The 72,089-nt window shown below is 45.7% G+C and overlaps 1 protein-coding gene and 1 pseudogene across 1 annotated transcript; one reads left to right on the top strand and one right to left on the bottom strand.

Annotated features, from left to right (window-relative positions):
• The first annotated feature begins 22,248 nt into the window (after positions 1-22,248).
• Positions 22,249-69,994, top strand: LOC142577966 (cytochrome P450 4V2-like). Its single transcript, XM_075687394.1, has 11 exons — positions 22,249-22,619; positions 23,558-23,670; positions 27,439-27,527; positions 29,383-29,573; positions 33,359-33,434; positions 52,619-52,745; positions 54,052-54,306; positions 59,568-59,741; positions 61,485-61,551; positions 63,338-63,517; positions 69,270-69,994. Exons 1-11 carry the CDS (start codon positions 22,313-22,315, stop codon positions 69,443-69,445), a joined length of 1,755 nt encoding a protein of 584 aa, XP_075543509.1. The 5' UTR covers positions 22,249-22,312; the 3' UTR covers positions 69,446-69,994.
• On the bottom strand, positions 31,564-31,743 carry LOC142567554 (U2 spliceosomal RNA; annotated as a pseudogene).
• Positions 69,995-72,089: the final 2,095 nt, after the last annotated feature.

Raw genomic sequence — 72,089 nt, 5'->3', positions numbered from 1 at the left:
CAGCGCCTAAGGAGTGGCGAGGCTCTCTCAATCGCGCCAAAAAAGACAACACTCGCGTCATGGCGCCCCCAAGGGCCTGTGAACTCATTTCAATCTCTTAAACACACAGCACCCAACACATTTACCATAATGGAAACACAAATACTACAGTGGAATGTACGAGGACTTCTACATAACCGCGACGACATTAGAGAACTACTATACAAACATAATCCAAGGTTGCTGTGTGTTCAAGAGACATATCTGAAACCCACACAGACAAACTTTCTACGTCAGTACATAATCTATCGTAAAGACCGCAACGAGGCTAATGCCTCCAGCGGTGTTGCAATAGTTGCGCACAAGTCTGTAGCTTGTCAACAGGTCGCCCTCCAGACGCCCTTGAGACAGTGTTAGTTCGGGCAATCCTTTTTAACAAACTGGTGAATGTGTGTTCTATATACATACCGCGTAACTATCGTCTGAGAAAAACCGATTTCTATAACCTAATTAATCCGCTTCCTGACCCCTACATACTCGTGGGAGAATTTAATGCCCACAACACGATGTGGGGAGGTTTGCGATGCGACGCGAGAAGTCGACTGATTGAAAATTTTCTTCTGGCCTCTAGTGCCTGCCTGTCTAATAAGAAGGAGCCGACGTATTACAGTGTCCAACACAACACATATTCAGCGATATATCTAGCAATCGGTTCTTCTCTTCTGCTTCACCTAGAATGGTCCGTGATCAATAAATTGTATAGAAGTGACCACTTTGCTGAAACTTTAAACCTGATAACTCTGCATGAGAACTCTCCGCATATTCTTCGATGGAAATTAGCATCGGCGGATTGGGAGCATTTTAAAGAATCATCTTATTTACCACTAGATTTTATAAATGATATTACTATAGATGATGCTGTTGCATATTTTACCGCTTTTATTATTATGCAGCCGAAAAGTTTATCCCGCAGACGAATGGTGGTTCACTTACAAGACGTGTTGCCTGGTCGAACGAAGACTGTAGAGAGGCGCGAAAGAGACAGAACAAGGCATAGGGCGTATTGCGCAGATCGCCTAATGCAGAAAATCTAATTTAGTTTAAACAAATTAAATCACAGCGGAGGCGGACACGACGTCAGGCAATGAGAGAAAGTTGGGTGACGTTCCTCTCCGGCATTAATTCATACACGCAGGAGGTAAAAGTGTGGAATGGCTTAAGAAAGCTAAAAGGGCAACGAATCCATCCGTTGCCTCTGGTGAACGACCAAGGGAGAGGAGGAGACAAAGGAGAGGAAAGACAGGGAGGTTAGCCAGTGTAAGTACCGGCTGGCTACCCTGTGCTGGGGAAAGGGGTAAAGGGAATAAAAGGAGAAAGAAGAAGAGGAAAAAAAAGGACAAAAGAAAATTCACACAGTAACGCGAAACTACGCGCTACAACGTTCAAAGGCGGTCGCACAATTCGCATGTCCTTAAAAACTTCAACAAAGCCCTTAAGGCCTTGAGTGCCGAAACCCGTCTGGACCAATGTCCTAGAGCTTTTTTCCTCCGTATAGGGGCGATTGTCCAGTTTTGCGAGAGCGGTCACGAGCACAGAGTGGTCACGACCAAGGGAATACCTTGCAAGACCAGGCAGACTCTCTTGGGGAACAATTTGAGCGTGTGTCGAGCTCAATCAACTATTCTGAATCTTTCCTTAAATACAAAGAAGTAGAAGGACTTAAGCCATTCGTACGTGAATGCAGACACGACGAAGCGTATAACCGGCCATTCAGTTTTGCTGAGTTGGGAGCTGCCTTGATCTCATGCAAGAGCACTGCACCGGGACTTGACCGAGTCATGCATGACATGATCAAAAACTTACACACTGACACACAAATTACACTACTTGCATTCTTCAAAACTATTTGGGCTGCCGGATACCTTCCACACACATTGAAAGAAGCGATTGTGGTCCCTGTTTTGAAGCAGGGCAAAGACCCATCCATGGCGGCAAGTTATCGCCCTTAGCTCTTACAGGCTTTTTTAAAAATGATTAATCGCAGACTCACACATTTCCTTGAACTCAACAATATACTTGATCCCTATCAGTGTGGCTTCAGAGAAGGGCGGTGGACAACAGATCATCTTGTGCGCATTGAAGGATATATCCGCGATGCATTTGTACATAAACAGTTTTTCTTATCGATATTCCTCAATATGGAGAAGGCGTATGAGACAACATGGCGTTACGGGATCTTGAGAGACTTGTCGGGAATGGGCATCTGTGGGAATATGCTGAAAATAATTGAAAGCTATTTGTTAAATCGTATCTTCCTCGTGAAAATCGGCAACGTATTACCGCGACCTTTTACACAAGAAACTGGTGTACCACAGGGAGGCGTGCCTAGTTGCACGCTCTTTATCATGAAGATGAACACACTTCGTTGTTCCCTACCACCTGCCATTTTTTATTCCGTCTACGTGGATGACATTCAAATCGGCTTAAAATCCTGTAACCTCGCTGTATGTGAGGGACAGGTACAGCAGGGCTTGAACAAGGTGTCCAAGTGGGCAGACGAAAACGGATTTAAAATCACCCCCCACAAAAGTTCTTGTGTTCATTTTACAAGAAAGAGAGGCCTGGTTCCAGGTCCTTGTGTTCAGTTGTGTGGACATGAAATACCTATCAACAAAGAACATATATTTTTAGGTATTATACTTGACTATAGGCTCACTTTCATTCTACAGATCAAATATCTTAAAGAAGAATGTCTAAGAACAATAAACTTACTTAAAATTTTATCCCACACAACATGGGGTAGTGCCAGGAAGTGTCTGATGAATGTTTATAAGAGCCTAATTCGGTCACGATTGGATTATGGTGCCATTGTATATAACTCTGCCGCTCCGAGCGCAATAAAGGTTCTAGATCCTGTCCACCATCTAGGTATTCGCGTAGCTACTGGCGCATTCAGGACAAGCACTATTGAAAGCTTATATGCAGAGTCAAATGAGTGGTCACTGCATGTTCAGGGAACTTACATCAGCCTCACATATTTCCTGAAAATACACTCCAATCATCAACATCCATGTTTTAACAGCGTTAGCGATATGACGTGTGCTACACTTTTCCATAATCGTGCCTCTATAAGACAGCCTTTCTCGCTGCGTGAAGGAGCTTAGTGATGAAAGGCATGTCCTACTCCTCGAGCTCGCTTAATGCATCCAACCAAGCTGATGCCACCTTGGGAGTAGCAGGCACCAGAGATTGAAATCCGAATGCATCTCCTAGAACTCCAGCACAAGCACTCCTGCATAGAGTTCTATACAGCCACTTCGAAGTCAAATGCCGGGGTGTCCTATCCAGCCGTCTGCCCATCCTTCACGGAATCATCTGGAAACAAGTATCTTTACGGCCTAGGCCTACGCACAATTGCCCGCTGTGAAGCATATAAGAAAATCAAAACTTCTCAAAGCAGCTATATATACAGACTCCCTAAGCATCGTGAAGGCCGTGATGTCCCTCTATAAACACAAAAATCCAGTATTTAATGAACTCTATTCCATCTTGTGTAAAGCGTAAATATCTAACCAGCATATCATTATATGCTGAGTGCCTGGCCATAGGGGCATCGAGGGTAACGTTCTGGCGGACGAGATGGCCACGTCCATCGCACCTCAAGCTGTTAATCCTACCGCTGCAGTCCCTGTCACAGATCTAAAACCCTTCTTACGAAGGAAACTGCGAAACCACTGGCAACGCATGTGGGACGCAGGAATAAATAATAAACGGCGCTATATAAAGCCACAGTTAGGTTCTTGGCCCTCCGCAATAAAATCACAGCGAACAGATGTTCTATTCTGTCGTCTCAATATAGGACACACCTTCGGCACTAATAATTTTCTACTTACTGGAAAGAAACCTCCAATCTGTGGTAGATACGGGGAGAGGCTGACCGTCCTTCACGTCCTCCTGGAGTGTCGGGAGGCCGAAGCTGAGAGAAAGAAATATTTTCCTCTGGCATACCGTTATTACATCCCTCTTCACCCGGCTATGTTTCTTGGCCAATAACCGCTATTTAGCACCAAGGCAGTCCTCGGTTTCTTAAATGATTTTATCTTACATGTTATAAGTCCATTAAATTCGTACAGCATCCGCGTTCCAGAGGATGCCGCTGCGATAATTGTTTTGCACAGCACATGCCTCCAGGCCTTTGCGTCTCAAGGACTCTATGGAGGCAGTAGTGCTCTAGTCAATTTTAGATTATATATTTCATACATATCGTATCATTCTTTTGAAATGCATCTTAATGTTCATAGTACACGTCATATGTCATCGCCATAATCTTATTATGCAGATTTCACGCATTTTAGAGCGACTATTTTGAAGGCCACTTTACAGCCACTTCACACCGACTTCATAGAACTGGTAACTGCGAACTCATTACCACGGGCATGGCGCTCTTTGGCCATACTTGGCCCTTGCGCCATTACACATCATCCATCCATTCATTCATTCATTCATTCATTCGTTCATTCATTCAGGACGCAGAGGAAAAACGCAATTCGATCAAGCAACAACGCATCATTCTGTATTCAACTGTTCCAGCTATTCCCATTCGACTGCCCAAAGAACTATCACATGGAGCGCAAGTATTCATTCGTAAGACAAAAGCTGGCGCACCCTTAATACAGAAGATGTACTCGCCATGTGGCGAACACGTGCGTGTCGGCGCGGTAAGCAACACGACTCGGGTGCCGTCAGCATCACATGCAGATTGTGCAACACGGGCGCCGGCCTTACAATGAAGCAACTCGTGTGGAATCGCCCCAGTGTAGAGGCTATTCGGGCACACTACCGTGCTAATGCGTCGCGGTACGAGCGCTGACTTTCTTTCCCGCCGCAAGCCAACGGTACACCGATCCTGCAGTCCTAGGGGGATTCCGCGCGAGAAACAAAAATTCTGGCAGGAGCATAACTTCACCACTTTTTCATATCCCCCTTTGTCCTAAAACAGATCAGCAAGCCATTAACATGCACAATAACGTTTTTTTCAATTACCATTTCTTCGCCGTCCGCGACTATAAGTACGCAGATATTGTTCTTTGAACAATATCGTCTACTCTGCATAATAAGTAACTTAATGTCTCATTTACGCGAAGGAATCTGCTGTCTCTGAACGCGAAACAGTTAATGAGTGCGGAGACCTATTATTTAAAATGGTACGCTTACGCAATGGTAACCGCATTGAAGTTCGATCGGGATACAGACAATTGTTGCCATGAGATTCGATCTTGAACGGCACTGAACATGTTTGTTCATGCCGCTGCTTTAGCACCTTTGCGATGACGTAACTTTTACGAGGAATTTCGCAATAATTATCTGGTGGCATGCAGCGACATGTGTGCATGGGGCGATTGTGCGCCATTCTTAGATGACACACAAAACCAAGTTCTGTACCTGAGAGTGTCAATTCAGCCTTCGTGATATTTGCGACATAGTGGTATTTCCAAATCGCATTTCGAGGAAGACCACCTCCAAATATCGAATAGAATGTCGAATTTCATCTCATTTCTCAGCAAGGTGAAGTATGACGTTTACGCGGAGTCCTTATGATGAAAGAATCAGGCTTAGTTGTGCATTATTCGACACATGTGCGCAATTGCATTGGCCCTAGGCGTCCAGACAACTGAAATGTTTCCAACTGAAACAACGGCTTTTAGTTATTTGGGCTGCCGTGACAACGACAGCAATGAAACATCAGAGCACGTCACACGATGCACGTACATTGTGTTCATTGAAGGAAAGATGTGTGACACTATACAGCGCGGCAATGTCTTCAAGGTACGCAAACGTAGTGAGACTTCCAAAATAATAAATGGATACATCAAATTCAAACATAGGATGCTCAACAGTGAGCCATTCTTATGGAATAACTGGGAATTATTGAGGGAAAACACGAGCAAGGCGGGAGATGGAAATTCAAGACGATGAGCAAAAAGAGAACAAGGTAAAAGCGGAAAGCGGAAACCAACGTTTCGACAAGTGGACTTGTCTTTTTCATGGACTTGTCTTGAAAAGTCTTGTCTTGGACAAGCGGAATTGTCTTAAAAAAGACAAGTGCGCTTGTCGAAACGTTGGCTACCCCTTTTACCTTGTTCTCGTTTTGCTCATCGTGGGAATTATTGAGAAATTTGAAATTATTGCATCGGCTCCATGCGTACTCTTCGGCTACTACATGGCTTGCAGCAGCTCTCTTGCAGCGGAATCATTCGGAACACTTCTCTTTTTCATCGTTGTCTCTCCCTAGAGTCGAAATTCAGTAAGCGTTGGTATTCATGATATTCGAGAGCAACTAACATTCGGCAATTCTCGAATCGAACAGCACGGACTTTTGTATTTGTATTAGAAAATTTGGAGTATTCGCTCCCTCCCCCACACGCCTCACACCGAAAGACCAACGTCGTCCGCACCACGGTTTTCATCATGTGACAAAATTGGTCCGCCACCCGTTGTCCGCACACATGCCACTCGACAGCGCACGTATGCTGGCGTCATCTAGCCACGCTTTGTTAAAGCCAGGCGTTCGTCGTGGTGCCACCAGGCAGCGCAAACGTATTAGCGCGCCTCTTTTGAAATCACTTGAAGGCTGGTCGGTAGAGTTTCGTTCTAAAAAGAATAAAACGTGCTTGTCCGTGTGTTCTGTGCGTCTAGGTGTGTCTTAAGTGTGATTTGAAATGTATTTAACGCACACAATATATAAAAAGTGTGTCATAAAGTCCAAAAAAGAGAACTAAGGTTGGGAAACATCGGCTGATGCTCAATTTTCTGTTATGTAGGCCCATATGAATTATTAATCATTTGCCAAGAATGTTGCTGGAATCAAGACATATTTCAAAGATCATGAACTAAGGGCGCTTGCATGTGCTCGTTGTGGATGGACTTAAATTTATTTAAGCGTAGGAACATGCGTTCAAATACCATGTGTCACTGTTTATGCAGTTGATTTTATCATCTTATTGCGGACAATTCATCAAATTAAATAGTACTCTCATTCAGGAAACCTCGAGTGCATTTGAGAATATCAGTATGACGAATGTACAATAAAGTACTTCGTGCAGATAATATCCAGCCGGAAACGCTAAACTATGGTTTAGAAACACCTATACATAAACCAAAGTCGGATAAATTTCGAAAGAAAAATATGAGATTTAGGGGGAGCTTCCAACTGTCATTATAAAAAAAAGATATACAATTTTCATCAAGCTATGTCTGCACGCAACAATGGCCTTAACTACTCATCAAAATAATAGTGCAATTCTCCCCGCTATACATAGCAATTATAACTATGTTATCGTTTTGTTATATGTACTTATTAAAGTCAAACGATCTGTTTGCTGGCCCACGAGACATAAAAGAATTCAAAATGCGAATCACAGAAAACGGCCAATTTGCCTTGCCCTTAGGCAGAAGCTGTTTAACTTAAGATTTGGTAAAATGCCCAGACACTCGGTTGCACAACGTTCTATTTCATTGAGGGATTATAAATACAGACGTAAAATAATTTGTCTTCCATGAACGGTTTGTCAATATTATTTAACGCAGCCATTGACATTACCATATCAAGTATGTGTGGCGTACTGTCCATTATCGCGTTACAGAAACATAACTGTTTTAGATAGTTGTTATTTCAACTGAGAGCTAAATGTCCGTTACAAAAGCCTACTTACTCGTTCCTAATTGGAATGTCCGACACACCGATTTGTGACTCTTGGAACTGTGAAGAGATGGTCGAGCACGTGTTGTATTTTTCTAATCTCAATGACATCGAACGCGATGTTCTTCAGAGCGTGTTTAACCGACTAGACAGCAGACTTTATTCCAAGACTAAGATTTTCGGTTTATGGCCCTACGCGTCCCAGGCTTAGAAAGCGACGCGGGCATTGCTACGATTCATGAAATCGACTGGCCCGAGTGACCGATTATAGGCGGGATGTGATGGAAAACCTTCTTCCATCCCTGTTCTTTCTTTTCATCCGTTAAATCCCTTCCTCCGTGTAGGGCAGCAAACCGGACGCGCGTCTGGTTCACCTCCCTACCTTTCTTTCCTGATTTTTTCCTCCACCTATATGTCCGCTGCGCTGCAAGTCGACATGGAGGATAAGTAATGTCTTTACTCCGAGATCTGTGTTTTAGTAATAAAACTTAGTGCGTCCGAATTCTCATGCATGCGTGTGCGCGCGCACGAGCGCGTTTATGTGGGTCTGCCCGATCGTTTGTGGGTGTGTGTGCGTGCGAGTGTGCGCATGTGTGTGCGTGTATATGTAGGTGTGGGTGTGTTTGTGCGTGTGTGTGTGAGTGCGTGCGTGCGAGTGTGTGCGTCAATGTATGTAGTACGCGCGCGTGCTCGTGCTTGCGTGTTGAGAGACACCACTCGGCAAATTGTCTTGACTAGGATATACGTTAAGACGTATCTCAATATGCTGCATTAATGGCATTGGTTATCATCAGCTGTTAAGGACTCTCACGTTCTCAGCACTCTGCTCGCACATGCAACTAAATAGACGACTTGTTTTTTTTTTATTTCTAAGCATACTTCAGACTCGGGGGTCGCTGGATGACAGTGTGCCGATGTGTGCGTATTCAGCCGTAGGACGTACATGTTGGTTTAATCTCTTGATAACGAACGCCGGTGCTCCACGGGTTGCTTTTGCCTAACTGTACGAAACTTCAGCGCGCGTGTGTATGGTTTACCGCCTGAGACAGTATGAAGCATGAAAGCCGCACGACGCCAAGCAACGTGACTACGGTAATTCGAGAAACGCGTTCGCGAAATCCGTTTTCTTCTTCTGTATCTGGCTCTTCAAGAAACACATGTTCCTAGTGGCGGTGTCAGTATTGCGCAGCAGAATGGCCCCTATAGTTATAGACACAACGATACTTAGTGATCGACAATGACGCCTGATAAAGGATGGGAGAAGTTTAATTGTTCTGATTATTTCAAATGTAGAACTATTAAAGTAAACGGTAATGAAAGTGGACGAAAAGACAACCTGCCGCTGCTGCGGGCTGAAGCCACATCTCACGCATATTACACATCCGGTGCTCTACCGATATTGGCTACCGCGGCGGTCACCCTGCCGCGCACTTTCTTGGTCCAATCTGTGCATGTGTACAAGATTAGCCCTGGGAGTGTTAGCCAGCGCTGCTCAGAGTCAATGAGGCGGACGTGGAATGATCCTTTCAACGGAAGGAGTCACGTAGCACGTGAACTTGAGAGCAGGCAACTGGCCAATAAACCCTCGTATACTAATGCATCATGGCATCAAAGCTACTAAGCTTGAGGCCATCACCACACAACTAGCGATAAGGATAAGGGGGTTTGAGGGACTCGATATTTGTGAACCCCTTAGATCTTTTTCTTCTAGCTCAATGTGTAGTCCCAGTTATACACGACGGAAATCTCATGGAGCAGGAAGTGCACTTCCCGCTGACGTTTCCTTTATTACTGAGTACCAGCGAAATATAGGCAGCAAAGCAAAGAAGTTGAAGAATGAAGTTTGCAGTAACTTCAGCCTCTGCTCAGCACAACACTTTACTCGAAGCATGTTATGTGAATGACCCGCCCCGACGACTCAGTGTCTGTGGCCTTCTGCAGCTATGCACGAGGTCGCGGGTACGATTCCCAAGAAGGGCAACTGCATTTCAGTAGAGGCGCAATGCGAAAGAAAGGAAAGAAAAATACTCGTTTATAGTGTTGTTCGTGCGCGTTAAAAAGCCCCTGTAGCCGAAATTAATCAGGAGCTTGCCACTACGGCGTATTTTATAGGGCGTGAGCTACTTTAGTAAGGGAAACCACATTATCTAACTTTAATAAATCTAAAACGCGAGTGAGAAGGTGGTCATACGTTGATACCACCTTCAAGCACAGTTAGCAAGTGTTAAGCAAGCCAAATAAAATCGTCAGTTCAAGGATTGCTCTTCTCGACCGAATACTCGAGGCGACGGTAGTCACGTATCAGTGGTTGAGACTGGGTGCTGCTGATACTCCTATCCTCTATCTTATTTAAGATAGCCAGCTCATGCTGCAAATATAGGATAATTGTTATCATAAGCGTGTAGTTGTACTGCACGCCACAACGCGGTTCAGACTGCAAGGCGCGAGTCTGTAACACGAAAAGAGATTAGAACGTCATTTGTGGTTCCTTTGCTGCATCTTAACAGTCAGACCAGCCATTTCAAAAATTGTTAAGTGTGCCCCAGTAGAAGCAGGAATCAAGATGACATACTTCTGGTAGTTCGCTCCTCAAGTTAGACACAAATTCTCGAATGCGTCCTTTTTTCATCTTCAGCTTATCGTGCGGGTCCGGGACGGTTGGAGGCAATGACACCCTGCGTTGATAGTGATGTAGCAGCATTACTTATCTTCAAGCAAAATGTGCATCCAGCGTTCTAGTTATGACGTTCGGCTCATCTTGTATCGTGGTTTGTAACTAATCAAACTGAACCCACCCCGCTGGAAAGACAACTTCGCCAACGCCCATTAACACCCTGTATAAGCGGCGGGTTGCGGAAAGCATGTTGCTGGCTACTGCGTCTTCGTCGAATTCCGGTATGGCGTGCGTAAGTGGTTCGCTATAGTTTTACTGAAGGCTCCCGAAGACGCCTCCTGGCCACCAATCCCACGGTAACGCTGCCGTCTGGCTTTGTACTATGGAAACGAAGGTCGCGACTGCGGGATTCTTTGGAAGGCTATGGCAAAAACTGTTTCGCCGGGCGGAGGACGCGTACAGTTTCCGTCAGCCGCCAGCGACTCGCAGCGCGACGGCTTCGCCGACTCGGAACAACGGACTCGTCGAAGCGGTTGACATTACCGACCCTGCGAGCCTAGCGGCCTTGCACGAACCTCGAGGATCCAAGAGCAAGCGGCAGGAAGCCTCGGCGCCTGACGCTGCTCCAACGACCTGCCCGACACCGTCTACTGTCGCCGCCGTCGCTGCTGCTGCTGCCCGGGCTACTCCTCTGCGACTGCTGTCGGAAAACAAGGGCGGCACGCTGAGCGACAACGGCTGCTCGGTGTTGCCGTACTACTCGGTCAACACCGATCCGTTGGACGTGCAGCTCATAATAGCGAACGGCGCTGCAAGCAACACCAGCGGCTTTACGGCATTCCTCGGTGGTATCAACACTGTCGGGGATAATACTGCGGAGGAGGAGCCTCACCTTGTAGGCGTATTCTGGCAGCGGCCATGTTCTGCGGATTACTGCGCGCAAGAACGACCGCGGTGCGTCATGGGCGTGCCCGTGCGATTGGACCCGGCGGTTGTGTGCGACTTGGACAGCGGGCCCTTTGACCGCTCGTGTAACCAAAGTGTGTTCTTCACGGCGCCTTCTAAGTAGCCCGAAGACGTCACAGATAGTTCAGTGTGTATATAGTTTTCCTTTGTTGCCTCCGCATGCTCTTGGCAAGCAGGGGCTGATATGCATATTATATACGGCTGTCGTGGGCCACGTTGCATAAACACAGCCGACAAGGCAAAGCGTGAGCCGCTGTCGCGTGTGGTGGAAGGATTCCTTATTTATGACCTGCCTTACCTTCATTGTTCATCGCTCTTATTCCCTGTGCTTGCCGGAAGACCCATAATCACACATGCGGCCTGACACTGTCGCACGATTTTATTTGCTTCAGTAATCTCCACCTTAATTGAGTGATTGTATATGGATGCTATAGGAGTAAAAATGGAAATTGCGCCAACTGCGATTGCTTTATTTCATGCCTTGCAGGCTTAAAAAGCGTCTGGCGTTACATCCAGACGTAACCATAACGCGCTCTAAAGTTACGTCCAGACGTGACTATAGCCATCGCTAGAGTTAAGTGCTGGCGGAGCGTACAGGTTACGCCTGTAAGCTGGCACCGTTTGCCGCTGACGGCTACGCAGGCTTAAGCCACGTCCTCTCGGCGGCATATATATGGTGCCAGCTTACTGGTGTGATGTGCGCGCCCTGTCTGGATAATATCATGTAGGAGAGACATGCTGAATCACCGCTAAGCGCTCGCGTGTTTTTTTTTTCTCGGGAATCTGCTGCTGACGTTCGCAGTGTGTGCGCGGTACAAGAAACATCGCTGGAGTGCACGTCTTTATCGGACGCGTGCGCTTGCTTGCCCTACTTTTGAATGTTTTTAGACGCCGTAAATTTCTGTAATGCTTTGTATTTCGGAAAATATTCCTCCCATTTAATAAAGCAATATAAAAACCACTGAGTGTGCCGTAGTGGTTACGCCGTTACGCTCCCAGTACCGAATTGCGGGAATCGGAAGTTCTATTCTGCGTCAATTTTTTTTTGTTTGTAGAACTTTCGCTACCATCCGCGAGTTGGTTCGCAATTCGCAAGGTCATTTGCGAATGCAAGTTGAATGCATGTCGCTTCGCAAAAAATGTGGGGTTAGGCTCACTCGACAAATGGTTACGAGTTAACTGGTTACGTAACTCAACCGAGGGTCATATATATAGTTCATAGACCGATGGACGTAACTCTAGCGAAGGTAATCGTCACGTGTGGGTGTAACGCCTCTTCACTTCATTAAAAGTACATAGGCCGGGGCTACTGCATCATTTACCTGTGTCATTTGCTAGAAACAACAACGTGTGGACCATTGCACTATTTTGCATGTTACCTTACGAATTATCAGGGCAGGCATCAAACCAACCTTGCCAGTGCCACCATACCATTCATATGAGTCGGGGGAATGGAAATAATAAATTTGTAATATGAATCGAATTGTCCATATTTTCTTCATTAGTCATCGAATTCGTAAAAAATACTTGAATGCAAAATATTTACGATAGCTGTGGCATTTGCAAGCTGTATACAGGAAGGTAACTATATGCAAGTGACGACCGCATACTGACTGTTTACGACGTCTGCTGGTAAGCCTACTTGCCCATTTTTGTCACTTTCGTTCCGAATAATTATGCTGCAGGTGTCATTATTGCTTCGCAAAACCACCGGTTAGTGAGCGAGCATTTTACACAGCTATATTTTTGCGTGATAGCATGCAGCAACGAAATTAGCGAAGCCTCTTTACTTTTATAGGCTGTCTCCAGATTTCCGATAGTGCTTTTTGTCAACGGTCGTTGCTTCTGCGCATTTTACCACGTTGTTATCACTACATTGATATTAGACGTCCGAGTATTGTTTTAGTCATACTGTGCGAACGACAGTTCTATGCTAATCTAGGATGAACCGAACTGTGATTGTGTCTAGTGATATATAGTTGGTTTATTTACTGTCGCTGCCATGCGATCGCACAAAATTTAATAATCTTTCAACATCATTGTTAATATTATTATTAGATATGAAAACATACACACAAAGGAAACGGGGAGGGAGCGAGCCATCGAGAGGGGCACAACGCCTGCCTACTCTGTCCGGAGGAGGGAATGAAAAGAGAAGAAAATAGGAAACAAAGAAATAGGAAAGAATATATGAAATAAGAAAATAACAGAGACACGGACAAAAGAAAGTAGGAACACAGAAAAAATGTCTGTAAACAGGAGGCCAAACCAGTTTTCTGCATGAAAGTCAACAAGGCTCTGTGGGCCTGGTCGCGTTGAGCATCACTCCCTCTCCAAAACACGCAATCGTCAAGGGTCGTACACTTGAGTCCAGTCAGTCCATATTATATAATTAGCAGTGCACGTTGTGAAGTGTGTCGCAAAGCAGCCGGCCACATTTCTGGTTTTGAACGATGTTACAAGTATTTGACGGATATGTCTGGTGTGTTTCTGCACCAAGGTGCGTTTGCACTCTAGGCTCCCTCTAATATTTCCTATATCGACTTTTTTTATGGGAAATGAAGTATTCGGTGTTGGGGAGTCAAGCCAACTTTTTATGTTCCTTTCGAATATAAAATATTCAATATTCCAATATTCGTATATCACTGCTACACTGCGCGCTGCTCAGAGTTGCACACAATATATACGGACGCAGAGCCAATATTCTCGCACCGCGAAAGCTTCATCAGTTTCAAAAGATGTTGAGAGTAACACAAACAGCTAGGTGTACTCTTCGTACAATGCGAGGAAGTGATTACTAATGAAAACAAACAAAGTTCCCGACGCACTTCAAAAAAATTGTTGTTCTCCATATGCTTTAGGTATGACTTGCGTTTTGCACGCTGCAGTCTCGCAAAATGGCAACATTCGCAGAGTGTAGAACGATGCGTCACACACTCTTATGGCCTGTCGGAAAGTTCCCGGTGGCATTACAAAAAGAACGCATGTCAACCACTGTATCTGTAAAAGTTTTGTTACAAGCTGGCTACACGAACGAGCTGCCTCGAATTAGAGACAAGGTGCTACGTCGTCGCAGGCGCAATCACAATTTGCAAATCTCGATTCTATAGCCTTGCATGCGCATTCAACTTTGTATGCCACGAAATTATAGTGAGCCGGTGCTCAAACCTTTTCTTACGTGAGAGCTTTCTGCGAAGTCATCGGCTCGGCGTTCGTCTCGTTAGCAAACCGATTTGTATGAGTGGTGAGCACCCGAATTCCAGAAAATAGAGAAATGCGGTTATGTAAGAGAAGTTAAATACATTTCAGGTCCATCTCTTTTGGGATTCTACTGCGTTGTTCGTAAACGCTCTTCCCGGCTAAAATGGCAGAGCGCGAGTGTTGTGGCATAGAATATGTTGACGTTTCAAATTGCACAGTGACGTATCACCTCACCTGAATTCCTAAACAGCATGTAACTTTCACTTCGTTCCATGCGTTAATACAGCAAAGGCGTTCGTTCTCAGCACAGCATGTCGGCGTGAACAATTTTTCAGCCGCATCAGACAGGAGGGAATAAAAATGGCGACCATGAACATATATCATGGACTCTGGCCTGATATAGGAGATAGATGCCTTGATATATGAGCTTCAAGGCGCACCTGGGTCCTGAGGCCAGTCTTTGGATATTTAAGTAAAGACGTTTATACCTTGGCTAAGCCACGTTGGCTGCAGTTGTATATATCTAACACCACAAAGTGATTTAATGATAGAACTAAGCCTACAGAGAATTTGCTTGAATTCTCCACATCAACATTATAATGGCGAACACAGCGGGCAAAAACAGCACATAGGTTGAACCTTTGCCGCACTTTACCTTGGTGCTTCTTTGTTGCTAACGGATATAAGTACAATAGCACCGAGCTGGTAGATTTATATTGCAAGCAGATTCATATTGCAAGATACTAGATGGTCGCACATTATCGGCTGAAATTTTAATGCAAAGGGCAAGTCATGTTGAAGCGGTCGTGTTCGCAAGCTTGCAAAAGGTTGTTCAGATCCAACCTGGAACATCAAAAGATCACAATTGTCCTTTGTGTAACAAAGCACGTGGTGCTCCACTACCTCTGGTGTACATATTTCATCGTATAAGTTCCTTAATTGCCTCGTTGACTTATATTTTGTATAGAACGCCAACGCGGACGGGAGGACGAAACGCTTAGTGGCTGGATGAACATCGTTATTTGTCGTGACATTTGAATGGCTGAGATTCTCGGATCGCGTCTCTTATTCTTGCACCTGCAGCGCTGGCACTCTACGTGTTGATACGCGCGGCTAGTACTTTTCTCAACAGGGGCTTGTTAAGACATTGGAGTACCTGGGGAAGAGGAGAGGGAGGTACTAATCTAATAGTGAAACGCGAAACATGCGAGTGCACAACATTTCATGACGAACATCCTGTGGCAAGAGAGAGAGCAAAAGGAGATGAAACACAGAGGTTAGCCAGTGTAAGTACCGGCTGTGCTGGAGAAAGGGGTAAAGAGAATAAAAGGACAAAAAAGGAAAAAAATTGAGAAAAATTCACACAATATCATGGTGCTACGCGCTACAACATTCAAAGACGGTCGCACAATTCATCAGCCCCCAAATACTTGAGCACAGCCCCTCAGTACTTGAATGTCGAAACCCGTCTGGATCAGTCTCCTAGAACTTTTTCCTCTGTGAAGGGGTTATTGTCCAGATTTTCGAGCGCGGTCGCGAGCACTTTTCTTGACACAGTGTAATGGGGACAGTCACAGAGGAGGTATTCGATCATCTCCTCGCAGCCGCAGGTGTCGCAAGTAGGGCTGTCAGCCATTCCAATGCGGAATGAATAGGCATTCGTGAATGGCACGCCGAGCCACAGGCTTCACAGAAGTGTTCCTTCTGCTCGTGGTAACCCTGTTGGAAGACGGAGTTGCAGACGTGGATCCAATCTGTGGAGACGTGCGTTCATGAATTCACTAATGTTTCACTGAGTCTGCGTAAGCTCGCGTACGATGGAGCGAAGACTTATGGCTGCGTCTGTTCTTGACAGCGGTGTCGGTATAATATGGGCACCGCCGTGGGCCAATCGGGCAGCGCCATCCGCGCTGTGATTTCCCGAAATTGCGTAGTCTCCCTGTTTCCACTGGTCGATACATAATGTTGTGCCCCTTGTCGATTGCCTGATGGAGGAGTAGTCGGATGTCTGCGACTAATTGCACGTTAGGCGCGTGTTTGCAAGGGGACAGCAGACGCTGCAGAAATGGCTTCGAGTCACAAAAGATGGACCATGACTGGAATGATTTGTGACCAATAAACTCCAGACCAGCGCGGATTGCTGCGAGTTCTGCAGCTGTCGATAATATAATGTGAGACGTCTTTAATTTGATGGTGACAGATTTTGTGGGAATTACCACTGCTCCAGCTGAACTTTTGGAGGAGACAGAACCGTCCATGTAATCCTGGATGCCTTCTCTGTCCTTCTCATGTAGGAATGAAAAAACGCTTTGTTTGAGGGCGAACGATGATATCTCCGTTTTCTTTTTCATGTCGAGAATGACAAGTAGGGCCTGTAGTGGGTGCAGACACCACAGCGGTAGAATTGGTCGTGCTTCAGGCGTGAAGTTTGATGATCGATCAAGTTCCATGGTTGGCGGCAATATAACCCTGCTAAACGCTGAACGAGGTCGAGCAGCAGAAAGGGAGGCAAGATAATGCCATGGAAGTCGGGCGAAGTGCCTGATGTGCATCCTTGAAACGTCGGCTTGAATATAGGTAATGATGGGGTGGTCAGGCGTGGTGGCTATTGTTGCTGCCGTGAATGCACACCTGGGAAGGCTAAGACATGTTCGCAGAGCTTGAGCTTGCACTGACTGGAGGGCACGGAGGTTGGTCTTACTGGTCCCACCCAGTACAGGCAAGCGATAGCGTAGGAGACTCAGGCACAGTGCGTTATAGAGTTGGAGCATCGCACTCACAGACGCACCCCATGACTATCCTGCAAGAAATCTGAGCACATGGGTTATCATGACTATTTTCCTTTTTAGGTAGGAGACATGCAGACTCGAGGAGAGGTATGGATGTACTATCACTCCTACAAAGCCGTGCGTCTTCTTCTAATTAATAAGCTGTCCTTTAATTCTGACAATGTACGGTCTCTTTGCTTTGCGCGTGAAAGTGGCCATAGAGCACTTCTCGCAGGACCCGTCGAGACCTCATGCTCGAAGATGACCTGATGTTATTATGGCTGGTTTTTGGAGTCTTGCGCGCAGCTGGGGACGCGGCACTTCTGATGAAAAAATGCATATATCGTCTGCATATATTGACACACAGACGGATTGCGGAAGGGTAGGAACCAGTTCAATCAGCCCCAGGTTAAATAGAGTGGGGCTCAAGACTCCGCCTTGTGGTACGGCACGGTAGGTGTTGTGTTGTTATGACGCACCATCTTCTGTTTCCACAAAGAATGACCTGTCCTTCAAGTAGTGGAATATCCATCGTAAACCAAGGCCACCTGGCCGACATCGCCCAAGGCTCGAAGGGTCACGTTGTCATAAACGCCTTTGACGTCCAGTAACATCGCCGCCGACAGCCTCCTTAGGCTTTTTTCAAGCTGAACAGAGGAGACAAAATCTATGACGTCTATATACGAGCTTCCGCGTCGGCAGCCTGTCATAGTGTCAGGGTATATCGTGTAGTGTTCTAGATAGCATTCTAGACGTGTTAGCAACCGCCTCTCCGTCATTTTTCCTGGACAACTGGCCAGAACAATGGAAGATAAGACGCCACGTCTAGGGGTGATTTGCCTCGTTGGAGCAGATGCACAAGGCAGCTGGACTCCCATGCAGCAGGAACAACTCCTTCACGCCATGAATTGTTGTGCACGTCTAGAAGAGCATAGTGGGCTGTTTGACCTAGGTTGCCAAGAGCTGCGTATATTAATCCGTCAGGCCCAGGCGATGAGGAATGTCTGCACGCTGCCAACGCCGCTTGCAACTCCTCGATGGAAAACGGATTGTACATACGAGAATCACGCGAGATTGGAACGTCATAGGGATCATGTGCGCGGAACGAGGACGGTTGACCAGAAACCTTCAAACAGAAGTCCTCTGCTACGTCGATCTCTCGGTGACCTTCGTAGACAGCTAGGCATTTGAAGGGGTGGCATTGTTGCGGTGACGTTTGAAGACCGCGCGCCATTCTCTATATATGCGATAGGGGTTTATGTGGATCAAGGAAATCACAGAAAGTCTTCCATCTTAGAGACTGCAGGGAGTTTATCAGATGCTCCATCTTTTGTATGCGTCTCGCCTTCCTTAGGTCGTAGATGGACTTGGTACCCCTATACCTCCGTTCCGCGCGACGGCGAATTGCTCGAAGCCGCTCCAATTCTGCTTTGTATTCAGAAAATTTAGGACTAGGCCTAAAAACTGATGTGGCTTTTTGAGCAGCGTCGGTAATTAGCTCCTCATTGTTGCCAGGTAGATAGTGCTGTATCTTTTGGCAATTCTTCTTCATGAGCAGCGTATATTTAGGCCAGTCGATGCGTTGAAGAGTTGTGGCAGAATGTGCCATCTATTTTAACACATGTTGGAACGTGGTCACTACCATACGTTTCGTTGTCCGGAAAGTATTTCACGCTGGCACTGAGGAATCTTGAAAAAAGTTGTCCAGGCAGCTGCTGTGTATCAATCTTCGCAGAAAAGTGAGACTTCCATCATTTAGGCAGCAGAGTTCATGGTCCGACGCGAAGGATAGTACATGTCTTCCTCGACAATCCGTCTTTAAGCTTCCCCATAGCGGACGATACGCATTGAAATCACCGGTAATAATCCATGGTCATGGTGTCGCTGTTAAAATTGCACTTAGTATTGAGTTGTCACATCGACTCGAAGGTGAAATGTAGGCATCTGCGAGCGTGAGTGCGACGCTCATCCATATTATAGTCAAACATGCGTACTGACTGTCGTCATCAGGTTCCACTGAGTGTAAAACATAAGTGAAATCGCATATGACACAAATGATTACTTTGCTGCGGTCGCTACAGGTGACAGAGATGAAAGCTTCGTATCCTGATAGGCGGATGTCACTCTCAGTGTCTGGCTCACAAATGACGATGATTGGAAATTTGTTCTTAAAAACAAAGGGACGAAAGTCTGAAATGAGGGATTAAAGGCCTATGGCATTCCATTGAAAGATAGGCGCTTCCTCGACTTCTTTAGGGAACGAGTTCAGAGGAGCAGCCATGGTGCTTCTCAAAACTGAACAGTATTGGTTTCAGGGCATCCAGTATTTGAAGCGCATCTCGAGCCCCCGGAGTGTGTATGGCTGTCAGTAGTACTCGTAGCGTGCTCAAAAGTGCCTTTTCATAGTGACAACTTGTTCGTTATCGTCTTGGCTGCTGTCAGAAGGTGAAGGTTGAGTTGCCGAGCGTGCTACGTCTTGCTGCATGGGTTGGTCTAGCCGTGGCCACGGCGGCCACTCCTCTCATGAGGCAATGCTATTGGAGACTTTCTGCTTAGGATCCTCGCTGCTAATATTGCTAGTTGTCTGTGGAAGTGTGTGGACTGTCAGTGGATGCAGTGCACCCTTAGCAATAGCAGTGGATTTCCTAGATCTCCAGCTATGTTAACGCCGACGTCACACCTTAGCTGCAGCCTGCCTGTGCGACGAACTATCCCTGACCATTTGCCTCAAAACGTCAATCTGTTTTTTCACATGTGGAAAATTCTTTGAAGATGCATCGTGAAAGCCTTGACATTTGGCGTACTTTAGGTTTTCTGCACTACAGGCGTCGGAGCTGTGCGACCCAAAGCATCTTGAGCACACGGCAGCATTTGTGCAAACCGCACTAACATGCCCTATCTTTGACACTTCCGGCACTGTAGCCGCTTTGGCACAAAAGGAACAAACGGAAGAAGGGCCGAAGTCCTGTCGTTGACAGCCCTGTCTCCTTTCTTAACTGACTGACCCCCCCCCCCGCCTCCCTTCTTTGTCGGCACTCTTGTGCTATCAAAATTTCCGTCTACCTCCCGCGAAACCTACCATCCCGCAAAAGCCTACCATCGCGCGAAAATGTCTGAACCTGAATTGTGGAGTGGCAACTCCGGAGTTCAGATGATACCGGAACTATTCCACATTTTTAAGAACTCGGAATAACATTTTAATGTAAGGGGAATATAACTATGGCACCAAATTGAGCAGATGGAATGGGTCTGCGATGAGAGCCCGAGATATCGGAATGGAGTTGAAATGGAAGGAACACACAGTCCCGGACGTGCAAAATGCAGATTTTAAGAGGGACGGTGGAACCGATAGATTTGCGAATTAGGCTGAACTAGACTTGGTCAATTTGTTACATTTCTCATTTTTACTCTATACGACTTTTCCCTATCTACCTATAGGCGACTACATCTGCCGCGGTAACTACAAAACCTGATATTGTACACATTCTGCACTTCAAATCCCGCAGAAATATTTCCTCGTTACACTCGTTAGATGCATTTAAAGGTAACAACTGACCCTTTATAGTTGCAAGTTAACTCTTAACGAAGTTAAATAGTTATGTTAGTTAATTTCTTAGTTTTAGTGGCCTCCTTAACATTTAGTTAAAGAGTTAAGTTACGAAGAATTATTAGGTTTATTGTTTAATTATTGCCTTAGGCTGGGGCGTGTAACAATCCGTTGTTTTTTTCGCTGAAGCGTGCGACAAAGAAAGCATTCCAGCATATGCAACGCTAATGTTCAGAAAATACTACAGCAAGCCAGCAGCCCTTACGAATCCATATTCGAAAGGGACAGTAGTTTACTCTTAAGCCCTATTGAACCGTGCGTTCAGTGTACGATAAATATACCACGCCGTTTCACAGTACATTCTACATTTGAATCTAAAGATAACATGCCACTAACAAAATAATTCTGTGTGACGGCATATTTTTTTCCTTTTTCATAATATGCTTGTATTATACCCGATCACACCTCCGGCTTCTTAACATGATTTTTATTTAGGAATTTTCCTTCTGGCTGGCTTTTATGGTGAATGTGTATCCATAACTCCAGAACGTCATTTCTTTTTGGCAAGTCTGAACATTCGCAGGAACACCATGGGCAACTTTGAAAAGAGCATTCCTTCGTCTCTGATGGAATTGACACTGATTGTATGTTTTGTTCTGTGTGAATAGCCGGTGAGAAGTGCGCGAAATGCAAAAAAAAAACCGGCACAGCCCACGATGAGTGCTCAAGAAAAAAAGAGTATGATTGCCTGTACGTTACCAGTACGACTGTGCGCACGAGCGGAAGAATTCGTGTTACGGAAACAGTCTGGTTTACAGAAAATATCCTCCGGCTTCAAGCAAACATTCCTCTTCTCTTCCACGCCAAAGAACAAATACCGCCAGTCATGTTTGCACTCTGTGCGCGCTTGGGGCGCTTCTGTGCACACACAGAGAGGGACCCGACTGAGTTCCTTCGGCGGGGATATGGTCGCTCACGTACCTTCATCTTCTTGCGCAGCACGCGACAACGGGAAACAATAAAGCGTGCCGCAGTACCATGGGCTGCGATGTCCAACGTAATGTTCAAGTTTAGTTTGTTTTTCTTCTCGTCTCAAACCGTTCCTGACACCTAAACGGCCGCGTGACATTAGGCTGAGATTTAGCGCTGAAAGAGTGAAAGCTCAGTGGTGGAGGCGGAGAAAAGTAAACTGCTCAAGCCCGGCGAGAGACCAAGCGTCGTCGTCGTCGTCGTGCCGTCAACGCGTATCGACGCCCCAGATGGGCCGCTATGCGCGTGTGTTGACCGTCACGCCGTCTTGCTCCATTATCCGTTCTTCTCGTACCTTGCCGAGGAAGTTATGGCTGCCAAAAGGGGCGCCGAGAAAGACAAACGAACCGAGACAGAAAGAACCATTCGTCACCGTTTGGCCCTGTGTCATGTGGTATGCGTGAGCCGAAAGCAGTCTGCAGGTTTATGTAGTATTGTAGTCCTAGGCTCATTTCCCTATTCGGCTTCTTGGTGCGGCGCTACGGTGGCGATGAAGGCAGTGTGCTCCTATGCGCCTCATCTTACCCGTGAGCCCGGGAAGCAGCCTGGGCAGCCTTTCTTTGGGAGCTATGTTTAATACGACAGCGTCGGTTCGAACCTATTCTCTTTGGATCTGGATGTCGTGTAGAGCCGTAGCGGCCCTGCTCGTCGCTTGCGGTGCAGCCAAGTTAATATTATGGTGCTGGTACCAGTATCGGCTGCTCAGGGCCCTCGAAGACATTCCTGGGCCAGGAGGCCGTTGGCCTCTGCTCTTCACGCCGCGTTACTTCTTGCACTCCCTGTCTACAAATCCTAGGCGAGCCGGGAGCACAGTGGGTGAGTGTCTTTTTCTTTTCGTTTTGCTTTACTGCATACTTTGAATGTCATGCGTATTTTTTGTAGTAGTAGTAGTCAAAACCCGTTTTTCTTTATCTTAGCTTTCGGCTTAATTATTTACCTGGCTTAAAGCGTGTTTCAGGCCTTTGGAATTTGTCGTAGGGGACCAGAATATTAGTGTTCTTTTATTGATTGGCATGGAAACTTGCCATAAGACTGCATGTGCTATTTGTCTGCTGCAGGGTCTGCATTGTTCTCTGATTTCTTCTATTTGATTTTTTTATTACCCATTCCGTATTGCGAGCAATGTTTGTCATATGGCTGATAAGTGCAGTGCGTCATGATTCACTTTATCAGATGTGCTAAATGAAAAACAAAGTAGAGGGAGGGTTGGCGTAATATGTAATTCATCTTGTCGATCCGGGCACCTCGATTGTTTGTTAAATCACCAAGTCACGCAAGCGCAGCCTCGAGATCTGTGTTCACAGCGCTGTGCTTGTAAAAACATAGCCGGCTGCACTTTGAGGGCGTTTCCTTAACGTGCTTGTGGCTGATAAGCCAAGTGCAGCATGACTGGCTTCATCGAATTTGCGAAAATGAAACCAACTAGCGTTAGAGATGCGCAATATTTTCAAGTCTAAAAAAAAGTTTGAAGGTGGACGAGAGGGTGACGTCCCAGAAGAACCACAAGCTCTGGAATCAGTAGAAGCTTGCCTACGAGGTCAAATAAGTGCAAAAAAAGTAAATGTCCGCACGTCCAACCGCCCAAGTAGACCATTTAGCCAGATTTCTACAAGTAAGCTATTACAGGCGCTTATATTGCCTCATAATCAAATCGTGGTTTTCGCACGTGAAACCCGAGAAACAATAATAATAATACACGCGTTCATCATGGGTGATCTATAGACTCAGGTCAGGATATTTTTATCATCTTGCAGAATTTTTCCAATGGATTCGGGGTTTGAGTGAAGTTCACCGGCCGAAAGGATTTTTCAAGATATATGCAGGGCTCAACCCAATAGTGTTCCTTTGCACGGCGGAGACAGCAGAGGTAAGTCGTTCGATGTTGTCCAAATAGAATAATAGTATAGTCTAAATCGAATAACTAAAGAATGACAAGTTGTTGTACAGCCTTGTAAAAAATGTGTTCAAATAATTCCGACTCGTTCTATTACTAAAAGTTGATTCCGTATAACCCAAGTTCAATTCTACATTAGCTGAGTTTATTAGGTAACGATGGATCTGTTTCTAATAAGCGCCATGCAGGTCAGACTTGATATATAGTGATTGCGAATAAATATTCATTATCAGCATTTTAACGCCCATCGTGACATTGATGATAAGCATTAGCACACTAAAAATCCACAGAGCAACACTCACGTAGTCTGTTTAGGGTCCTTGAATTTGGGACGTCAAGAACTGGAGCACATATAGGCCACTACCCGAAAATAGTGGTGGTTTCGGTGGTACAGCAGCGTTTCACCCGAATGAACATAAACATAACGAACGGAAAATATATTGCGGGAATAAATTCAACGCGGAAACTCTATTCTGGACCTTTTGTTTGTTAGCGAGATCTTCAGTAAAGGAACGGTCACAATCGAGCCTGGTATTTCTGACCACAGGCTAGTATCCTTCTCGTGGAGAATGACTGCTCGTAAACCTGTTAAGACCGTGAAGGAAAATTTGATCAGGGATTTCAACCATGCCGACGACGTCGCTATAATTTATTATTTAGACACTCATCTTATTACAGACTCTAACGAGGTTGAAGGATTGTGGGAACAGTTTAGAAAAACTGTTAACTATTGTATTGAGAACTTTATCCCTCCAAGAAAGAAGTTTAGACGTAAAAAAAGAACCATGGATACACCGTCGCATCACCCAGCTTAAAAGAAGAGTTAAAGAGGCTGAAGAAAAAACAGGACAAAGACGAATTACAAATTGAAAGAGTAAAGCAAGGATTATTAATTACACTCAAGTGCGCTAGTGACAAGTATTTTTGCCAAAATCTCATTGAATTCATTAAAACCGACCCCCAAAAGTCTTGGTGTCATCTCAGGAACACTAAACAAGATAAAGAAAATAAACGCAGGATATTTAGCTTTCATAGATGCAGAAGAAATCGCAAATGAATTCAATCACCATTTTCAAAGCGTCTTTGCAGAATATGAGGAGTTCAGGCCTCAAAGCTCGCACATTGACACATCAGATCGGTTAGTAGTAACTTGCGAATGTGTTAAAGCCATGCTGCTTAACCTTAATCCAAAAAAAAAAGTCTACCGGGCCGGACGGCATTCCTAACGCGTTTTTGAGGGGGTGTGCTGAACAGATATCCGGATTTCTGACCAGTATATGCAAACTGTGCCTAAGTACAGGTAGGATACTAGATGACTGGCGGAACGCACGGCATATACCTATTTATAAATAGGGCGATCCATCATCAGCAACTAATTACAGGCCTGTTTCTATTACCCGTGCATCTTGCAAATTGTTAGAACATGTCATTGTCAGCTACATACAGAGATTCTTATCGGAACACGACGTCTTATCATTTCATCAGCATGGTTTTAGACGGGGTATGTCTACCGTTACGCAGCATGTGTCAACAGTGCACGTTTTGTCTCATGAGGTGGACTTGTCAGGCCAGATTGACGTTCTGATGTTTTTTTTTTATGTATTTCTGCAAAGCCTTTGACAAGGTTCCGCATGGAAAACTTCTGCTTAAATTGGAATCAATAGGGCTTCTAGCGTTTATCATTCAATAGACTGGTGCCTACCTCAAACACAGGCGACAGTTTGTTCAAGTCAGCCACTGTTCTTCAAGTGTTCTTAGTGTCACTTCAGGAGTTCCCCAAGGAAGTGTCATGGGACCCCTGTTATTTTTAATTGATATAAATGATTTGGTTGATGTGGTTGCGGATGGCATGTCTCTTAGATTGTTTACGGATGACTGTGCTGTGTTTAAGACAATTTCTTGCAATAAGGATCATCATTTTTGCAGCAAACTATTGATGCAATTTACGAATGGTGCACGCAGTGGGGCATGACGCTTAATAAGCAAAAGACTGTGCTTATGCGTCTTACAAAGAAAAAAAATTCAAGTACTGTTCTCTATATGCTGCAAAAAACCCTCATTTCAAAAGTTAAAAAGTACAAATATCTCTGCGTAACTCTTAACAGTAGCCTGTCCTGGTCTAACCACATTTCTGACGTTGGCACATCAGCCCTAAACAGTTATGGTTTTTCAAGAGAAGACTCGCGTCAGCGCCTATAAATGTCAAACTTCTTGCTTAAAATGGTTGCGTTAGGTCCAAGTTGGAATACGCTTAAATATGGGAACCTTTCACTACAAAAGATGTCAGCCAACTCGAACGGGTTCAGGGTAAGGCAGTCAGATTCATTTATGGAAAATATCGACGGCAAGATTCTCCCTCTACTATAATGAAACAAAATAATATCCAAACGTTGCAAGCACGCAGAAAATTGAATCGCATCATGTTTCTTCACAATTGTTTTTCTGGGAAAACCAAATTTACGTTACCATCTTGCATCCAGTGTATGTCTACGAGGAGAACACGCCACACGCCTGATTTTTCTCTAGCGCCGTTGTTTGCTAGAGCAAATTTATATCAGCAGTCTTTTCCCCCAAACAGTATCAGAATGGAATTGTCTTCCCCAAAGTATTTTTCTGTCCGCGGATTTCGCGAAAGAACTACACCATTTTCCTTTCCATTCGTAGTCCTTGTATTCAAGTGATGATATTGTTGTAGTTGTACCTTTTTTTTTGTGTGTGTAATCACTGTCCTGCTTGGATTACATTATTTTGTACTGTAGCCCCTCCTGCATGGGCCTGCTTGGCCTGCAGTATTCTCTAAAAAAATACGCGTAGGATGGGGGGGGGGGGAGGGCAAGCACAGCTCGGTTGAGCTGTACCTCTTCTTGAGGCCGAAGGCCTCTTGTGAAGTTTTTGTGAAGTAACAATACACGAGTCTACGGAGATCGTCCAAGTCTGAAAGAATTCTTGGAGAAATTACTGCATCAATTGTAATGCTTCAGCAGTCTTATCTAGCTCTTCAGCTCAGATTTCAGTCCGTGCCATAAGAGCGCGTTTTGAGACGATGAGGAAGACGTTGTTTGTCGGAAGCATAAATATTGCCCGAGGTTAGTTCGTATTGATCACTCTTGGTTTCTCTCAGTTTTGCTCACTTCCCAAGTATTTTCAATGCAGCCCTCCTACGCGAATGCTGCAGCGTTACTAGTATACGGCGTCCTGTTTAAAAAAAAATATTGTCACGTTGTAGTGACGGCAAATAATCAAACACTGCGAAGAACGTGAGTTAAGAATTTCACTCTTCATTTAGGCGAACTTGTGCCCAGAAAAGCAAGCAACACTCAAATCACCATAATAGCAGTGAACTCATTCGTCGGCCATCGAAAATCTAGTCACAGCTCAAGTAAATCCGCTATCTTACCTGCATCACATGCATGACCGGCAATATTCACTCATGCTCACTTACATTCGAGAATGTACAACAGCATTCGCGTCACGTGGACAATCTGCTTACGCAAGACATTGTTTGGGCTACAGAATCCGCGACCACATTAAAAATGGTCGGTTACAGCACGCGTGTCCTCTTCCGAGCGACGAATCAATAACACCGACAATCTAGCGAAAAACAATCATCGCCATCAAAACACGCCAATTTACGCGTAATAATAAGCAGTAGAGCGTTGTATTTTTTTTAATTCCACATGCGCACATTAATTTAGAATTTTCATCCCTTAGAATTTCATGCGTATGCAAATGTGATTGCAGCCACTGCTTTCAAGTACATCCAACCTGAAGAAGTCCGTTATCTACGACAATATGCACCCGTGGCTGGGCTCGGGAGGCCTGCTGACCAGGTAAGTCTCTGGCGAGATCCAGAAACGGAAGCCTCGTAGCATGTTTTGAGGGAGTTCACCTTCACTGATTTTAGTCAAAGCAATAACGCTTTGAACGTAAAAATGCTCTTTTGGCCGGTCGTTTCTTGCGCTCAGTGCCCGTCACGCATAACAGTGTCTTTGGTCACTTTCTGATGGGAATCATCTTTAAAACTTGCAATCATATCTTCCTGCAAAAGGATTGCGATCACTGAACCGGTTGCGGTCAGACTTGCGTGTACCGTAGGAGGACACCACTGAGGCCTTCGGCCAAGTACTAAAGGAGGTGCCTTGCGAGTCGTGCAGATACACGTGCGCGACGTGCACCAGTAAAATAAAGAGCAAATTTTTCAGGCAGAGTTATGTTTCAGAGAATGCTTTGGCATAAGCGCCATACACTAGAATGCGTGGCCCCGAACCGCACGTGCGCGCGCACTGAGGTTGGCGCGCACACACAGATGGAGCTTTGATCGAGATGATGGCATTGAAAATTACGTTATGTGGCTTTGCGGGCTAAAACCACTTTCTGATTATGAGGCACGCCGTAGCGGAGGACTTCGGAAATTTCGACCGCGGGTGGTTCTTTGACGTGCGCCTAAATCTAAGTACACAGGTGTTTTCGCCCCCATCGAAATGCGGCCGCCGTTGCCGGTATTCGATCCAGCGACCTTGCGATCAGCAGCCGAACACCATAGCCGCTGAGCAACCACGGCTGGTGGTAATGGCATAAAATTGGTAACTGCACTTAGTGTGCAGTAGACTGCATTTAAGACGTCACATGCAGTGCTATTTTACTTTTATTTTATGCTGTGCGCCGACGGGCGGCGCGTCACCTGTGTATACAAACCGCAAACGTTATATCGGCGACGAGAGAAAACAGGTGCTATACTTGATCCTGCGATGCAAAAATTAAAAATTTAATTGCGAAACAGAACCAAACGCACTTTTTTAGAGCAACAAGTAATCACTTTGTGGCTTCATTACTCACGTGTAATGGGCGTTCTACTTTCTGCTTCGTTGGTGTGTTCGATGTATCGTTTTACTTTTTCTCTAACCTTGCTATACTCTGCAAGTTTTTGTTTCCTTTTGCCGTAGTGCTGGTTCTTCCTCGTACTTCATCTTATTCATGTTCTTATTCTTCATCTCATTCAGAATCAATGTAATTAGTTACTTCGTACTTGATATTTTCGTTGCTTTCTGTTGCCGTATTTGATTGAGTGTGAACTTGGTTCTATATTTATCGTATAATTTGTGTAGCTTGTAACTGTTACCCCTCCTGCTAGGACCCGAAGTAGGGCGCATAAAGATGTAATTGAAAATGAAGCTACCAGGTACATGAAGTGGAGAGCAAGCCATTTTTTACATCTGAAACTAACCTTCGCTCGCATTCTTCGTTGATGTCAGTAAAATGCTGTTATGCCATATGACTGCTTCGAAGACAGATTGTTTTTTTTTTGTTTGTTATGTTTTTCGGTGAAACTGCCTATGACTATCTCTGAATCATGTTACAATGTTAAGTTTGCTTGTTTGTTTTTTCATGAAAGCTTTAGGACACGGCAACGACCCTTCATGAAACCGCGGCGTACAATACGGCAAATGCTGAAGACCAAAAGAGTTCCAAGCTAGCAAACAGCGTGTCGTGTCATTAAAAAGTTTTATGTTCGGAAGAGACAAGCGGAGTGACCACCCAAGGACCCAAAGCCTTCTTGGATTTATCTGTGACCCAATTGGGGGCTTTGGTATGCAGGCGCAACGCGAGCCTCTTTCCTTTTGTGTCCCCTGATCTAGAACTGTATTGTACGCAGAAGTAATTGCGTCTTGCGACGCCTCCACGCAGCTATGGAGCCCGCTGGCGGCAGCACCGGAAGCTCCTCACGCCGGCGTTTCACTTTCGGGTGCTGGACAACTTCCTGCCCATTATTAACGACCAAGGCGAGCGGCTCGTTCAGGAACTAAGCCAGCTGGCGAACGAGACGTACGTCAACCTGTTCCCTACGCTCTCAAGGTGCGCCCTGGCCACAATCTGCGGTGAGGCTCTTTAAGTGAGTAGACTAAGTGCATACGCGTTGCGAACGCTGCCAGACATATCAGCGCCCTGACGGCGCCACATCCACTCGGACTACGCACTTAAAGACTGCAAGGATTCTCTCAAAGAAGATCGCCAAAACCGCACCGAACGATGGAAGACACTGCATGGCTAATCGTGCACTGGTACACCATTCGCACGAGGAATAGCATTTTTTTTTTTTCAAAGAAGGCTAGGCAAGAGTCGCTGCAACAGGGTTTGATATTGCTTTTGAAGCATTCCTATCGTGTATAGGAATGAAGGAGGACGCGGCGTGTATTCTGTAGCCCCGCTTTAGTGAGTGAGGTAACGCGTGCATATATGTGCTCATACACGCCTAGTGAATATACTATATGCGTTCAATTAGTGCATTCACCCATAGAAACGAGTGTAAGAGTTGTATTTTTATCACACGTGTCTAAAGGTTGTTTTCATGCACTGAGCAAATGAATAAGTAATCCAGACATGAAAAGAGTAAAATGTCATCTCCCCTAATGTACCACAAAGCTACAAAAGGAAGCCCATGCGTGCTTCTCAAAGGAAGCTTAGTTCACAGTTGAGTAAAAGCAAATTCTGCTCCGGCGTTCCTCAACTGCGAAGATGTTCTGAGAAACACGTGTCGGCTTCCTTTGTAGCTTCGTGCTACATTCTTGTGGATGACAGTTTTCTCTTTCATGAATCTTTATCCACCTCGTGGAATTCCACAGAACTGATTTGCCACAATCGAGATATATGTACACTCTGCTGGCTGTGTTACTGAAGGACGAATCTTGTCAAGCTTATGTTGCTACTTGTCTGCGTCCAACTCTGTGTCGCGATATTGAAATGAACCTAAAACCTAAGCACACGTATTTTGAGAAAGATGTATACCAGGCGAGAATACCGAGTTCATATATTGAATACCGGATGCTATAAATTCTACGGACATCTCCGCTTGAAGACGAGGCACGCTTCTAATGAGGGCGTTTTGTGAGCTTATCACCGATTGCATTCTTACTTTATTCGCGCGCGCAATTTCGCCATCTTTCTCGTATGAATAAGAGAAGGAATTCTATTCCGGAGAGCGTATCTTGTCGGTCTGCAAACACGCGAAGCATCGCCACGTGTGGCATTTCAAGGGTCCCTCACCAGAGCCCGTGTGTACGCTTTCTTATAGTAGTATCTGTGAAACTGTAAAGTGATGTCCAACTCGAGAATCCTAAAGCGAAGCTTCCTTTGGGTGCCTACTAACCCGCGATTTGGCATGTCGTCGTCGGCTTCCAAATAAAAGCTGTCGGTCACTAAAAAACAAAGCAAATTTCTTTACCGATGGTTGGTTTCGAGGGCGATTACCCCAGTGCCAGCCCGATGCGCTGCCCACCAGCAACAAGCAAACGCATAACTTGTTGATACGCATAGTAACAAGTTATTTATAAAGAGAGAGGGCGCTCTTCTGGCTGACAAAAACGGTGGAAGGTTTACGCCTGAAAAAAAAGTCCATGCAGACGCTCCGTCATACAGTCTGAGCCATAAATACTGAATCCGCATTCTACAGTTTGCTTCGGTTCTAGTAACCGTGCTTTCTGAACTTTCTCGTCGTAGTGGCGCTGGTGGCACCTGTCAGCAGGTCGCCTCAACACCTTTTAAAGCTGAAGAAAGCTTCCCCTAATTGCTCTGCAAGCTCCGTCATGGCGGTTCCGGCTACGCGATCATCGCCAAAATCCACTATGCATTCTGACACGCCGTTCTGCCTTGCCATCTCCTCAATGCTTTGCCTACACCGAATAATTCCCCAAAATGCATGAGATAAGCGCCGAACATGAAGAAACTTTCTTCCATGAAAATTTGTGCCTCTACGTCTAAAGGGCGCTGCGAGTTTTCGCACCATATTGTTTTACAGCGAAGCTGTATATGACTATCTTCTCGAAAAAAAAAATGCGTGCGTTTATCGAGCCGTGTAGATCAATTTCTCCCCATACGTGGGTCAATCCCGAAAATAGTGCAATACTGGGCAGACCTGCGGCGGAGGTGACGCAGGCTTTAAGCACTCCGCCAGCTTCCAAAAATAGGCTTAATATCGTATGTTCAAATACAACCCGTATCAGATATTAAGCTGATAAGAACGGATACTACACCTTGACGCGCGTCGGCCGTGTCTAAGTTCGCACCGCCCTCCCTTTGTCAGCGTTCCAATCGGTTGCGTATCTACTTCCACTCTCCCATGGTGGCGGTCCTCCAAGCGTGCTGCCCGCCAGGCCCACGAGGCGGAAAGAAATGCGAACCGTCTATGTATCCCCGATCCAGCAAACTTGGAACGTTTCGCCGAAGCCACGCCAGGTTTCAGAGGAAGTTTGCAGGGAACCAATTTTGTGTGTCGTCTGTCCTGTATGACCGCTTGAGGTATTCGAGTGACCTCACAACCGTGCACTGCGAGGCGTCGACCAACGCACGATCGCCTTGGCTACGTTTGAGCAGTGTGTGCCCTTGCAGTGCGGTGAGATGCATGTCTGTTCTACGTGCCGGGATTCGTTAGTAAAAGGCGAAGTGGCGCGTTTTGCAACAATATATGGGTATGTATACTATCCGATGCCACATTATCTTCCGTGGCTCAACATCGTGGAGGAGCGACTAGTCAAGCCTCGCCTTCCATTTATGTGCATACGGCGTTTGACGCACGGCAATGGACAGTTCGCCATTAAGTGGCCCACATACACAGCTTCGCTGATCATCCACCTTCACAGAGTGGAATGGCACTGAATTTTTTATGTTGATGTTTCTGCCCAGCAGTGCTTTAAGCATGAGGTTCCCAGATTCCTCATTATGAAGGAAAAGAGAAGTGTATGCTGCCGGCTATGGGATAATGGGACATGTCGATAGCACTAAACCATCTCCTCTCGGAATGCGTCTACTGTCATGGGCTTCACGACTATATGTCTGCTCCGATTAATGACAAAAACGAGCACTAGGATTCACTAAAGCAAACACAGCACGTCTGTCTTCTTTTATGTGCACTCGACTTTCGCACTGTGCTCACTGTTGCCATGAATTACCAACTTTTCCATGGTTCCACACTTGGCTGCTTCCATTAATATTAACACGGCCCTTGTCATCGCCCTGAGAAGCTATAACCCATTTCACACAGCTAATTAACAACGGTAACATGCTGAATTACAGTACTAACTAATAATGTGTGAAGCGTCATCGCTTTTATAAACCAGCCTCCCTGGAGCCCAAAGAAACTATATATTGTCATAACTCGATATACGTTAATTGTGGCCGTGTCGAACTCTCTAGCAGAATACCTACGGTATGCCCGGTATTCTCACGGTCATTTGATCTTTTGTGCTACTGATCCTTTTGCAAAGCGAACTTAATGAACAAGTTCTTGTAATGAGAATTTCATTCAGAGCAATGTATGGCCCTACGAAGTGGTGTACCTAGAGGTGTCCACGAGGGTTGCAATGTGGGCTTGTTGGTAATGCATCTTCAAAGGGATGGACGATAGCGCGATTAAAAGACGGGAAAAAAGAAGCGCTGTGTGTGTCCCTGTGTTTCCTCTTTTGTCCCGTCTTTTAATCGCGCTACCGTACACCCCCTAGAGGTTTCGCCGCTAAAAGGCGAGTCGATTTATATTGCATTCATGTACACACAGTGGTGAAAAAAAAAGCATTTTTCACTTCACACATGTGGTGCAGAGGCACAAAATTTAACGATGAGAAAGTTATACGTGAATATTTTTTGTCAGTATGGTTGCTTTTCCTTGCCACAGAAACAGCCATGGGGCTCAAGGTTCACTCCCCGGAAAGTACTAGTGCAGTGTCCGAGTACGAAAGAGATCTGGAAACGTGAGTAGTGCACAAAGGCGCTTTCATTTTTTTCTTCTGGAAGAAAGGGGGGGGGGGCACCCGCCGTGGTTGTTTAGTGGCTATGGTGTTGGGCTGCTAAGCACGAGGTCGCGGGATCGAATCCCGGCCACGGCGGCCGCATTTCGATGGGGGCGAAATGCGAAAACACCAGTGTACTTAGATTTAGGTGCACGTTAAAGGACCCCAAGTGGTCCAAATTTCCGGAGTCCTCAACTACGCTGTGTCTCATAATCAGAAATTTGGCGTGTAAAACCCCATAATTTAATATTTTATGGAGGGGGGGTGCAAATGAGGCCATGTTGCAGTTAATACAATCATGGTGTCTGTGCTGAACTGAATCAGCAAACTAGCCGTAATTCATGCAAACCAAATCATGTCTTCGTTTCGAGACCCGCCAAGGTAGCTTAGCGGCCAAGACGAAATGCTGAGCTTGCGGACATGGGTTCGACCCTAGCCATGGCCGTCGCATTTCGATGGGGGCAATATGTAAAAGCACTCGTGTACTTAAATTTACATGCACTTTGAAGAACCCCAGGTGGTCCGACTTAGTCTGGAGCAGAGTCCTTCCATGTTTTTAAATAGCGTTACTCTAAGCAGGGTTAGGGAATGTAAATAATTGGGAGCTTGGTTTACCTCGGATTTAAGGTGGAACAGGCATGTACAGGAGGTAAGAAGGAAGGCAGCACGAAAGTTGGCCTTCCTCCGTCGAAATTTTGGCCAATTACCTAGTAAATTGAAAGAACGGCTGCATTTTGCTCACGTACATTTGGTACTTGAGTACGCTTGTATCTGCTGTGATCCTTATACGTGTCAGTTAGTCGATTTACTTGAAAAAATTCAGAATAGGGCGGTTCGATTCGTTCTTGGGAATAACGACAAAAACCTCAATATTACCGAAGGCAAGCGCAGACTTCATTGGCAATATCTAAAGGACAGAAGAAAGTGCCTCAGACTCAAATTTTTTCACAGTGTCTAGTATTCTAAAATAGGCATTCACAGGAACAAATATATTACAATACCATCGTATATTTCACGTAGAATAGACCATGCCTTGAAACTCCATGAACTTCCTTTCAAAGGTGACACCTTGCGTTATGCATTTTTTATAGAACCACGAGGGAGTGGAATGCTCTCCCGTCAAATATTGTTGGTATACAAAGTAATGAAAAGTTTTACCGCGCTTTGTGTGTTGAAATGAGTGTCAATTGATGTAGATATGTATGTACCCCCTTCCTGCAGTACCTTCTAAGGCGATGCAGGTTCTCAATAAATAAATAAATAAATAGAATGAACACTGGAGCTGTGCAAGTTTACCAGTAGATAAACCATAGGAAAGTGGCAAGATGATTTCATTTTTTCGTGTTTCCAGTTTCCCCGACAGCAACAGATTTGAGGACAGTACCTACATCCCAACCTTACTTTTTAGATGATCTAAGTTACTTTACATTCTTCTAATCATTCGCCATCTCAGCGATAACGGTGGTGCACCGGCGTCCGAGCCAATGAGGACGACGAGCAGAATAGAAAACGAAACTGATCGTTAACAAGAATATGATACTTGGTAAACGCAGTGGTCCGGTAAAGAACCTACAAGTGTGCCTATAAGTTTCAGTACTCGCGCGTACATGTCGCGCTCAGTTACACATTGCATAAAAGTAACCGAGTAGGTCGAGCCATAACCGTAGTGTACGAAGGAGTTCCCTCGTTTTTACCGTAAATAGGGCACCGTACTGCAACAATGGGATGCAACACTGTAACGATTAGGAAAGCAAACTGTTCAAGTGCTTGTTCAGAATAGTTTCATTTCCTTTTCACGTGAGAATCACGCTTTCGCTAATTAAAGTGCAATTCTGACCAATCACGCGAAGACAGGTGAAAAGACTAAAGCGCGATTCTTACCAATCACGCGAGAGCAAGCGAATGGTTCGCGTTCTTCAGCCAGCCTGCTAGCTCAGGCAGGCAGCGCCACTTGATGAATGTCTTACGAATCTGTAAACGCAGTTTACTTCTTTCACTGTCTGATGGTACTACGAGTGCTGGCGGCGGCTCAAACTCTGGATATCGTTGTTTCTGCTATGAGAAAAGGAGTAGCCGTGACCATTATAAGGTGACTACGTCTCTTTCTAAGGTGACTTATAAGGTGACTACGTTCACCTAACAAGGCGACTTGAGGGTTCTGCGGAAGTAAAGGAAGAAGCGTCGATGACGACATACGTTCACCGCTGAGCGGGACGCGGACATTTACGAAAGAACATGTCGCAGTTTCGCCCGAAAGGCGATGCATCGATTGTGATAGCAAATTAGTAGACATCTGTATGAAGTGAGGGTAGTAGTTTTATCTGCCATTTAAACTTGTAAACGTTTGCTTACTGACTAAATTAACCATCATGGTGTCACGCGTGCAGAAGCAAACATCAACGCATGTCGCTCGATGAGCTTGGGCACTCGCTGTCAAAACGCTGGTGTGAGCAAGCGTGGCAGCAGCAGCGAGTGAAGTGACCTACGTGCAGTCTATCGCTTCAACGCAACAGCGGCTAGAATACAGTACGCACAAAGGTATGAGCCGTCTGCAGATGCCTTTCAAGATAGGCGCGCGCGACCGCGCGCGACTGCTGGCGGAGTCGAAGCCGCCCCATCCCCCTTCCCCCGTTTTCCTTCTTATATGGCGCGCGAGATTGAGCTGCGATCATCAGTTCCCCTTGCGCCCGGTCGCGAAATGCGCAGATTCTGCAGGAGCACAACGCCCCCCCCCCCTTCCTCCCATCCCCCACAGCCTTTCGCGCGATGGAAGACGGAGCGTTTGCACTCCGCTTCCTACCTGCGCGCGCGCCTGATTGAGCCGCGATCGTCAGCTTCCCTCGCGTGCTTTCACTCGCACATACAGCATACGACTCGCGGCGACGGTGACGCCCTTGGACTTTATACAGAACATCACGGCGACGGAGATACCAAAAATGTGCCCGTAGTGTCCATATAATTGCTATCGCAATAAAACAGGTCATCGCTGTTCGTAGACGCGGGACGTACGTGCGAATGCATTGACACGCTTAATTGGTGGCTCCAACAAAACGTGCGAATGGAGATAACACGGAGCTCTTCATAAAAGGCAGCAAACGAGTGAATTTCATACGATTTTGATTGAAATAATCTTAGCCGTGATTTCGCACGCAACCGGTCTTCTTTAATATGTATTCTGTCCATTTGAGTCATTTTAGTGCTCGTAGCATAACCCCCTGTCCCAGCATTGTGAAATTAAGCCATATTGAGCTTTATTCGTTTCTTTAGGTAGCATGCGATGTAGAAGGGCAATAATTTAATAAATTCTGGGAAAATGCGAAAACACCCGTGTACTTAGATTTAGGCGCACGTTAAAGATCCCCAGCTGGTCGACATTTCCGGAGTCCTCCATTACGGCGTGCCTCATAATCAGAAAAGGTTTTGGCACGTAAAACCCAATACCTTAATAAATTCTGGGATTTTACTTGCCAAAACCACAATCTGATTATGAAGCACGCCATGGTGGGGGACTCCGGAATAATTTTGACTGCCTAAGGTTCAGGTGCACCTAATGCACGAGCACTTTTGAATTCCACCCGAGACACAATGCGGCCGGCACAATGTAAAAAAATTATGTCCGCAGCATTATCGAATTGTATAAAAGCACACCAACGGCACTCAAATCGCGTAGGTCCGCGCCTGCAAAGCAGCGACCCTTTATAAACAGTGCGCGCTAGCTGGAAAGCTCTGTGACAGCCGAATGCTAACTCTCACACAGAAAAAAAAAAGCTATGGCGCCGTAACCAATTAACTTACGAGCAATTATAATTGCCTTGTAGGCTCATAAAGTGGCACCAGTCCGAGTAGCTCATTAGCTATGGCTTCGCACCGCTGAGCTCGAGGTCGTGGGTTCGATGCCGGCCGCGGTGGCCGCATTCCAGTGGCGGTGGAATGTAAAAACTCTCGTCTATTTTGCGTTCTGTGCACATGCAACCAGGCAAGCACCCCGCGGTCAAACCTGATTTGGAGTCACCCACTACGGCGTGCCTCATGATGAGATCATAGTTTTAGCATGTAAAACCTCAGAATTTTATTTTTTATAGAGTTGCGATAATATATATTCAGATCCAAAAGCTTAGAAGTGCAGTCAAATATTAAGTTATGATAGCATAGCTTCCTGCCAGAAAGCTTAATTTTTCAGGCGCAATCCTGGCCCGTCCATTACAGTATTTTATACGAACTTAGGTCATAGAGAAAGGATTCAACAAGCGCAAACACTCCCATAGAGCCCAGCGGCCGAATTGACTACCGACATTAATACTTGAACCACACTTCCGATTTCTGTTCTGAGCGCGCGCGTTTTCAACGCTAGCTGGAACGCGTCACGCCGGCTGCGCTGATCGGCGCGGCATGTTTTTTTTTTTTTTTGCTTCTACTGCTCAACAGTGTGCAGTCTAGTTGCGGAATCGTTTTATTGTTAAGTAAAAATCATTGCGAACGATCTTTACAAGCCTCCATCGAATATACATGTGCCACGCAAAACTTCATAAAGAAGACGTAAGACGCCTTGTGAAATGAGGAAATGTCAATTTTACTCTATATAAATGCTCGTTCCGGGCTTTTCGTGCTTTCGTCCAACGTTGTGGCGCTAGGTAAGCAGCAGTAGTTCCCGTACGAAGCACCACTGGGCGACGTCAGCTGAAAAAAGTAAATTACAAGCATGTGTCATTTTGTTTTTAACACCTTATAGAAATAATGCTTGTAGAGGCAAAACGTACGAAAGTGGTGAATGGGCTGCATTACAAACAAATGCAATTCGCTTTTACAGACATGACGTAGAATATACGCCACTCGTCCCAAGCAATACTGTAGGTAGATATCACGAAAACATCCGATTTCCATGTATTCCCCCATCCCCGGGCCTTATTTCCTGCACCTTAAGAGCGCAAATACACGGGTGACTGCGCGTTTCTAAAAAAACTTTGCTTTAGCCAACGTGATAGTACGCTACATATACATATTGGTTGCTACAACACAGGCCCTCAACCAGACCATGCTAGACGCTCGCAGAATTCTTTCCACTCACGCTCAAGACAAATGCTTGGGTGTAAAGCCTGTTTTCAGTCGTTCAGGAGACAGAATTTTCGAGTTACAAGTTCCTGGTGTTTGAGCTCCTTAGCGTTATCTTTTGCGAGTTCTCCCGGCGAAAGCAACGCACTCCCGTGTTATCACCCTTCGCAATCGCTCGTTGCGTTTTCGACAAGCGTGAGTACCGAAAGAAGGTATATGTTGTTGCGGGGCCACAAAAACCGTCACAAGCTTGCCCCACTAAGATTCAGTACACGCCAAACTAACTTTGTCCCTACGGCCCAGCTGCTTTTCGCTGAGTGACGACAGGCGCAGCGAGTGTGCCTCAAAATTATCCCAAAATGTAACGAATTACAATAATGCTCAGGGTCGGAGAAAGCGTCACGAACTTGTCCCAGTAAGGTTCTGTACACGCGAAACTAACTGCGTCACACGGCCGAACGGTTTATCGCTAACTGCGTGACAACACCAGGCGCTGGGAGCGCGCCCAAAAACTACAGAAAATAGTTACAATAATGTGGGACCCACAGAAAGCGCCGCATACATCTCCCAATACGAGTCATTAACTCTGTTTAACTGTTCCAGGGCAGATGAGCCGTTTTTCGCTAACTGCGTCGCAAGTCTAGGTTCAGTGTCCTAAGCGTAATTGCTTGAAATGCGTTTCTCACCTTGCCGTAGTCCAATAGTTCAGTGGTGACGTGCGAAGTGCAGAACAAACTCAACAACACGGCGGGAGCTCAACAAACAAGGCTAAATCAAAAAAAAAAGGGGGGGGGGGGGAAACAGGCAGACGGCTTGCCGAACAGGCCAACGCTCACATGTGCAGCCGGCTTCGCTCGCTTCGGCGGCGTGTCTGACGCATGCGTCGTGCGCGTCATTGGCCTGTCGCTAGGTAACGCAAGTGGCCAAGTATAACTTAATTTATAAGCAGAGATCTTTAGTTTGGCCGGAAAAGAATAAAAAATCAAACAATCTCTGTTAACTTCATTTCACATTCTTGATTTTTTTTTAATGCACGCGGCAGCAAACGGTTGACATTAATACTAGCGTGACGTATTTCATGTTGCCACTTTTCACTGAGTGTCCCCTCTTGTCAAATTTCTTTCTCTATGCTTAGTTCACCCAATCGTATCGTACAGGCATTGCGATCTTTTCCGGAAAATTCGAGCCGCAACGGCCCCCTCAAGCGAATCCTTCAAACATCTAATTGCCAATCTTAAACAGTCCATCAAAAACGCGACCAACGAAATCAGCACACAACTTGAAGTCCCCAAAGTGCACTCGCGGTAAGCGCATCTCCTGCAGGCTAAACACGCTCTTGGGGAGAGGTGGAAAATGCAGAAATTAAATCACCGACTACCAGCAAAACTAACGTCGCTAAACAAGGAAATTCAGTGGCATTCCAGACAACTGGCCCTGCAACAGTGGGACGAGACGTGCAACGAAACGGATGGTCGCATGAGAAGAGGTATTAATTGGAATCTGCTTAAAAGCCTCCTCAACGACAAACAGTCCAGGAATGCGTTAAATCTCGTTGTCGATAGGCTCATCATAAGCAGGTCACCTCGGGCCTCACAAACGATGTAATTGTCAACGACCTGGCGCGAACTTACCTACCCGTCAAGAAAGGAGACTCGCAAGGCGTAAACGTGAGAGTGGGTTACACGGGGCTAGACAGGCCAGAATTAGACGCACATTTTACAATTTCACAAATCAGACACGTACTTTTTAACTTAAATGGAAGATCCGCCCTGGCGCCAGACGGGATCACCAACAAGCTCCTCCGGAACCTGGACGACAAGTCTATCGAAATCCTAACGGCCGAGATAAACGAGGTGTGGAGCTCGGGGCAGGTCCCGTCGGAATGGCGTCACACCACCAAAGTGGTGCTCATGCCCAAACCGGGGAAACCTCCGCACATAAATAACCTGCGTCCCATCTCTCTAACATCGTGCAGTTGCAAAGTCGCCAAACATGCAGTACACAATCGAATCGCTGAACACGTAGAAAACCACGAACTATTTAGGCATAATCTAATAGACTTTAGAAAGGGACTCTCCACACAGAACGCAATGCTCCTCCTGAAAAGATCCATATTCGACAACGAGACGCGGGACGTACGAGGTTTCATTGCACTCGACCTCGCTAAGGCCTTTGATAAGGTGGCTCACGAACACATCTTGAACGAGATTTCCCATCTCAACCTAGGGCGGAAATTTTTTAATTTCACTCTCTCGTTCCTATCCGAAAGGAAAGCTTTACTTCGACTGGGCACGATCTCGGGCGGTCCTTACGAACTGGGCAACTGCGGAACCCCTCAGGGCTCGGTCCTATCCCCGCTACTATTTAATATCGCCATGCATAAACTCTCCGAAAGGCTGGCCGCGCTCCCAAAAATAGGCCACGCAATCTATGCAGATGATATCACAATCTGGTCCCTGGGGGGATCTCTGGCCGATCTATAGCAATCTCTCTAGGCGGTGAAAGAAGTAACGGAAGAATTGCTTACATGCACGGGTCTCAAGCTGTCACCGACCAAATCCGAACTCCTCCTCTACAGACAGTCGAGGCAGCGCGTTAGGAACCTCGAACCTCTGGAAACGCTGCGAGTCGAAATTACAACAGGAGAAGGGCACCCCATTCCGAGGGTGAACTGCATCAAAATTTTAGGACTTTTAATAAACGCCAAATTGTGGAATGCAGAAACTCTGAACAAGCTAGGCGCGCAGGCGAAAATTATACTAAGACTTATCACTAGAATCGCAAGGAAAAATGGAGGACTCATGGAGGACAACCTACTAAGGGTCTTCCAAGCTTTCTTCATCAATCATATTACTTACACGGCACCGTACCTCAAATGGAGCAAAATTGAAAAGAACAAACTCGACACGCTCATCAGGCCCGGCGTCAAAAGAATACTCGGTACTCCACAATCCGCAAGCACGGTAAAAGTATTGAACTCGAAATTCGCAATACCACATACGAATTAATTGAAGCACAGTTTATTACACAGATCTCCAGGCTTTCGTCAACTAAGCCGGGAATTAAGATTCTTGATGAAGCTGGTATACTCCCTATACAAGCACCTCTCGACAGGCGCCCCCTGTCTAAACTAGCCCGGGAAGGTATAAAGGTTGAGCCCGTACAGAGGAACATCCACGCAATATATAACGAAGATCGCAGAAGAGCTCGGGCTAGAACCATCCTTCGACGAATCGATCCTTACGGGGCAGACGCATTCTTCGTCGATCGGCGCCGCCAAATATGGCAGCGAAGACATGTTTGCCATCTCGGTCGTTGACGCGCGCGGAACACTTATCAGCGCCGCGTCCATTTACACTAAACATGCGAACGAAGTGGAGGAAACCGCGATAGCCTTGGCTCTTCAAGCCGCAAAAGGCCCGGCTACCATTTTCTCCGAATCGCGCACGGCGTTCAGGGCTTTCTCGTCCACTCTAGTTTATAAACACGCAGCCGGCATCGTCAACAGATCGTTTCGTATTAATACGGGAGAAGAAACTGGAGGTCATGCCATAGCGTGGTTCCTGGCCCAAGTGAACGATGTAGCTAACCAAGCTGGTTGCAACCCTAACGAGCGGGCCAACTGCCTGGCGCGTGAATTCACGAACCGCGCCCGAGCTAACGGTCCGGCTTTCCCGCAGGATTGCTCTTTCAAAGATCATCTTACCACCTTTCACGAAATTACGTCGCATTACAGACACAGCAGGAGGACATTCCCTCCCCCAAGCCCGAAACTGAACAGGGATCAGGCCGTTACTTTCAGACATTTACAAACGAGATCCTACCTCCCCCCGAGAGCGCTTAGTTGGATAGACCCCAACTTCCCGCAGTCGTGCTCCAAATGCGGTCCCGCATGCTGCTCCTTCGACCACATGCTCTGGCTGTGCCCTTACAACGCGGGCTCCGACCTTCAATACAAGCCCAAGTGGGGCGCCTTGCTGAAGAGCTCGGATTTCACGAGCAAACTACAGGCCGTCCAGAAGGCCCGCGACGTCGCGGAGAGTCACCACCTCCCTGTCACGTCGTGGGCGGAGCCACCAACTTGATTGGGTAGACTTCGGCTCCCCCAATCAAGTTCCTCAGGACACTCTAATAAAGTTCTTGTCACTCTCACTGTGACCAAGGACAAGCATGCTTGCTCGCCGCGGGCGGTGGGAAAATTTAATTCCGCGAGTGTGATTTTAGCATTGTCAGTGTCAGAAAAGTTCCAGTATTGATTTGTCATTTCTTTTTCTATGATATTCGAATTGAAGAAACGGGCGTTATTCAGACGCTTTCTATCTGCTCAGAGAAGACAGCCTAAGGTATTCTGTGTAAATTAACTCAGCGGCAGAGCAATGTTTAGCAAACCGCCACGGTTCGGCTTGTTGGCATTGGACGTTACGCGTGTGAAAAGTGGACCCAAATTCCGAGCAGTGAGTTAACAATACCTTTAAGGGTAGGCTAGCGAAAACCTAGGTGAGGCATGAAACATTACTCAGGAAGTATTCAGTGGCTACAGTGGCACCCAATGGATATCCTGTTGCGATGAGCTCCCATAACGTGGGCATACTTCCCAAGTGCACACATGGCACAAGTGACGCAATAAACTAACTGAAATTTTAGAAGGAAAGTAAATCGCGTCAGAAAACACGCAAAATACTATGTACACATGAGCTGAAGGCCGGATAGCCTTAGCTTCTAATTTGGACATTATGAGAAAACAGAATTCTGTCATAAGCAAACTGTAAGACAAAGCCTCTCGGACGACAGCAATTCACTTTTGCGCCAAGAAATGTCCAGGTATAGTATTCTTGACACGTCCTTGATGAAAAATTCGAAGTTGGATGTCCTGTTTGTTTCCAAAACGCTGCACGGATATGGGGACATGATTTGTATGTCCCACAGACGAAGTGTTTAACTGGATACATGTCAGGTGACAAACAGTTATCAAGAATCTGCCTTTTTGGATCGCACCAAAGGCTTCGGGAGGGTGGATATTCTGCACAAGGACGACCGTAGAGTTGGCTGCCCGTCAATGTCACATATAGCTGCAAATATGGAACGTGTGATGTAATTGATGCATGAAAATTGCCGTGTTACTGTGCGCATATATCCGAAGGTCTGAAATCGAACAGGAGTGCATGTCGCCACATCTTTCCCAAATATTTATGTAAACGGTAACTGAATATGAGAGCAATACCTCGCACACTAACAGACCAATAGAAAGAAATCAGGCTAAGGCTTAACGTTTGGAAAGCACCAGAAATGGATCCGACGTTTGTGTTAAGCATCACTGCCGGAGATAAAAGTTGGTGCTGCTAGTATGACAAGTATGACCCTCAAACGAAGCGATAAAGCGCTCAACTGCGAGGTCATGGTTCATCTTACCCTAAAAAAGCGAAGCGACAACCATTAAAAACGAAGACATTGTTGATCGAATTTTGTGATGCTATGAAGTTTGTGCACCATGCGTATCTGCTGTACGTGAAACAATAGACGAAAAACGTCTAGGTTGACGTGCCAGAACGCTTGCGCCATGCGATTCGGTGACGTTATTCTGGTTTTTCGTCATCTGGACGGTGGAAAACCACACACTGCTTGGCCAGCCTAGAAATACTTGGCCAAATACTATATGCCTGATCTACCACATCCTCATTTCACCGGACCTGCCTCCGTGTGATTTGTTTTTTGTTTTTCCCCCACTGGTGAACTGGCTGCTGGAAAGGGAGCGCCATTAATATATGGCAACACTCCAAACTGCTGTGAAAAATGTTCTAAACAGCACCGGGGATGAACCGTACTCTGCTTCCTTTCATTCCCTCGAGACACGTTTGTAATGGTACTTAGACAGCAGAGAGGACTACTTCGTAAGAGGACTATATTGTAAGTTGAATAAACCATTTTTTTACGATCTCAGTCTTGGAAAATTTCTGACAGAGGTCGTATTAAAGAAATGTTGCAAGAGATTTTTAAAGTGCTGCTTAGAACTTCGGCAACACTTGTTAGGAACACATAAGTCAGCCGTCTGTAAGTGTGGCAAAATCATAATTCATTCATAAATTTCGATCCTCACAAAGCAGCGCTGGTACTATGAGAGAGACCACAAAGAGGAGGGCTCCGGAAAAATTCGGACTATCTGGAATTCCTTAACATGCGCCTCGGTCTAAGTACGCGAGCGTCCTTGCATTTCAGTCCTATCGAAGTGCGCCCGCCGCGGCCGGGAAGTATGGTGAAATCAGAAACGCGCTTAGTTCCTAACTGTCCTAAGGCGTCATACACATGGGAAAGCAGCAAGAACGTACTCGAGCGCTTTCTTTCTTTAACAGAATCGCACTGAAAACCAAGCCAAAAAAAGATCGAACAGAGGCAAGAAAAGCAGCGTTTTATTGTGTGCCTCTTTCATGTTAAATATGGGTGACAATTTTCAAACATAGAGACCAGCAAGGGCAGCAAGTCGCGTATACCGGGGCAAAAGAAAAAAAAAAGCACAGGAGCGAAGAGCATGAGTCAGCACAACACTCGGCCCTTGCAAACAATGACCAAATGCACTTTGCTCTAAATAATCTATAAACACTCATAACTCATTTTTACGTCAGACATAGCCACAGTTTTAATTAAAACTTCCTGTACAGACATTTAATGTAACTAGACTTCTAATCAAAATCCTCAATCATACGGTGGAAATTTTTAAGGTGTTCTGGATGAATTAATGAATGAACCGTGAAATGAGAGTCAACACATGTTTAGGCAACATGTGATGCGGACGGATTTCGAGCAACGAACATTGTTAAAAAAGTGACAACGTGTGGTAGCAACATTTGCGAGAATTGGCATTTATTAAGTCAGAAATCCCCCTCTAAGTTTCAGAGGCGAAAGATTAACTCTATTTACGAAACTTGTCCGGACCAAATGCAAGAGACGCCAGACTACTCTCACTTGCTCGAGATTCCGGTAGCATACGCGTATTCTGTTCTGACTATACCCTGCATTCTCTGAATGCGGCCAGTGCAGACATGCCCCGTATGTAATTTGAGCAATTTGCGACGCGACGTGCCGGCAGCAGTAATACCAAAAACGACGCGCGTTATGATGAAAAATAGGCTTGCGAAATGGAGCTCCGTGATGAATTTGACCAAAGTTGCTACCTGTACAAGTTGGAGAGGAAAGTGGAGATTGAATTAGTCATTCAGTTTTGAAAAGTGCAAGATATTCCAATCAACAAAGAGCATATAATGTAACAATGAACTAATACACACTGTTTAAGACGACCGTCATCCGTGAATACATCTGTGCTCTCTTGTAAAGTAAATGAGTGACTCTGTGTTCTAGTGGTAATTGCTGTCTTTTTTACTTTTGGTTATCGAAACGTACCACCTCTCCATACACTGTGACTTTCACAGAAAATTAGGAAAAACTGGTATCTGCACTGCACGTCACTTAGTGTTGGCTAAGGGTATATGGACAGCTTGAAAGTAACTACTGACTACGTAACAACCTTGCGACCTTCTTACTGATTTAAGCACATGGCCGGACGCAGCTGACCTTTAGTCTTCTCCAAGCCTTATCTACTCCAGATCGTCACATTACGCTCACTGGCACCGCTAATTTTAATTGTTATAGTTGCAGCTAACAACTCTAGGCTGTCGCCAGCTTCGGTGTGAAAAGAAATGCGCTCGCAATGTTCTTATTTCTGGGTGCGTTGGTCACTATGAATTCGTCCTGTGTAAGCTTTTATACGAAAGTAGGCGCTTTAATGGAGCTCACCATTTCAACACCTTCGTAGTGTATAAAATGCCGTACGGGAAGTCTAGCGAGTTAAAAGATAAGGTTGCTGGAAGCAAATTTTCTGCTGTTTATTTTCCCCGAGTATCCTCTGTGAGCATTATAATCAACGCATCCCCAGTGCGCACGTCGCACATCAGTGTTCATGAGCAGTCGTGCAGTAAGTCTCGACGTCCCCCCTCCATCCTCGCCCCCCCCCCCTTTCATACAATTCTCCCTGTTTTTCGCGCCCGCAGTGTTGACGTAGAAATGGGAAGTAGAAGGGGACGTTAACATGGCGTTAGCGTGCATCGCAACAAATGTAGCGCAGCTTCTGTGGCTGACCTTAACGTTCGCCAACGATGAACGTAAAGTTGCGATTCACGGCGCATTGCTGACGCACTACGCGCCTTAAATATGAGGACGCGAATCTCCAGCTTCAGTCATGAGGTTTTGACGGGCGCTTTTGAGTGCGCGTCCGATGTGTCTTTCCGCGTAATTCAAAGCGGCTTCGGTATACAGAGGTTGCGCAACGGGATTCGCCCAACGGGGGTAAAGCTCGCAAACGGAGAGAATGGCAACGCTCCAAATTAACGAAAAAAAAATGAGCACAGCCGGCACGAAACGAGTGAAAAAAGAAAGGAAGACAAAATGGCCGCTCGGTGCATTAAACCTCTTTCTCTTTCTCTCTCTCTATGTCAAGCAGTAACGCTTACTCAGCCCGTTTCCAGCAGTTCGTTCTCTGTGCCAACATTCCTAAGGTCGCTCGTTAAACCGGGGTAAGCCACTACGCACGCTCTAATGACGCTGGTTCAGCTGTCCACACTCGTCCATTGTTCACGACGCCGTCCACGCAGACAACAATGGCGAACGGAACCAACGCGTGCCGCGGGTCACGTACCGGCAGAGCCTGCCTGCTGTGGTCACAGCCGACCCTTGCGTTCCGACTCGCTTTGCGTGTGCGTTCAACGCCGCTTCGAACATTGTCGCGTCGCTTGAAGCGACAGTCAGAAGTATTCTAGCGATAATATTACTTTAGATCTAAGGTGTACGAATAGCGAAACTCTTGATTCGAATCGGTTAGGAATGTTTTATTCTGAAAAGTGAATGGCCCAGGGGTGCTGCTAAATGAAAGGGAGAAGCTCGTTTTCATTTTCCAGCAATATTCTTCATTTTTTCAAAGCTCATTGAATGTGCTTGCATAGAGATGAAGGTGGAGGGCAAAATATGATAAAAGTCAGCAGCGCGTCAGTGCACTTGCAGGATCGACTTGGAGCAACGCGACATGTAACCACGTTATGCCATGTCGACGACTACAATGTGAAACTCGGAACAAAATACTAAATGAGACGTAAGCAAGCGCTGAACCTACAAATAAATATCATTGAACTGCAACACATTTTTTGCATGCTTTATCCGCTGACGTAGTACAACGAGACAGTGAATCGAAAAAAGCAAAGCCTGAAGAATAAGCAACCGAAACAAAAAATTATAATGAACCGCCTGACCCAATGAATTAACTACCGCACCCTAAAAGATAATCAATTTCATGGTGGACCACGATAAAGGTCGTGTGCTCACACAACGATCATCGTGGCTCAAGATTTCCGTAGCCTTAAATATTTCGCATGTTGCCTACTTGCTATTTCTTCCAATGATGCTTACCGCTTTTAATTGCGGTTCGCAACACCGCAGTGGAAGGAAGGCTAGAAACCCCGACGAATGTTTACATGCGTATAATTGGTCATGGGATGGAATCCAAGAAACCAAAAGGCGCGTCTTATTCTAAATTATCATTTTTTTTGCAGGCCGAATAATTGTATAAGGATGTGCACAGTTGCATGCATCCTTAGAAAAAAGAAGCGTGCGGAGGAGATTAAAATAAGAGTAATTAGTCTCAACAGAAGTAAGGCCTAATTCTGGGCCTCTTTGGTAGACCCAGGCTTCCTGACACAGCACATTCTCGCTTTTCCAACAGTTGTGGGAAAGCTCCCAGCTGTCAAAGTATTATGTATTTAGAAGTGGGCGTGGCGAGTCACTCATGCAAAAGTGTGTTTATTCCAGAGATAGGTTCCACAGGTTGGTTGTCCAGGCTGTACAGAATGTGCAGGTTGGTTAGTCAACATTGAAAATGGCACGCTGGGAGACGACGGGACAGCTGAGGGTTGCAGGTTTTCTTCTAAGAATGGGGACATACAAAGCGCCAAGAAAGCACTGCTGATGTTTCTGGAACTTTTCTCCGGCGTATCAAAATACTGTGCTCTGCAAGAACCTCGTCACTAGCCCGTCTAGCAAGTATCGCGTCCACTGAGCACTGTCGAAAACGTGCGCCTCATTGCCGGTGACAAACATAAGAAATGATTCAATCAATGAAATCGGTAAACACTAGTATAGAGCCCTATAGTGCGTTCGAAGTCTGAAACCAGCTATTCAAAAATTCCTTGTTAAATTGGACTTCATTTACCAGACTTAGTCACTACATGGAAGAGGCACGATACAAATATTACTATAAATTACTGTCTGATGGTGAATGACATTGATCACCCAATAAAGAAATCTGCGCCACGTATAATGTATGCGCTTGTTCCGGGTATTTTTTTATAACTATTACTCTACATGAACATCGAAAATCACTGCTCATTACTATTTTCTATGGATATAAAATCTTATACTGCTCTATAAATGTAGACAGAACAAGGTATTCTATGTCGACAACAGTTGGTAAAATTCTAGTTTTTTTATGAATTAACTTGACAGTGGTACATCCCAAGTAGCAATTTTCCTTTTAGCGCGTATGACTCAAATTGTAGTTAAGTTGTAGTGTAATTTTGCGGCACGCGCTGCGGCATCCGCCTCTCTAGTAATATTTACGGGAATCACTGAGGAAAACACCCGCACTTACCCTCGAAGTTAAAAAGGAAAACCACTGAACGTCACCAACTGGCCTGCGCCTCCTCGCGTGTTTGTGCCTTTCTGCCCTGTGACTACTGTGAATTAGTAGCTACGCCCCAAGTCAACGACGAAGAATACCAACTCTTGTAGGGTATACGTACCTGCGCTAAGAATTTATGTGCGTGCTACATCGAAGGAGCACACAGTCTGTCTAAAATAGAATGAGTGAATGAATGAAAGTTTTATTTTGAAGAAGGGGAGGGCTCTCGGCCTCTGTTGGGAAAGAAAACTAGTTATTGCCCGCCCGCATACATATATCATGGTGCTGGAGCAACCTGGCAGAAGCTGAATTAAGGGGGCTCTTTAAGTTCTTTTCTGCGCGAAGACTTGAGTCCAAGTGGGCAGTACAGCATTAAAACTTCTAATTGTAACAGCGCAAACACATGCAACCACAAAGTACCAAGGACGAGACACAAGCGCTGACTGTCAACTAAATTTTATTGACGGAATGCGGATACCTTATATAAGGTATATAATACCATATATATATACCCTTATATAAGATATCCGTATTCCGTCAATAAAATTTAGTTGACAGTCAGCGCTTGTGTCTCGTCCTTGGTACTTTGTGGTTGCATGTGTTTGCACTGTTACAATTTTTATGTCGGGCAGTACAGATCCTCGAGCGACAAGCTTGGCCTCAAAATTTCCTCGCAGATCTCGGGTACTGAGGAACACGGCAATGTGGAGAAGCTTCATGACTCATTTCATTCCAGAACATGGCTTTTTCGTATATAGGGAGCCATATAAGTCGAATACATTCATGCTTGCGGGGTGCAATTAGCTCTTCAAGACGACAGTTCAGGCGTATGAAAGAAGTTCGCTTACGACATTTGATGCGTGGTGGAGGCGTTGTGCGGAAGTCCATCGAAATCACTAAGATAGATAGCCTACCACGCAAAATGCAGGAATGATGGAAAAAGAGATTGGACACATCGTAGTGTCGTAGCATATGACCTATTTTTCTTCCCAGACAGATCGCGGTATGTTACTTCGTCAGTATGAACCCACCAGTGCACAACAAGGTACGCCCGCGAAATTTCTAAGGACTTCGAGTTGCCAAAGCGGAGGCACTCGTCATCCGCGTCTTTTGTACTAACGTTCCGCAAAGAACGCGTTAAAAAAAATAGTGCCACGAAACTATTTACTTTGTAAGACTAATCTCTCGCTCTCTCTTGCTTGTATCAACGAGGAGCGTCAGCTTCAAACCTTGATAAAAACACTGCAGCCAGTAGCCCTAATGTTGCCACACGTCACCACGGCGTGTGGCAATATGAAATTTTATTTAAATTTAATGTTCCCAGGATGCTGAAATAAAGCTGGCCGCAATTATGCGCGAGTAGGACATTACGCAACTAAACATGTTACGCCACCTTATGTTATTTCAGTATGACATTACAAACAGCCTAAAGGAATTAGAATACGGTTTTAGATATTTTGAATAATGTTCCAGGCAGTTAGCTTTCGGGAGAGAGAGAGGGTAATGTATTTAATGATGGCTTTAGGCCTATTTAGGGAAGTGGGTAAATGGGAAGGGAGCTAAAGATGGCACATTTTGGAAACATTGCACTCGAGTCTCCACAGTACGTGAGCTGAGTGTCTCATTGACGTTAGCTCGTAGTCGGACCCTGTCCCCAAACGATGTCACATCCTTAGGCCGGTACATATACCGGAATCCCTTGAGTCCTTCCCATGAAATGTCGTCGCTGGCGACGGTGGTGCTACAAGCGCTTGTTGTCATATTACTGAAACGTCTTAAGTCTTTGCGGATTTGCCGTGTAGCAGCGACGCAACTCCTTCGTGTTCTGCAACGTTTGAGGATTTAGAAGCCCTTAGACGCGATAGCTGTTGAAAAGTGTCCCTGTGAGCGGGATTATGCATTTACTATAAGCTATTATACGGTTTACACGGCACCAAGCCGATTTACGATGTCTATGTGGCTGACACGCAGAAAACACCGAGTCCTCGACTTTAAGCGCACCATAGTTTTTCGTAAGGCTTCTTTTATCTCTCTCTCTCTCTCTCTCTCTCTCTCTATATATATATATATATATATATATATATATATATATATATATATATATATATATATATATATATATATATATATATATATATATATATCCCCTCTCTCTCTCTTTCCCTCTTCTGTGCGCTCGTACTGAGCATGCGTGTCTTATCCCCTGCCTTCTTTCATTCTTCGGACACTGGGCTGCTCTGCTTCTGCTTTGTCTCTTTTCGCAATCTTGTTGCACGCTCTTGTACCATCACAATCGATGCGCATTCCCTGACTTTTACGAAATAGATAATAACACACTCATGAGGCATATAGCGTACTACGCCTACCTGTGGATGTGGCATACAATTGCGTGCCGTTTGCTCAACGTAGCAATGCCGGTGTTGTGACAGAGCGAAAGAGGCGCCGCATAGCAAACCCAGAGAAAAACAACCTATTAATGATAAAAATATTTATCTTTTCGGAGAATTGCGCTTGCCACAATTAGCCAGAGTAGCACTTTTTTTTTCGCAGTAAAATATTTTATCATTTGTTCCCCTCGGATAAACTAAGCGCAGTTGGGTAGCCAACTGGGCTCAGTCCTGGTTAATCTTTTTCCTCCTCTATCACGCTGATGCAGGCGTGCACAGCACATAAATATGTGTATATTAACACAAGTGGGTGCTTGTCCGGATTCGAGGGTACGCGTTTAAAATGCACGGATACTGCTTGGCAACCTTTGTAACACCTGCGCAAAAATATACAGCTTAACCTGCTGTAAGGTAGCCTGCTACTGCTCCCACTTCTCTTAAGCATAGAAATTTTCAGAACACGCCACAGACGCACTCTTTGTCAGCTTTGTACAAAATAGAGTCATCGCTTTCCAGATCGCTCTTTATCACCGTTACGGTTCACGGTGTCTACGAGCAACGGTTTCTCTCGGGAGACGCCAAAATAACGCCCATTTAAGACGATGTGGCAAAGCCATTTCATGGAGTACAATTTGAATACAATCGACACGCCTTCATCAAAATGAGAACTTCCGACTTGGAGAGGAGCGCACGTGGCGTCTAAGTTATGGCTCGCCACGTGTTTTCTACGCAACTTGCTAAAAGAGCACCGGCCTGGCGCTCTTTGGCCACACTTGGCCCTTGCGCCAAACACCACATTCATCAAAGAGCTGATAAGAGTGCGTGCTCGACGCTGTTCATCAGCAGGAATGTTTAGTGACTCCTGAGCTTTGGAGCCGCGTTATTGAACGAGTCGACGTCTACAAAAGGAAGCGGGTAGCGTGATGAGAAAGCAGTGCGGGGTGGCCTGCGTCTTTTTTCTTATTTTTTTTTTTTGATGTCATGATCCATTGCAGCGCCATCAAGCTTTTCATGAAGAGAGTATTGCAGCCATGGACTTGGATCGACGCGGTATACTGGGCAACAGCGAGAGGCGTCATGTTCGGCAAGGTTGTCAAGAGGCTACACTGCTTCACTACCAAGGTGAAGTAAGGCCAGGTGTAGAACATACAGGACACTTGTGTTGTGGTGTGTGTGTGCTTTTTCAAGCAAAGCATTTTTGGTTGTAGATGCAGACAATTGAAACACTTGCGGGGTTGGTACCTTCTCACCACCGCGAGCGCGTTTGCGTTGACGCGTCTGCATCGTCGTTTGCTTTTCCCAAGCTCTTTCCTGGAAAATCACTGGAATGTAACGGCTGCTAACTGCTCCTTTATGTTCGCATTGCTGTCGCGACATTTAACGACACATCAGTAATGCACAGTCTTCCTTTTCAGTGCCAGCAAAGCTGCAGCCGTCGCTAACAAGATTTTCTAAGACTATCGAGAGCGCAGTCCCGCAGCAGAACGATGGAAACACAGACTCGCTTGAGGTGGAATCCTTCTGCTGGGATAGAAACAAGCGCTGGTATCGAGGATGAAACATAGCCTTGGGACATTTATAGCCAGCGAAAGACATGGAGATCCCACTGTTAGAATACTGCACCAACACATTTAAAGACACCAACTAGCCAGATCATGGTCGTTTTGCGAATTGTGTTCTTTCGGATACTATCTAAACAGAAAGCGAGATAAACGAACCGTGCTCGCATGCTTTTCTTTCTGTTCCTATTGTAAATGAGAAAGATTATCATAAGTACCTCAGCTATCTGCTTCTTTCGGAGTAAAAAGCTAACTATATATATAGTTATAAAAACACCAAATTTTCCTTTGGCTGTTGAAAGCACCATGAATATAAATCAGTAGCCATCTTATGTGAAGCCAAGCAATTAAAACAGTAGGACTCTCGAGTGCATTCGTCACCCTTTTGAGAAGATCATAAGGTGAAGAGAAAAAAGAAAGCTTTCATGGCTCATTATAGAACGTCGCCTTTATGCATGGCGGCTTGCATTGTAAGGCGCCAACATCATAATAGAAAATATTTCGCAGTTGAGATAATTGGGACATGCCTGAGCACCCATGCGATAGAAGTGTATGAAAGAAAGAAAAAATAGAACATGCAGGAAATCGCATTAAGGAAGGACACAAACTTTCATTGTTCTACATCACGAGAGTCGGAACTCCGTCTCAGTTCGTCACAGAAAGAGCGAATCAAAACCTCCAAAGAAAAGTTGCAGCAAAAGAAGCGCCGGAATATGTGGCGATTGTCAGTCACGATGTTACGAAAGCCCCCAGGCGGAGATTGAGCAACGGTTTTCTGAGAAGCGCGTGTGGCTAAGAAAGAAAAAAAAAGAAGAGTCGTCAGTCTGACTCTACCCAAGGCGTGGCCTTCTTCTTCCTGCACAAAACAGGTGATCGTTGAGCGTCAGAAAGCCGAGGCAGCCAGGCGCTCAGCCGCGAGGGCCGAGGGGGAGCAGGATTTCCTTGATACCGGTGGTTCTCGTGGCAAGGCGCCGACGGTGCCGCCGGCTCCTGGCACCGAGGGTACAGCCACCGGAACTGGTGCCGAGCGACCAGCATTCCTGGACCTGCTGTCGCACTACTACCGCAAGGGCATCTTTAGCGTCGAGGATATGAGGCAGGAGGTGGACACCTTCATGTTCGCGGTGAGCTCCTGGGATGAGAGAGAGACGGAGCAAGGGTCGGCAATCTTGAACAACTGTTTTCACATGCGGCGAAAACTGAAGCATGCCAAAGAATGCATTTCAGTGAAAACTGATGTCATATTTAGCACTGAGAAACGCACTCACGCATGCACGCACGCACGCACACGCGCGCACGCACGCACGCACGCAGACACACACACACACACACACACACACACACACACACACACACACGCACGCACGCACGCACGCACGCACACACACACGCACACACAAATCACGCACCAGTTTTGCAAAAGTAGTCGTTGCTATAGTAGGATATAACTTAAAGAAACAGCAGTTGGCAACCGAGGCACACGGACCGCGCGGGGTGGTTACTCCACCAGTCAAGCAAAGAAGCAAACAAAATCGTCGTCAAGCGACCATTTCAAAATGGCGTCGTGCTTAATATCTCCGGAGCGTATGCTGTTCTTGAAGTTATTTCATCGGCGGAAGCAATGAGGTATGCAAAATACATGGGAAAATGTATCGAGTCTGAGCATTTCACTCTTGAAAAGTCCGCGGAGCAGTTAATTTTACTGCTGACTCAGTTTTACTCGTGAAATTTCACAGCCAACTGAAGTGAACCTTTACAATAAATAGTTGCAGTGAAGCAAGCGTTTGATTTGAGTTCAATAAAGAATTAGGCTTTCACCGTTCCACTATAATAATATTTGGGGTTTTACGTGCCAAAACCACTTTCTGATTATGAGGCACACCGTTCCACTATAAAAGACAAGCGAAAACATGTAAAATTAGCTGCTTTTAATTTTATTTTTATCGCTACCGCCTTATTTAGGTAACATGGAAAGTTTGAAGTACGAGCTATGTTTAACGTCACGGAGGAACAGTGGCTGGCGGTTATTATAGGGTGCGTGCGGGTCTTCACTGCAGACTTAAGTTGTATCCGACTATAGTTCACATCCTTATTGAGTTGGATAGTGTTCAACTGACGAAAATTCTGAAAACGTACGCTTAGTAAGTGGGCCTAAAAATGTATTTTTGGGTTAGTTAATTTTTCATGGCTTGTAACCGGCACCAGAGAACACCTCTACGCAAGGACATATCACGGGGACCACAAGGCTAACAGCTGAAAGCTTAATTATCAGTCACTCATAATAAATGCTGGCCGACAAACACTGAACCGAACATACACATCAGCACAAGGGTACAAAAAAAAAAGGATACGCAAAAACAATTGTGGGACCCGCCGTGGTGGCCTAGCGGCATTAGCGTTGATTGCGCTGCTAAGCCAGAGGGCGCGGGATTGAATCCTGGGGCGCTATAACGTAAAGCTATTCCAAACTGTTTCCAACCCATTTCTGCAATTGGCACTCCACGAGTGGTCAAAAATATTTCAAGCTACCCCCACTTCGCCTCTCTGCCACGCGATTTCACGAAAACCGCAATAAAACTCGCCATCTGATATGACGTGTACGCGCCGATTATGCATTAGTAAACCGAACAAAATAAGAATAGTTATTTCATTCCACACCTGTTTAGCCATCAGCCCACCGCTATTAGATCAAAAGCGTTCGGGCCGCGCCCACTTCACCTCTCTGTCACGCGACGTCCCAAAACCACAACTCACCTCGTCAAAGTGACGTGTACGGATTAAACATTCGTTAATATGACGACCAAAACTAGGTTTTTTTTCTTTCGGAATAGCCGAAAATTACTCCGTTCCAAGAGGAATAGAAGATGTGTGGCCTCCGATCACTCTGGTACTGGTTACTCGGAACTGCCAGGGAGAACAAATTTATTTGCGTGTAAGAAAATTTTCCCGAAGAAGTATAACGTTTCCAAAGCCTTTCGACGCGTGTACGACATCGCTGTTCCAATTCTTCGCTGAGGATCCATTTTAGCGACATTTTTAACCTTCGGTACCACGCCGTCGCGATTATCGACTAGCCACCGCAAACAGCGGAAGCGGGTCACTCACAGACGCCGGCACCTGTATACATCCTCATCCGGTTATCTATTTTTACTGCGCTAGTTCGGCCCCAGCGAAACCCTCTCCCCTTCTGTACGCTCCCCGCCTCTTGGCAGCTAATCTAATAAGAAATACCTGTCAATGTAGGCAATATTCGCATTAAAATCAAATCAAATTGCTCCTCTAAACGAGGAGAGTGCCTGATTGGGCGTTTGAAACAGCGCTACGGGTCACCACCCCATGCTTGCGTCGATGGTTACCTAAATTTGACGTAAGGAAATTGCAATAAAAGCAGATTGCAATAGTTTTTCGTTATAGAACCCCTGGCCGCGGCGGCCGCATTTCGACTCGGGCCAGATGCAAGAACGCCTGTGTACAGTGCAGGAGGCACGTGAAAGGACCCCAGGCGGTAAAACTTAATCCGGAGTCGCCCGCTTTGACATGCTTCATAATTATTCCATGATTCTGGCACGTAAACACCCTTGAGTGGGTAAATTTTGTTGCGTTTCCTTAAGCAGAGAGCTTCAGGAACGTGGTTGCTACGACAACGTTGTGGTTTAGGGTACGAGCCCCAGTGCTCCTTTGCGAAAAACAGCACGTGACTTCCGCCACACTTTCTACAACACGTCCGTGCTGGCGTTGGCATCCTCGTCGCTGTCCTTGCTCCGTGCTGCTGAACATCTAAGCTGGCAATGTAGAGTCGGCAGGTGCGCATATTTGTTGCAAGAAACTAGCGTTCTGTGCGGATACGAGTATGACCGGCTGACCAGATGAAGTATGGAATTTAAAATTAAAATTAATAACATTATTAGGTTTTACGAGCCAAAATTACGATCTCATTATCAGGCCCGCCGTAGGTGGGCACGACGGATTAAGTTTCAACACCTGGGCTTCCATTTCATTCAGTATACTTCGCGACTCATGTGAATGGGCCTCACGTGCGGCGTCTCTTCGGTCAGGTTTCGCGGAAATTATCAAAGAAACGAAACAAGATGGAAGACGAAAAACTGACATCAGTTTCCCTGGAAGGTAAAGTGCATACTACGGGGTAAATTTTCAAAATGTCTTTTCTCGAGATAAGGTTCAAAGCCGTAAAAAGCTGTAAGAAACGCTGCGCCCGCTGTATTTAGCAACACTCGGCATCTTCACGCCGCTTTCTTTATGTACATGCAGATTGCCTATATCTGGCTGGTTGAAAAATCACTGCCTGTTCTGGCGTCAGAGTGCGGGACCCTGTGCCTATAATTAATAAATATCACTCGTCATTGTCGCGTCTCCACTAAGGCGGGCAGCACACAAGTTTCCAAAATGAATGCGATAAGGTGCCACATTTGGTGACGGATATTTTGAGGCACCATTTCATTTGAAAAGATTCGCAGGATGGGCTTGACCTTAAAGGATGAGAAGAATCATTTAAAGGCATGCTCAGATTTCTTAACCTAGAAGTTGATTCGTGTAAGCTATCAAGCTTGTAACTGATGAAACTGCAAATTCAGAATTGCTTTATCTGTCAAAAGTAACGGGAAGAAAGCTCTTTCTAATTTAGAAAAAAAAAACACAAAAGACAAACTGACTAGGTTAGCATTTTGTGGGTGGGTGTTGCATGGCACTGCACAAGGCCCGCCCTCTGTGCCGTTCAGCACGCTTTCAGCGAATCGTCCAGTATGTAAATCAAAGCCAACATGAAAGTTAAAACTATACTACTGCAATCGGCAGTGCACGCTTCACGCAGACGACAAATTGCTCTGCTGTAATACAACTTACACTTGTCAGTCGTCGTTCTTTGCATGGAAAACGGATTGCATGCCTGTATGAAACCAATCCATGAAATCCCTGCAGCTTAGTTTAGTTGCACAGCGGAAACTTAGTTACTGTGGCAATGCGCGGCTTTGGCGTTGCGCAGTTTCGATCCCGCCTACGACGGCCTCATTTCCATGGGGAGCAAAATGCAAAAATACCCGTGCATTTAGATTTAAGTACACCGTTAAAGAATCCCATGTGGTCAAACTTGATCCGGATTCCCCCCCCCCCCCTCTACGACGTTACTCGTAATCTCATGTTTGTTCTGGAAGACAAAACCCCATACTTCTTTTTTTTCTAGCACTGATGATCTATACTTATTTGCGTTCACTTCGCACTTGCGCTAACCATTTGGGGTCATGCTGGAAGAGACGCGGGATGCTTTCACTCTCCCTCTATAATGAACGGGGCACACTTCAGATACACACGCAACAAATAACACAGCTTCGCGCAAAAAGCTGCTTCAAAGCCGCTTCTCTTCCAGTGCCTTCTCCACAGCCTTTGGTCGGCCGTACTATCGACGTTAGGAAACCTAACATCGCAGACCGGAGGGCATTCCTGTAGTTCTATCGAGTTGCTTTCACCTCCCTTTTGCTTCCTCCTGTCTGGCGCACATTCCGAATAGGCGTTCTATTGCTTAAAGACTGCACGACTGTCAGACATTACGGGAAACTGTTTCTTAACTGCGGTGCCCTTGAGACGCCGTTCGAAAGGCATGTGTTGACTCGTCTGGCGAGACTTGCTTAAGGATGCGCTCCTGGCTGATATTTTCCTGCAAGTGGCTAAAGCAGAGATATCGAGTTAAGTCGTGTGTCAAGTTGTCTCTGTGCGCCGCAGCCACGTAGCGAGAGAAAACGAAAAGAAAGAAAAAGTAGAAAAACGACATACTGCTAATTGTCATTGCTATTCATAATCGGCCGAGCCATACTGAATACGTAAAAGTTACTGGCATAGGAAACATCGCAATCATGACGTGATTCCAAATTAATACGGGGTGTTTTTCAGGCTATACCGTATGCGCAAATTTTACATACCGTCTGCGGCTAATAGCGCAGTGTTATTCCTTGAGGTACTTCTACATTAGAAATGGTCATTACTTACTCGAGAAATTGAAAGGCATAATATATGAATTCAAAAAAAATTACTAACTAGGTTTCTAACTAACTAGTTATGGCACATATTGCGCTTTACGAATTGCCGCCGGTGAGTTCGCGAGGCGTATCTACATGCAACGTATCTTCAGGGTGACGCCAGTTTCGTCATAATAATTTTCATTGTGTGCAGCGAAATAAATTAGCGTTCCAGTTCCTTTGGTGCTCCAATGTATTAAGTGGTCTTTCGTTAAGGAATTATGTTTAGAAACAGTGAATTTCGACCACAAATTTGACAGCGCATTTATGGAAACCGGTGGAAACCGTACACGCCACACAAGAAGAAGAAAAAAAAACAAGAAAGAGAAGCTTCACACTCTCAATAACGTTCATTTCAGGGTCACGACACGTCGGCTCAGACGCTTACGTGGACTCTCTTCGCGCTTGCCATCAACCCTGGAGTTCAGCGAAGGGTGCACGACGAACTAGACCGAGTCTTTGGAAAGCGGGCAGCGTGCACCATCACGAAAAGCCACGTTTCCAAACTGACTTATCTCGACCGTGTCTTGAAGGTGCGTTGAATCACGGCAACTCACTGGCATCGCTGGAAAAGCGCGTGTGAAAGGTGTCACTGTAAAGTAGCGCTGATTTTATCGCGCTTCTTGTATACTTTCGTCACAAAAATGTGTTTATTGTATTCGACGGAGACTCAACTGTACAAGGAAAGAGACTGAACGTCACGGGCACTTTAACTGCTCGTTGGCTTTGTTTTCGAAGTTTGCGCCCTGTCAGCTAGAAAGGAAGAATGCTCGTAATAAGCGATCGTAATGAAACGGGAGGAACGGCGGCAGCACTCCGATGGGAGCGAAATGAAAAAAAAAAGAAAGAAAACCGTGTTCAGTGCATTGGGTGCACGTTAAAGAATCTTAGGGGGTCAAAATAAATCTGGAGTCCCCCACTATGGCGTGCTTCTGAATCATATCGTGGTTTTGGCACCTATAATCCCAAAATTTAAAAATAATATAAAAAAAGAGGACGGAAGGCGTCGTAGCTGTCTTTCACGCCAAGGATTGTGTGGCTCAGAATAGGGCTAATGAAAAGGGGACGCCACTAGTTCCTGAACAGCTCCGCAGTGAACCATGTCAAGTTTGGCTTGCTGAATCAAAAAAAAAAGTTTGTCATCCCCTGCGTATGTTCGGATGAACACAGACAAAAAATCGTTGGCGTCGTGTGTCAGAGCAGATGACACAGAGCTACATGGTGACCGTCAATGAATAATAAAAGTAATATGAGACAACATAAACGGCAAGCTGTTGTAGGTGACGTAAACCGCCTTCAAAATTTGTAAGGTAAATGAGGCAGGAGGTCCTCATGCAGTGAACAACTATTGAATAAAAGGTTGCACGAATGCGACAATCTGATACTTCTCGTATATTGGTAATGCATTAACAGCCCTAAAATTGGCGGGAAATGCAAATAAACTTCCTACTGCGATGAAAAGAAAGTTCTTTCTTTTGCACACGTTACCACGACATCTTGACTTATAAGAATACGAAACGTCTTTGTGCAAGTTGTGAAGTTACGTCCTCCTAAAGCGCGAATAACTTGCATCACAATGTGTCCAACATAGCAGAAAGAGTCACCCGAAGATGGAAACACTAAACCAACAGGCCATCTCCAAAACAACGTCTATATTATTATTTTTGCTGTGCCAAAAGATAACTTCAGGGCGGTAGGGATGCTCGATCACGAGACAAGAGCACGGGAGGAACTCACGCCAAACGTCGTCAGTAAATGGCAGAATGCCAGAGCCTGTCGCCCCAGTTTTAAGCTCGCCAAGACGACAGATTTGGAATGCTGCATATAAAGATGGCCAGACACGGTTCAGCTCAGGAGTCAGTGCACCGACACGTCCACCAATTTAATTGTTCTACAGCAGCTGTCGGTCTTCGCTGCCAAGACCAAAGTGAACATTATCGGGTATCTCTAGTAGCTCGCCAGTGAGGCACGTATGCCCCTCTTTACGGAACACAATTTCTATCCATGTAGACGCAGGCTGGTTTCGTGAACCACTGCACCGCACTGATCCTATGAGGCTGTCATCGGCGCTTTTCTGCTGAAAGTGTGCGCGTTTTATATCTCGGTATTCGAAGGGAGAAAGTTATTTTCTGGAATTTTCTGTGTTGGGTGTGCGAACTGATTTCGTGGATTGTAGCAAAACCAGTAAAACAGCGCATGACAGTTTTTTTTTCTTTTGTTCTGTAGCACATGCGTGTTGCTGCTTGTTTTTTACACTCTTTGTTTCTCCTTTTCAGGAAACGATGCGTATTTTCACTATTGTCCCTTGGGTCGGAAGATCGTTGACTGAGCCGCTAAAGATTGGTACCTCAAGTGTTCGCTTTCTTCTTCTGTTCTGCGCTCTCATCCTATGTTCGCATGGAGTAATTGCTTTTGCATCATAGAAACCTCGGAGTGCTGATTCAAGAGCAAGGAACGAGTTTCAAATTGCGCCAGGAATTGTTTGCTGGACGCCGCTGTGGCTCTTGCACGAAGCAAGCGAAATCCATTCTTTCTCTGTGCTGATACTAATTCATCTGTCGAATATCCTGCATTCATCACCACACAAAATAATTAATAAGGTTGCCATTTCTCTTGCTGTGATACGTACGGGCTAGTTAGTTTTTCCCTCTGTCAATACCTGTAACAACTGTATTAAGCAATACTCGTGTTTGTTTTTCCATGTTTACCTTTGTGAAGGAACCGATGGATTTTCGCGTTTATATACCGGGTGTTTCTACGAAGACTTTAGTTATTTAAAAAAAAATAGCCGTGTGGAAATAAAACCACGGTTCCTTCAACACCACTGACGGTATGTCAGTGGTACCGGGCGCGGAGTGACATGTGGTAGGCGATAATTTGTGGCTAATTAAGAAACTTAATAAGTTGCCTTTTGAACTTTAAGTTTAAGCGGGATCATTGCAATTGGGAAATGGAAGCGAGCTTCCGCATAATCCATGTCAACTGTTGGATATGGAAAAAATGCGACTACCCGCGGAACTGTGGCACGACGAATTTATGTTGTCAGAGCGCGTCAAACCGAAACTGGGAGGCTGCAGGGAGCGCGAAGCCGCGCCCCTCGAGGCGACGTTCGGCTTACGTCCCCCAGCAGCGGGCACCCAGCCAACACCCAGCGCTTTGCGCAGCGAGGAACCTGAAGCCGCAGCATGCTGGCTGCCCGTTGCTGGGTGGCGTAAGCAGAACGTCGCCTCGAGGGGCGCGGATTCGCGCTCCCTGCAGCCTCCCAGTTTCGGTTTGACGCGCTCTGACAACATAAATTCGTCTTGCCACAGTTCCGCGGGTAATCGCATTTTTTCCAGATGCAACAGTTGACGTATTGTCCCCGGAACCTCACTTCAATTTCCCAATTACAATGATCCCGCTGGAACTAAAGTTTCAATATTTAATTACTGAATTGTTAATTAGTGACTAAATACCATGTATCACACGTCACATGGTGATCGGCACCACTGACGGCATATCTTCGAAGGAACCGTCCTTTTATTTCAAAAGGGCGGATTTTAAATAGTACCTAACGCCTTCGTAGAAAATTCATGTATAACAGCCATGCTAGCTTTCACGTCTTGGTTATTTTCCTCATATCGAAAGGGAGGTATCGGTCCGTGTGATATTTAAAGCAGAAAATTATACATAACTTCAGCACCAAGTGCCTATAAACCCTGGCGCCTATAAAGTGCTCACGTATACGTTAAATCGAATGCTCATAGATCTAAATAAAAATCATCAAAGCGTTAAAATTAGCGTGGCCGTTACCTCCTTTTAAATTAACAACATGGCTGTTGCCTTCACACTTGAACATGTGCGCCTTTGCATAAGTTAGCACGGAAAAATTGTAGGCAGAGTAATATGAGCGTTAAGCGTCGTTTCGTTGTCCTTTGAAGTGCATTTTTTACTTAATATCTTGTCTTTCGAATTTAAGCTGTGAAACTTGCAAGCACACACGGACAAGTGATTTGGCAAGTTTCACAGTGCATCCCGAGGATGCCTTTCGACACCGGCTAGGTCCTTGCTAAGCCTTTCCCCTTTATGCGCTCTTTACATTCTCTCGTTTTCCCGCCTTTCTTGCTCATGCATAATTTCCTGCCCTTAGGGAACTGCACCATTCCCGAGGGGTGCACATGTTACGTGTTCACTTACGGCATCCATCGTGACCCCACTCACTACACTGACCCTGAAGTGTTCGACCCGGACCGCTTCCTGCCCGAAAAGTGCAGCCGCAACCACCCTTTCGCCTTCGTGCCCTTCTCGGCAGGTCCTCGAAACTGCATAGGTCAGTCCAAAGTCGTAGCCTATAGATTAAGTGCGCCAGTTGTCTACGGTGACAGTCACGGAAATTACAACATGTGCGTTGTGCCTGCATAATTAGTTTGGGCACTAGTATACCTTCTTGCTTCGCGGCATAACGTTTGCGAGCGCACCAGCATTGGAGGCGCAGTGGCTTTGGCGTTGAGCTGCTAAGCCCGAGGGAGAGGGATGGAATCGTGCCCGCGGTGACTGCAATTCGATGGGAGCGAAATGCGATAACGCCCTTGTACCGTGCATCGGGAGTATGTATGTTAAAGAACCCCAGGTGAACAAAATTAACCCGGAGTGCCGCACTACGGCATGCCTCGTACTCACATCGGCGTTTTGTCACGTAAAACCGCACTCACTCCTAAACCCTCACTAACACTGCACACGCAGGCGGGGTTGTTCTTGGTGATTTCGTGACTTACTAGGCAAAAAAAAACGGCGACGAACGCCAAACTCCGAGCAGGAGGCACAAAAATTATTCGCTCTAATACATTTCGGTCTTCATACCCCTTTTGTCACAGTGATGTATCCTTTCTGCGCGAGTGGAAAAGAATTGGGCCACTCCCAGAGGCACAAAGTAAGTTGCTTATGCCCAGCGGCGAAGTTCTATTTTCGGGCACACACCCAGGGCTCAAATTTCCTACTCGGCAAGACAGCAGCCCGCACATACCGAGTAGCCTATTTCGGTAATATTTATCCAGAAATATATCGGGCGAGGAAATGACTACGAGCGTCAAACCAAAGGGAAAAGCCAAAGAAAGCTTCACTTTAAGAACACGCCATCTAAAAAATGTTTCGGTGAACAAAATATAGCACTCGGTTCTCATCGCGGTCTAACAAGTCGCGGACACGTTTAATGCTTGGTTGAGTCGAGGAATAAACGAAACAAGAACTGAGACTGTGTTTTCATATGAAACAGCATGAATTGGAACTTCGAAACCGCTCACGATGTGGTGTTCATGCCAGTTCACAGCGTTTCCTAAAACGACCATGAGGGCTATCGGTTTCCCACTGCCACATTTCTCATGATGACATACACATAAAGCGGGCCTGGTGGCACAGTTCCGTTCCGCAGATCGTAAAACCAATACACAAAACAATGCCGACGGTACTTAGTGTTTCAAGCAGGTGCTCCCGAAAGAATTAATTAAACCTACTTTATTTGTAAGCACTCAATGATATATTGTAATCGTTGTTACGCCGGGGGTGTACGTCGATACTAAGTTTTCAAGTAAGTTTCTTGAAACTACAGTCATAAGCGACGCAGCATTTGCCAAGAAAAACACATGTTCTGTTTAGTGCATGTACTTGCAGTATCTTTAGGCATGCTGGTACAGCTTGCATCAAATGCATCATCAAGATGCACACATACTTGTGCATAAGCGGACACATGCGTGTTTTATCAAACCCTTTCAGTGTGTAAGTAATTTTCTATGTAGAGCGCCTCTCATTTTAAAACTTAATAACCGAAATTCTTAGTTTCGGAGCACAACTGTTAGACAGCTCAATTTACTACTCCACCGTACGTTTTGCAGTACGCGCACTCAAGGCACTGCGCTCCAAGCTGAGTTACTACTGCCCTACTCATTATCGTATGTATTAGGCCCTCTTGCAGCTTCGTTTTACATTTCAAGGTTGCAGATATTCTGCGATAAGGCTCTATCAAGCGCCTCCTTTGACCTTGCTTATGCTCAACGAAAGACAACAAAAACGAAAGCAGTGAGTCGAATCCACTGCCAGCCGCTCTTATGGCAAATTTCCAAGAATAGCCTCCGTGAACGTTATGCGCGTACCAGCTTTATCCCGAATGTTTCCAGAGAAGTTGTCATACAGTAGTTTCTCCTGTTTCAAAAAAAGCCTGCGTCCTTTTATTTATCGCGTGGTCGTGGGTTTCGCAAAGAGGGTTCCCGCGTCCTGCTTCGCCCATTTGTGACCTTGATGTTTTGCCGACGTTGTGAACGGCGTTGGTATCTTGTTTGACATCGTCATACAAATGGGAAGGTAGTCTTCTATCAATACAGCCTGCTATACCCGAGGCAGAATTAAGAAATGGGGGCTACCACTTTCCCCACATAACACGCACGTACACACATATACCACTGGATGCACGAAAATGCTGTTTCAGAACGAACGCTCACAATGCAAACAAGATAAAGATATAAAACTGAGCAGATGAAGCGTTTCACATGCACTCGCCTTAAGTAACATAAGTTCATGCCACCTGTGCTAGAAAACACTATTATACGTGCGCAGACGAATGTCAGATTGTGCATGGAATGTACAGTAGATCTTTGACTACTTCATAAATATGAGACATACGACCTCCTACATACCTCCACATACGTACGGCCACCTGTTGTATGAATTGCAATAACTCTTATTTTTCGACGCCCACATAACTGACCACACTTACTCCGATTCCATACTTGCTAATATGTTGTCTTCTGCTGAAGATGCATGGCCATCAAGTAACATTTACCACTGTCGAGGCAAATTTTCTTTCGTAATTTTCTTAAGTAAAGCTCAATTTCCTACCTAACGGCTGTTAGCACCTACTACATAAATCAGTAATTTTTTTGTGAACTACGAGCAGTTTCCACAGCACGTATCATTATTCAGGATTGGAAGCTACTGAGGCCACAAGCGTCTTCGAGTTGGTAGCGTCATATTTACAGATTCCGTATCACCTATCGCTAGCCAGAAATAGCCCTTATTTTTGTACTAGCTTCAAACGTTCCATGTTTAGGCTATCAAGAATTACATAGACATATTTTCCACCGACGATGGAACAAGTGTGAAAGTGCGCGTTTTAATCCTACCTTGGCATCAGGTGCAGTCTGTTGGCACAAACAGAATGCGCTGGTAGTAAAATAGTCAACTAATAACATCACCGAAAGCAAAGCGTCTCATTCAGCTCAGCGTTCAGCAGCCTCATCTTTACGCTGGCTACGTGACTCCGAAGCTTGTTTCTGCACTACTTCGTGTTGAAACCGCCCTTAGTGGCAGTGGTGTTTATTGCATTCTGAACACACGGCACAGCGATGGCTCCGCGGCTATGCAGTTTTGCCACGAAGTCGACGATTCGATCACCGGTCACAGCAGCAGTTTTCCGATCAGGGCAGAATGCAAAAAAGCTCGTGTATCGTGCCTTCAGTAAACGGTAAATAACCGCATGTCGTCAAAATTAGCCCAGGCCCTCCACCGGCGCATCTCTCATACCCTCCGTGCTCCTTTGGGTCATTAAACTCCATCATTCATAAATAAATAAATAAATAAATAAATAAATTAGTCTTTTGAAGATGATGCGAACTTCCATGACTTCAGGTGGGAGGGCACTGTATATTTCTGGGGCTGATTGATGTCTACTGCGATGAACAGGTACCAGCCGTGGGTCCCACACAACGACGTTTTCAAAAGCACGTTCCTTTACATTTCCAGCCCATACACATACAGGTACCTCGTGTTGGTAGTCAACGCGTTCTTTCAGTCGTATTGAGTAATAACGTCAGATATGCAGCTTGGCCGTTCCACGGCGCCTAGTAATCGTCCCGAACGCCTCAACGACCTTCCGTCTCAACTCAGCTGCAGTTTTAACGCATAGCGCATTACGTGCTGCTCTTCATATTTACTTTATTTATTGTTTTGAAGGCACAGTACCATGTTTTACACACTTAGGGTCCTCACTTGACAATTCACACTAAGTGACTTAAAGGGCCTCTCACCAGGTCTGCCCATTTTTGAGCTGACAAGCGCAGTGCATACAACGTGCGCTAATGATCGTGTCTGCTAAGTATTACATCGCTACGCGCTACGGAAATAGCTGTAGTTTCAAACCCAACGCCATTTGTGCATCTCCTCGCGGGCGCCGCGCTCGCAGCCGGAAAGTGACGTCAATCGAGCAAGTGCGCTACGCAAATCTCCGTGCTGTGACCTCACTCTCAGTGACACATGGCTTAGAGAATTATTTATGGCAACAACTGTGATTTGTGTAATCTGTAGATTCAGTACACTAATTAAAGTTTATAGAAATAATGAAACATACGAACCTAATGTCTACGCGTTTTTGTTTTTACTTGTCACAGTAGCAAGAGAGATGTACTTCCGTTTCGTCTGCTTATTCCCACTTCGTTCAGTCCCGCGCGCAGACAACGAAACTATCATTTTCTACCGTGTTCCAGCCTGCGATCATGCTCTGTGCTACGCTTGCGTCTGCCTCAGTGTTCCCCTAGCACTGACTTATACCGTTAGTCAGGTGTTCTCGTGCACAGCGCGCAAAGTCGTGCGCTACGCGAAACGAGACACATGCAACAGCTCGCGCGCGACACCGTTAGCGGAAGTGCGCCACGAAGCAAAAAAAAAAAGCGAGAAAAAGGGAGAAAGGAAGGCGGCGCCTGTGACGCATGCATCACGCGATCTTCCAGCTCCGGTATTGGAGAACGCAGGGAAGGAATTTCGCTTGCAGAGGCTAGACGGGGCAAGTTGAGAGAGCGTTTATGTGGGCGGTGACTCTCGCCTCCTGAAATCATGGGTTCTCGGCACTGAAATATTTCTATCTCACCTGTTAATGAACCAATTCGAAAAATTGTTGTTGTAGAACGTTCGCTATGCGGCACGCAACAGCTTCCAACGTGTAACCAAAATGTGCCATGTGGCGTGGGGTGGGGCCCTTTAAACAACGCGTTGTTTGCGCCTTCTCGTTCCGTTTTTCCGAGCGTGAAAGAAGCCAGCGAATACACGCAAAGTGTCTCGAGTGGCCAGTCGCGCGGCAATTTGCGTGCATTTGCGGGCTTCTTTGACGCTCGGAAAAACATCTACGTAGCACGTATTGAGCGACAGAAAGCTGTGTCGGGAGTTTCTCATGTCGCTGTACAATTTTCTCATTGACATTTTTCATCGAAATATAATATTTGGGAAGTTGATTAATTTGGAATAATTATCTAATTAGGCAGAATTAGAAAATAGTTCGAGTATCTCTAAGCGACGGCAAACTATATTACCTCTGTTCTGTCCAGCTACGTGGAATTTGCATATTTTTAGCTCCGGCTAAAGTTACCCATATATAATATTGGAAATGCTTCCCATTCAGTTACACTAGTGCACTGCGGTGAAGTTTGACAGATAGCCGAAGGGGCAATGTCTTAAATACCTGGACATGTATGTGCCGAAATCATGATATGATTATAAGCACACCGTAGTGGGAGACTACCAATTAAGTTTTCCCACCTGGAATTCTTTAACATGCACCTAAATCTATATATATGAGCGCTTTTGCATTTCGTCGGCATTGAAATGCGGCCTACGCGGCCGGGATCGAACCCCCGAACTAGAACTCAGTAGCGCCGCCTGATAAGCACTGGACCAACCCGGCGGTTACGAATCCCGAGAAACGGTTACTTAATAAATCAAGCAGAAAATGTAATACACAAGCACAAGCAATAAATGAAGAATAAAAATGGCGTTTCTCATGACTGCATCGTAAAAATTATGATGTCCAACACATATTGGAACCGGACTAATACGAAGCAGTTTGTGATGCTGAAGTCGCGGCACACTACAGTCCTATAACATACTACACTATTATCGTTCCCATAATCAATCGCTAGATTACATTGTTAAAGAGACCAGAGCACACCATCATTACACTTACTTAACGCATTTATTGTTCAGGAACCACAATATATGAAGTGTTAGAGTGTTACTCAGTGTCTTGTTCTTGAATGAATTCGTAGGCCAGAAGTTTGCCATGTTGGAGCTGAAAGTGCTGTTGGCGAAGGTGCTCACCAACTTCAGCGTGTCCAGCTGCAACCACCGAGACGACCTACTGTTCGATGCCGACATCCTGCTCCGAACCAAAAGGCCAATCAGGATACGGCTGCAGCCACGGCATGACACTGGCTTTAAATAAAAACTCCTGTTTCAAAAATAACATGTACGGATGGCACCCTGGGAGTGGTACTCAGCGTCACCACTCACAGACCTTGGCGGCGGACGTGGAACGTCTTTTTTGCCTCAGGCGTCACGAGAACGTGATCTTTTTGGGTGAAGGCAACTGGATGCCTTCAGGTAGCATATGTGTGTTTATTGACTAGTTGCCTTCACCCAAAAAGATCACGTTCTCGTGACGCCTGCGGCAAAAAAGACGTTCCACGTCCGCCGCCAAGGTCTGTGAGTGGTGGCGCTGGCTAACACTCCCAGGGTTCTACTAGGACACATAAATGCCCAAGAAAGTGGATGGGAAAACGACGCCGCGGTAGCTCAATTGGTAGAGCATCGCACGCGAAATGCAAAGATTTTGGGTTCGGTTCCCACCTGCGGCAAGTTGTTTTTTCATCCACTTTAATTTCCATTAATTTATCGTTTCTTTACTTCATTTATTAAGCACAAGTGATTTCCCCTATGTTGTCCTTGGTGTCAGTGTTTGTTGGCTTCTTATGATATGACTAATAAAAATCGGGCCCCTCGGTTAACCCCGTTTCTTCTCGTTGATGTACGGATAGCGTTACTTAACCACCGTGGTTGCTTAGTGCCTTTGGCACTACTCTGCTAAGCACGAGGCCGCGGATCAAATCCCGGCCGCGGCGGCTGCATCTAAATGGGGGTGAAATTCGAAAATGCCCGTGTACCGTGCATTGGATGCACGTTAAAGAACCCCAGCTGGCCAGAATTATTTCTGAGGCCACCATTATGGCGTTTCATAATCAGATTGTGGATTTGGCATCTCAAACCCCATAATCAAATTTTTTTAGCGTTACTTACGGAGCACACAAACCTCGCGGGGTTCATTCTGGGTGGAAGCTGGTACGTTAGCACCAGACGATAGATTAAGCAGCAGCGCAGAATTTTTGCTACGACAGAAACAAGCTGTTCATTCAACGCTCTTCGTATACATATGTGTCTGCCTTCTTTCCTAGCTGGGTAATGCTACGTCGCCGCTATAATGGTTCCCCAGTGTAGCGTAGCCGATCGGGCTCAGCCTGAATAACAGGTTTCAAGTTCATGGCTTCCCGTGACAATACAGGAAAAGGGACTTCAGAATGAAAAAAAGCGACAGAGATGGCGCGAAGGTGCTTCGATACACAGCAATAAAAACGGAAAATGGCAGCGCAGCACATGTGTACCAGCACCCATATTAGTGATAAACAAAACACAGTGCCCTGCCACTCTGTGAAGAAGGATGACCAGTGAAGCTGTGTAATGTGGGCCCCTTAATGGCGAACTGCACCTCTGCCGCGGGTCGGCCCGGCATTGCACTATCTTCGGGATCGTGCACGTATGGGGAGTTTTGTGCCTACACACGAACACGATCCTGGGGGATCTAGCCCTCAACAGCTTCGCTGTAAAAAATAAAGCAATTGGAGATTGGTATCTCTGTACACATTCTACAATTAAGGCCACAAATCTGCAACTTATTTAGAGACAAAAATAACAGAGACAGTTTGCAGAGTCAAAAAAGATACTTATTTCAGCATGAAATCTGCGTGATTTGATTTGACGAGAAAGAAATAAAAGGAAACCTACACCATGGCATTGCTACCACTAAAGAAACCTGACAGCCTTTCTCTTATCACTTCTCTTTCTTTCTCCCAACTATCTCCGACAATTTTAACTTTTAAACCTTCTCTAGAAGGCACCACCGCCGCTTGGTGGAAGGTCGAGGCACAACGAACAAGCGTGCGCATCAAATAATCTGATTTTTACAGATACCATCATTTAGGCCATCTGGTCCGTGGCTGACGTCGTGGACACTGAAGACCCTCATTCCGCTCCTATAGCTTACGCTGTCTGTCGAGAAGAGGAGCGTCTCAAGTTTAAACTTCTCACGTGCGCAAGTTTGGAGTAACTGTAGACCAATGTATAGGGCAAATATATTGCCCTTAAAGCAACCTGAAAGCAGTACAGTGCTGTCGCATTCAGTCTTGTATGCGTTCAATTAACACCAAAACTGCTGATATATTCGGGACTTTTCTTTTTCGACACTGTAAGTAAAGCATCCTTCTCGCTAAACAATTTTTATATTGTTACCAGTCACCACCTTGGACTAAAGAAGAAAACGACGATCACCGGGACTATGTTATTCGTTTATTTGATGCCCGGTCACAATAATAATACCTGAGCCAATTATTATACACCTACACGCAGAAATGAACCTGTAATTACCAAAAATAGAAAACAAAAAACAAGCACCATCTGCCCTTTCATTCAAGTTCTCGAAATAAGCCCCAGTTTTCTTTACTCTGACGCACCTATGCACACTACGGATATTGACTGGATTTGTTTAGAGGTCACGACTAAGGAGTGCCTTCGGCAGTATCGAAAACAGAGAAATCTTATGGCTGTAAGGCGGTGGCAATAATTTGAAGCGGAGATCATTAACATCGTGCTCATACGATGGCCTCAGAGATTGGATGGCGTGAAGGACCGATATCAGAGGCCACGCATATATTAAAGATCAACGTGATGATGGATGGAGGAACACGGCCATCGCTATTCGAGCTAACTAAGTGGCCCGTTTCGTGTGCAATTACAATGGCGAAAAGGAGGGGAAAGCC

The sequence above is a fragment of the Dermacentor variabilis genome, chromosome 1, assembly GCF_050947875.1.
Source record: "Dermacentor variabilis isolate Ectoservices chromosome 1, ASM5094787v1, whole genome shotgun sequence".
Lineage (NCBI taxonomy): Eukaryota > Metazoa > Arthropoda > Arachnida > Ixodida > Ixodidae > Dermacentor > Dermacentor variabilis.
The sequence above is the reverse complement of the archived record's forward strand: the minus strand, read 5'-3'. Positions and strand labels throughout refer to the sequence as shown.

Bases quoted from the DNA above. Each gene is read 5' to 3' on its own strand.
- LOC142577966 (XM_075687394.1), top strand. From the start codon at position 22,313: ATGCGCCTCATCTTACCCGTGAGCCCGGGAAGCAGCCTGGGCAGCCTT. The intron at 52,746-54,051 runs GTGAAGTAAGGC...TGCACAAAACAG, and splicing joins TACACTGCTTCACTACCAAG to GTGATCGTTGAGCGTCAGAA. The intron at 54,307-59,567 runs GTGAGCTCCTGG...CGTTCATTTCAG, and splicing joins TGGACACCTTCATGTTCGCG to GGTCACGACACGTCGGCTCA.